This window comes from Lampris incognitus, chromosome 2, assembly GCF_029633865.1.
Source record: "Lampris incognitus isolate fLamInc1 chromosome 2, fLamInc1.hap2, whole genome shotgun sequence".
NCBI lineage: Eukaryota > Metazoa > Chordata > Actinopteri > Lampriformes > Lampridae > Lampris > Lampris incognitus.
The window spans coordinates 26,925,249-26,976,748 of record NC_079212.1 but is presented as its reverse complement, the minus strand read 5'-3'; the positions used below and the strand labels follow the sequence as shown (position 1 = coordinate 26,976,748).

Genomic DNA, 51,500 nt, shown 5'->3' with positions numbered 1-51,500 from the left:
GTTGGTCAACGTTGCCCCACACGTCCCTGTGCGACTGTGTAACCTGATGCCGAAAGAAGTTAGGCTGAAGAAAGGAGCCTGCCTCGGCGTGCTAGTGGAGGCGGAAGAGGAGCTTCAGGCCCCACAAGAGGACGACATGAGCCGAAAAAATGAACCAGCCACAGTCCGACGGATGGAGTCGTCACCAACTATGGGTCTGCCCGACCATCTGTCGTCCCTGTATGAGTCCGCCAGTGAAGGGTTGGATGAGGATCAGCGGAGGGCCCTGCAACAACTCCTGATTGAACACCAGGGCGTGTTCGCGGCCAGTGACGCGGACCTGGGGCACTTCGATGCGGTCCAGCACCGAATCAACACTAGCGAAGGCCAACCTGTCCGACAACCGGCTCGGCGCACGCCCCTGGGCTTTCAACAAGAAGAGGAGCGGCACCTGAAGAGCATGCTAGAGGCCGGAGTGATTACACCATCCACTTCGGAATGGGCCTCTCCAGTGGTGTTAGTTAGAAAGAAGGACGGAGGTGTGCGGTGGTGCATAGATTATAGAAGACTCAACGACCTGACTCTCAAAGATGCATATCCACTGCCGCGGATCGAAGAGTGTCTGGACACCCTCGAGGGGGCCACTGTATTCTCGACTTTAGATATGCAAAGTGGATATTGGCAGATTGGAGTGCACCCGGATGATCGTGGAAAGACAGCCTTTATAACACGCTATGGGCTGTTCGAGTACACCCGAATGCCCTTCGGGCTGTGCAATGCGCCCGGCACATTTCAACGTGCGATGGAGGTGGTGTTGAGAGGGTTACAGTGGAGACGCCTGCTTGTATACCTCGACGACATCATTGTGCTGGGGCGTGGAGTCGAAGAGGGTCTGCAGAGCCTGGGGAAGGTCTTGGAGCGCATCCGGGCGTACGGTCTCAAACTCAAGCCATCTAAATGCCACCTGCTGCGGAGGGAGGTCCTGTTCTTGGGGCATGTCGTGAGCGGAGACGGAGGCAGCCCGAACCCGGAGCTTGTGAAGTCTGTGAACGACTGGAGGACCCCAAGAAACCTCACTGAGCTCCAGGCTTTTCTCGGCTTGTGTAACTACTACAGACGGTTTGTGCGAGGATTTGCCCATCTGTGCAGCCCCCTCTACGAACTTCAGAAAAAGGGGGAGGAGTTTAAGTGGGGCGACACACAACAAGTAGCCTTCGAGGAGTTAAAGGCAAGACTCACCACGGCACCTCTTCTGGCATACCCCACTCGAGATGGACTGTTTCTGCTCGACACTGACGCGTCCAACACATGCGTCGGAGCTGTCCTGTCACAGATGCAAGCAGGAGAAGAAAAGGTCATAGCCTACGCCAGTGCACATCTGCAAAGCACACAGCAGCGATACTGCGTCACACGCCGAGAGCTTCTGGCTGTAGTCCGCTTCACACGGCAGTTTCGCCACTACCTGTGGGCCGGTCGTTCATCATCCGGACGGACCATAACAGTTTGATTTGGCTGTTTCGGTTCAAGAGCCCAGAAGGCCAGCTGGCGAGGTGGATCGAGGAGCTGAGCCAGTACGACTTCAAAATCGAACACCGGCCAGGAGTCAAGCACAGCAACGCGGACGCGCTGTCCAGGTCACCCAAACCCGCCTGTGACTGCTATCATGCTGGGGAGAGTCTGGACTCGCTGCCTTGTGGAGGTTGCTCCTACTGTCACCGTGAACACCACCATTGGGCAAGGTTCAGCGACGATGTGGATGATGTGGTCCCGCTAGCGATCCGTCGAACTGACTCGGAAGAGAACACCTCCGGAGCGGCAGAAGAGGGCGTTCCACCATCGGCTCCAGGAGGAGAGGCAGGAGGCCTAACGATGTCACAACCTGTCAATGAACATCAGAATGGTGCTGAAGAGAGTGAACCACCTGCTATCAACTGGTTAGCCCAGTATTCGACCAACGAGCTAGCGGAGCGCCAGAGGGGAGACGCCGTGCTAGCGAAGTTGCACCAGTGGAAGGATGAGGGGAAGCTACCGTCACAGGAGGAGATGGCGCTGGAAGGACCTGCTGCACGGAAGTACTGGTTGGTCTGGACGCAAGTAGAAAGGCGAAATGGAGTCCTGTACTACCGCTGGGACGAAGGAGCTGACACGCCATCCATCCTCCGTCTCATTGTTCCAACAGCGCTCCAAGAAGAGGTCCTACGTTTGTGTCACTGCGCCCTGCTGTCCGGTCACTTGGGCCGTGAGAAGACCTACCATCGAGTTCGCAGAGAGTTCTACTGGGTTGGTCTGACTGACAGTGTGAACCAGTTCGTCCGACGCTGTCCTGAATGTCAGGCGTGTAAATCCTCTGGAAGAACAGGCAGAGCTGCCTTGCAGATGTACCAGGCCGGCGCTCCTATGGACAGGGTTCACATCGACGTGGTTGGACCGCTCCCAGTATCCAAGATGGGGAACCGATACATCCTTGTGATGGTGGACCAGTTCACGCGCTGGGTGGAGGTGGCCCCGATCCCCGAGCAAACTGCAGAGATCACCGCTCAGAAGCTGCTACAGGAGTTCCTCTCCAGGTTTGGAGTACCCCTGGAGATCCACACAGACCAGGGACGCAACTTCGAGAGTGCCCTGTTTCGTGAGCTCTGTGAACTTCTCCAGGTGGCCAAGACCAGAACGACCCCCTACCATCCTGCGTCGAATGGTTTAGTCGAGAGGTTCAACCGAACTCTCCTGCAAATGATCCGCTGTTACGTGGGGAAACACCAGAGCGAGTGGGACCAACACCTCCACCTCCTTGCCGGGGCTTACCGCAGCTCACCCCATGCCTGTACGGGTTCCACACCAAACCGGATGATGCTTGGGCGAGAAGTCAACCAGCCGCAAGGACTCACCCTGAGGGTGCAGGAAGCCAACGTTCATCGCACTTCCCCAGCCGAGTACGTTGCTGACCTGGAGGCGAACATGCGGGACACCCACGAAGTGGCGCGCCAGCATCTCCGTGCTGCCCAGCTCAGGAACAAGAAGGACCACAACCTACGTGCTCGACAACGCACATTTCACCCTGGAGATCTAGTGTATGCCCGGGACGACACCAGGAAGAAGGGTCAATCTCCAAAGTTGAAGCCACGGTGGAGAGGTCCCGGCCTCATCACAGAGAAGATGGGAGACGTCTTGTACAGAGTCCAGGAAGGTCGTAAGGAGAGAGTCCTCCACCACGATCGACTGCTACCCTACCTCTCAGACGACGTGCCGGTCTGGATTCAGCGGAGGCGCCATGCTCTGTTGTCTGCTCCAGCACCAGCCATAGGGCCGCAGGAAACACCTGAAGGAGGTCCTCCCGCTGCTGACATGGAGGAGCCGGGGGCGCAGAGAACAGAGGAGTATGAAGGAGTGACAGAGCAGGAGGAGATCGATGAAGACCTTGTTCTCCGGCTGGAGGACCTGTTCCACGCAAACGACGATGGAGGACCCAGCACACCAGGCTCCCCGGCTCGGTTCCAGCCGCTCCAACACACTGCTGCCAGCTACTCTTCAGGCGAGTCGACAATCACCCAACGTCGTGGGACAGCAGCCTGTGCTCCGGGCGGGCAGTCCAACGCCCCTGACCCAGAAGGAGACGAAGCCGACGCCGCTGAGTCCCATCTCCCGTACACCACCAGACGGGGCCGGCCAGTCCGGAGGCCCGCCTGGCTCCTAGACTAACTTTGACGGACGTGACTAGTTGACTTGGGGGTTACTAGGCTAGTCACAAGAGTCCAGTATGGATAGCGACCACCCACATTTGTTTGACGCCCTTTGTTCCGGGCCTAGTTCATTTCGCGGGTGTTCTGTCACGTTTATCGTGTTAGATTAATCAGACTGATCTTTGTAGTCTGTTGTTCATTTATGTTGAAGGGACTCAACAGTGCTGGAGGGGGGCAGTGTAGTGGGAAATGCCTGAGGATGTACTTGGAATGTTGCACTGGGCTCGTGCAGCTAGAGGACCAATCACAGGTTAGCTCACGCTGTCACAGACGCAACTATATTAGACACCGCGGGAGAGACAAAGCGCCAGAACTGTTTAGTAACCATATCGTAGACTGTCACCTTAGCGTGGGATAGAACAGGGAAACCTAGCGTATCCTGGGCTAGACAGTAGATACGGTGGCTAGCAGTGGTAGTGTTAGCAGCAGACTGCCTCGGTACCTGTAGCTAGCTGACTACCCCCGAGAGCTTCCCCAGAGAGACTGAGAGAGACATTCACCCGGTCACACCGGAGCCAGAGTACAGAGAGAGAGAGAGACACGCACCCCGGAGAGCAGCCATCCATCTCCCGCCCCGCCTAGAGCTCAGCCGCCCTGTTCCATCACCAGCCCTGGTCCCAAGGTGAGCTTGCTAACCCATTAGCACACGGCTAACTAGCTAACTAGCAGGCTAGCCCTAGCATTGGCGCAGCTATCTAGCTAACGGTGGTGAAGCCCGGTTTGTCGCACCTAAAAGTCCCCGCCTCCATCCATAGTTATCCGGGCTATAGAAAAACCACGACAGTATATACAACATGTTAGCAGTGCGTTTGTGTTTCAGCAGAACTGTACAGCATGTTCTTAACCTTGGGTGATGACACAATTTCATTCAAGGGAATGAAGTGATTTAATTTATTTACCGAACATTTTAGTGACGGTTCTAATATTTACCATTAACAGTGATACAAACTAAATCCATAACTCAAAGGTCTACATGTGTCTGCTGTTCACTTCCTGTTTCCAATCCATGGATAATCACATCAGAAACAATCATTCAAATTAGGGAAGTCTTGCAGGAGTTCAGTTAAATACATGTGGCATAGTATTAAATAAAGGTATTCTCAGAAAAGGTTTCCTGTACCTGTTTCTTAAGTAACACAATGCTTGTACAGCAACCAAATATATCCATTCCATGGTTTACCCCAAACTTTGAGAATACCATCATTTAATAAGTGTTTAGCAAGTATTTATCTAACTGAACTTGAGATTTCCTCAGCAGACCTAAAACAACGCACAAAGATGCCATTTGCCATATTCTGAAAATAAATAAATAATGCAATTTCCATCCATCCATTATCCGAACCACTTATCCTGCTGTCAGGGTCGCGGGGATGGCACAATCAACGTGAACATGTACTAATCTCTGTCAGAAAACAATGACAAAACATATAAAATGTAGCTAAAATATGAGCTGAATATGTCAGTAAGAAGTAAAATCTGGACTTGCTTCATGAGGATGGAACTCATAGAGATTGCCCTATTATAGGGCAATATCTATACTTATTTATTTTATCTCTTTTTTATTTCTGTGGATATTATATATTTTACCTTGAAATTAAATACTATGAATACAACTTTATGCAAATTGTGTTAATTACAATGATGTTTTCTCTTAAAATATAAGACGCCTAAGATCCTTACTGGGACCCATCAAAATGAAAAAGTGTCCATAAAGCATGCTAATTTCCACTCCACGACAGAAAGACAGATGCATGTGGAAATACTTGTGCTAATCTGATGAATGATGTCCTTACCTCTGTGAAGTTTATCACTGTCACACTTTTACATCTGTAAACCTCTTAGCACTCGGATACAGCTCCTAATACCCGGCAACCAGAAATACCCCTGCAGACAGGGAACATCTAGACCCTGTGCCACAGACCGAGACAGAGATAGCAGATATACTAGAGAGGTAGCAGTTTTAACCACCTTGTTTTCTCTGTGTGCGCAGCACCTTGAGATTTGTTTTAATGAAACGTGCATGATGAATAATATGCATTATCACTAAAGCCATTCAGACGGAATTTAGGGCAAATCCATTATTGGGATCATACTAAACGAATCTCCTATATCATGAGGTTAGACTTTTAACTGTTTTGTCTTGTAGTTCCAGTTTACACGCTGAGAATTCTGACGGAGAAGATTAAATATTTCATTCATGAATCCCCAGATCGGGCGGCACGGTGGCGCAGTGGTCGCCTCACAGCGGGGTAGTCCAACCTTGTGGAGTTAGCATGGTCTGCGTGGGTTTCAACCGGGTGCTCCGGTTTCCTTCCACAGTCCAAAGACATTTAGGTCAGGTGAGTCGGCCATACTAAATTGCTCCTGTGTATGTGTGTGTGTGTGTGTGTGTGTGTGGGCCCTCCGTGACGGTCTGGCGGCCTGTCCAGAGTGTCTCCCCACCTGCTGCCCAGTGACTATTGGGATAGGCTCCAGCATCCCCGCGACCCTGAGAGCAGGATTAGCGGTTCAGATAATGGATGGATGGAGTCTCAAGATCTGCACAGCGGTATGCGAACTAGTGGGCTAGCCATGTTCGGCGCATAGATAGAAGGCGCTTGCCCACATATTGAGAATTGGTTGAAGGCAGTGCTGCCGCTGCGGCTTGTGAGTGACCTCTGTCTGCGGAGAGGAGAACAGTCACACGCAGGCGCAAAAACGTACGGAGCGCGGTGACGTCACCAAGATGCCCCAAACAGTGACATGTTTCCCTAGCAGTTTCGTCAACATTATTTTCTGTGATCAGCAGCCAGCTGGATTCATCCTCCTATTACCAGACCACCCCCAACGCGTTTATTTTGCAAGTGTATTGCGTCTTTCAATTCTCGATAATGCCGCCGTTAAAAGCTAGGCCGTCCAGATTTGTTTGGTGGGTTTGCTAGCCGCTAATGCTAGCCCGTGTTAACTAATCCGACGTGTAGTCCCACAGGCAAATCTTCTGGACTGTAGCGACAATTTACGCGAAAGGACCGCGTTGTACAGTTGTCAACTCCGCCATCGACATCTAAATACCTTCCTAGCCTACTTTGAAATGGAAAGGTAAAAAAAAAATGCCGAGGATTCTCCAACTCTTGTCTCTATTAGGTAAGTCTAACCGCGCCGCCGGCAGAGATCCTCATAGTTGGCGTTGACTGTCATTTTACAAATGCACAACAATAACTTCTCTAGTTCACTGATATTGCAATCGTTTTTAACGTATTTGTGGTGTATATATCAAAGTAAATTTTTAGGATCCTTAGTTCGGAGATAACAATTTTGTTTTCTTTAACCACTCCCACAGGCTGTGTTTTTGGTCCATGGGATGGGGTTGGTGCTTTTGGTAAGTTTGAGGAACCGACAAAACCAGTTCATTTAGTAAAAAAAAAGCAGTGTCTTCAGTAATCCTGTACAATTCTGCCCTGAGCGTTTTTCTCTGATGAGCAGATGCAGGACGGGTCAGACTGGTCAATGGGGAGGGCCGTTGCTCTGGGAGAGTAGAGGTGCTTCGCCACAACCAGTGGGGGACGGTGTGTGACCATGGCTGAGACCTGAGGGGGGCTAATGTAGTTTGCCTGGAGCTGGGCTGTGGCTTGGCTGAAACTGCTTTACACGGTGCAGCATTCGGTTCAGGCAGTGGAGAGATAATAATAATAATAATAATAATAATAATCATTACATTTATAGAGCGCTTTTCTAAACACCCAAAGCGCTTCACATCTGGCTACGGCATGTCCTTTGCTCGGGACATGAGACCAGCCTCACAAGCTGTGCCAGTATCCTCCTCAGGGACTCCCGTTGCACCCATGAGAATGATGCAGGGGTGAAATGCTCAGGTGAGAGTTCCTGCTGACTCTGCTGGTCATTTTATAGGGAAGCACTGAAGGGTTGATAAGCTGACAATGTGACTTTATGTACTAGTTATTTTCTACACTGTTCATGTTAACAGCTAATTAAATCAACATGAATACAAATGCGTCTTCAGTGTAGAGGAGGCATGGTAGCATGCAGGTTATTAGTAGGGACCGTTGCTCTCTGAAAAGATGCATTTATAACTTTTTTGATCATGTTATTCCTTGCTGGTACTTACACCATGAAGCTATTGTCATTGTCATCTTGTATGAGTATATTATCAAGCTTCTTTGTTAAATCTGTGATCACCTCCAGGGACCTTTTTGATACCCTCCCTGTCCCTGCTATCCCCACACACTGTGTTCTCTGTTGGGGAGGCTGTCCGCTTCAGATGTGCTGTCCCCCTGGGTCACCACCTCAGTGACTTCCATTTATACAAGCATGGTGTGTCCACGCCACTGGTGATCCAGAGAGTGGTCCAGAGCCAGACCAGAGTGGAGCTGACTCTGTCCGACCTGGAGACTTCCCACCAGGGGAGCTACAGCTGTCTGTACAGGATCAAGGGTAATCTACCCTCTCAACTGCTCAGCTCCCCACTCAGCAACTCCATCAAGATCACAGTGGGTGAGTCATTCCTGTATTGCTCTAGGCTCACGTTTGTTCCTCTCTATGTTTATTCAGTTTTACTTTAACTGAAATCTTTACCACATCAGACTGATTGAGCTGAGATAATTTATTCAAATTACATGTCTGAATTTTGATTTGGATTGAATTCCTCTAACCAGTTATTCCATTAAAGCAGGGGGGCAGTCTTATTCAGAAAGGGCCGGTGTGTGTAGGCTTTTATTCCAACCAAGCAGTTACACACCTGAGTCTACTAATCAACGAGTAGAGTCTCAGGACCTTGATTAGTACAATCAGACATGTAACTGCTTGGTTGGAACAAAAGTCTGCACCCACACAGTCCTTTCTGGATAAGATTACCCTGTCCTACATTAAAGTACGACCCTTTAGTGGTGTCTAAAATGAATAGCAAACCAAATTTCAGCTTTCCATTCCTGCTGTCTTGCATATCACAGTGGAGCTCCTTACTCCCCAACACTGGTACAACACGTCCATCGAAGCCCCAGCTGGCTCCGTCATCCGGGGCCACAGTTTCAACATCACATGCTCCACCCAGCAGCAGTATCCTGGAGGTTCCTTTCAGTTGCGCCTTGTCCGCTCCAATGGCACTGTGCGGCAGTCTTTGCCTGCCCTCACCCCCTCCGTCACCTTCACCTTCCCCAATGCCCAGAGCTCCAATGAGGGATATTACTACTGCCTGTACCGTGTCCAGCAGAGTGGACGAACCTTTGTCTCCAGGGAGAGCCAGCCCTTGCCTATATCCATCAGAGGTAAAAAAAATTATAGTGTTATGATAGTTTTTTTGCATGGGGGGGGGGGAATCCATAAATAACCTCAGTTCGGAAGATTTCTTGGTAATTCATTATTGCACAGTTGTCTTTGTTTTGCTTTTCCATCTTTGGTAATTATAGCTAATTGGTTTTATTATTTACACACTTTAAGGACGATAACACATTTTGTGACTTAGATAGTTGCCTTTTTTGCTTTTGTCATTGTCAAAAGCTTTTTAACCATATGTAAGCAGTTTTTTTTAATCTTTATTAGGATAAATGGCATCCGTTTTGACATGTAAAAATCCATCAGTGCATGTGAAAATGTTTCTGTGCCACTCCCTAAATCCAGGAAAATTCCCTTATCTGTTAAGAAATTAGCTATATTTGCAATAAAAAGCTTCTCTATTATTCAGCCTCTAAGATCCTCCCTTAAGTTTCAGCATTACTGTGTAATGAAACGGCAACAAATATCTAGAAATAAAAACAGTATGCTGGCTGTTACTCTGGTCTTTTCCTCTATCAAGGCAAAAAGAGCAGGGAATGCATATGGCAAATGTTTTAGGCTGCTGTCTAAACAGGTAGTAGTTTCAGCTCATTGCAAAAAATTGTTACATTATATCTTATTTGATTCTGAAATATTAATAAAGCCAACATATTTGCTGAACAACTTTCATTGACGGTATGTCATTTTTTGCCGTCTTCTCACCCTCAGATCCAGACCCAGTATTGAGTCCTATGGTGATCAGCTGGCTAGTATCTGGCCTGACATTCATTGTAGCTGTTGTTATTATCATCATTGTAGCCAAGGTGCTGTGCAAAAAGAAGAAGCCTTCTGAATTGGAGAGAGAGGCCAGAACCTGTAAGTTCTTCCATTTGACATCCTCCCACCTAACTTTACTATAAGCTTTAATTTAGGGCTGGACGATTATGGCAAAAATCATAATCGCGATTATTTTGGTTGATATTGAAATACCAATTATTAAACACAATTATTCATTGATTTGAAAACCTATGCGTTTATTGAACCATTAAAACATGATGACTTGGAACTTAAAATATAATTGAACTGAAAAACAAGAAATAAATTAAAATCAAGTAAAAAATATAATCATAAAAAAAAGATAATAGTACTATATAAAAACAACAAATAAAAATAAATATCACCAACTATGCTTTAGTGCACTCATAGCCACAACCTACTGCAAAAACTACTTAACAGGCTTTGTTATAATCAGTATCAATATTAAAACTGTTAACATGTAAACTATAATTTGAGGTAGTGGTGCACTTGTGGCCAAAATGAGTATTCCAAGAAACACTACTAACACACATTGACCAAAAAAAAAAAAAAAAATCACCTGGCTGCCAAGGCTTTTTTTTTTTTTACAAAAAAGTTGTAGCCACCCAGTCCCATACTTCTATCCTGGCCCCCCTGCAAAATCTAGTGCAAACTACAAAACAAACAGTGGTATACTCCTCAAAACCAAAATGCTTCCAGATGACTGAATTGGTTTTACCTTTCTTTTCCACCAAAGGCCGCCTTTCTGCCATCATCTAAACGTTTCACTCAAAGACTGAAAAACGCACGCCGCCCATTCCGACCTCTTAACACGAACAGGAAAAGTGAAACTGTTTGAGCTTTAGGGGAGGAGCGGGGCACACAACTAGCTGGAAAAGACGGGTGCATTGTATTTACAGCACAACCTAACACTGGCCTACACGCCGCGGCATAATAATCGTTTTACTTCGATTATCTTGTTTTTATGATCGTGGGAAGCCAGAATCATAATTGAAATTGAGATTCGGTTAATCGTCTAGCCCTACTTTAAATGATAATTCTGTGTTTTTTTTGCTTTTTTTTTTTAACAACTTGGGTCTTATTTTTGTTGTTTTTACTATCGTGCATATTGGTTATGATGTCTTTATACTGACTGGCCTCATTTGGACACGGGACCACTGCAAGAGATCGCTTTACCATGGCATCTTACAGGACATTGGACCATGAGCTTTAAACCCATCATTTCAACAACAACGATTTAAAAAAAAAAGGTAGTGCATCAGGTAGACCATGTACATGATTTCCCATTATCTATGACTTTTGAATAAGCACTGCTTGGGTAGTTTATTGATGGTCATTACTGCAAGTTTAACCAGGAAGTAGCTCAGAAATGTAATGGGCCATTGTTGATGATTTCAAGTAATAACTTTTACTTGCACTTTTGTTATTACTTTCAAATATGTGGTTTAAATAATTGGGTCGAATTGGACTCACTGAAACATGTTTTACGCTTGTGTTCTGATACCCTGTAAGACACCGTTGTAAAGCTGTGTTGAGCCGTGGTCCAAGATCTCCACAATGATGCCAGAGATTCAAATGATGTCATCATTGATATGCACAATGGCAAATATTAGGACATTTTTGAAAAATTTGAATTATTTTTTAAATCCAGACTTGGTATTTATTTTTATCAGTTCTCAGTGTTACACATATGCTTTCATCTACAGGCGTGGACAACACCTATGTTGCCTTATCAGTTAATAAGATATGATGGGATATGCAGGTAACATTGGAGATACCTAAAGGTATGGAATATCTTGATACTAGCATGAAATGGGTTTTTGTCCTTTTGAGATTCAACTTGTTTAATTGTACATGTAAAACTAGTTGACCATTGTGGTGTCAATTGTGTGTTTCAGCTTTAGAGTTGAGTTACCAGTAAGATGATCACTGCTAACCTGACAGATGGCTTGCCCTCAGCCTTCATCGACTGATGAGGTGGGAGACATTTTAGTTCCCAAGAACCAAATAGCTTGGTCTGTCATCCTTCACCATGCCTTTTGAAAGTGGCAACAGCAAATGGCTTGAGGACAGCCAACATGAAGCATGACTCCATTCTGAACCTTAACCAGGACCTATTTTACCTGACAACACTAAACCGTTGACCTTTCATTCCAGCTTTCTGACAAGTGTAACCTAAAAGTGGAGAAACACTGAATATGATAGGTATTTACATACTGTTTTATTTTGAGATCCTAAAGCATTATACACTCACCGGCCACTTTATTAGGCACACCTGTCCAACTGCTCGTTAACGCAAATTTCTAATCAGCCAATCACATGGCAGCAACTCAATGCATTTAGGCATGTAGACATGGTCAAGACGATCTGCTGCAGTTCAAACCGAGCATCAGAATGGGGAAGAAAGGTGATTTAAGTGACTTTGAACGTGGCATGGTTGTTGGTGCCAGACGGCTGGTCTGAGTATTTCAGAAACTGCTGATCTACTGGGATTTTCACGCACAACCATCTCTAGGGTTTACAGAGAATGGTCCGAAAAAGAGAAAATATCCAGTGAGCGGCAGTTCTGTGGGCGAAAATGCCTTGTTGATGCCAGAGGTCAGAGGAGAATGGCCAGACTGGTTCGAGCTGATAGAAAGGCAACAGTAACTCAAATAACCACTCACTACAACTGAGGTATGCAGAAGAGCATCTCTGAACACACAACACGTCGAACCTTGAGGCAGATGGGCTACAGCAGCAGAAGACCACACCGGGTGCCACTCCTGTCAGCTAAGAACAGGAAACTGAGGCTACAATTCGCACAGGCTCACCAAAATTGGACAATAGAAGATTGGAAAAACGTTGCCTGGTCTGATGAGCCTCGATTTCTGCTGCGACATTCGGATGGTAGGGTCAGAATTTGGCGTCAACAACATGAAAGCATGGATCCATCCTGCCTTGTATCAACGGTTCAGGCTGGTGGTGGTGGTGTAATGGTGTGGGGGATATTTTCTTGGCATACTTTGGGCCCCTTAGTACCAATTGAGCATCGTGTCAACGCCACAGCCTACCTGAGCATTGTTGCTGACCATGTCCATCCCTTTATGACCACAGTGTTCCCATCTTCTGATGGCTACTTCCAGCAGGATAACACGCCATGTCATAAAGCTCGAATCATCTCAGACTGGTTTCTTGAACATGACAATGAGTTCACTGTACTCAAATGGCCTCCACAGTCATCAGATCTCAATCCAATAGAGCACCTTTGGGATGTGGTGGACCGGGAGATTCGCATCATGGATGTGCAGCCGACAAATCTGCAGCAACTGCGTGATGCTATCATGTCAATATGGACCAAACTCTCTGAGGAATGTTTCCAGTACCTTGTTGAATCTATGCCACGAAGGATTAAGGCAGTTCTGAAGGCAAAAGGGGGTCCAACCCGGTACTAGCAAGGTGTACCTAATAAAGTGGCCAGTGAGTGTATTATGCCCTCACAGACTGATCACGGACAATAGAAACCATTTCAAAGATTGAAGTTAACATTGGATACGTGCCTCAAATTCACTCAGGCTAGGCCACAACTATAAATCCAAAATAAGGGAGTATCTTATCGGTACTAGAAGCTTGACTGTCAAACTGTGAAATGTGGCCCTCAGGTCTTTGTGTATGTAGGCTGTATGTAAGTACACTATTAGTCTGTTCAGTTTCTTTATTTAGTAAAAGGTAACACTGTAATGACAGGCTCTGTGAAGCCTATTATGTCCCTGCTTCCAAAGATCAATGATCCCTAAAGGATTAGAGGATATTTTGTATTTTAAGTAGTCCAACTATTCATATTGTCATTCGCGATGTGTGCTTTTAAATTTTGCTGTCATCAGTTATAATACTGTAGGTGTTGCCTCTATGTAGAGGTGGTTTTATAGTTTGGAATTATGATTTTTGACTCAAGTTGACAGGTAATGCTTTATGTAAGTTCAATATGGGTATTGCAGATCAAAGTAGAATTAAATCAGAAAAGCTTTATGCCTTTGCAGAACAGCTCCTTCCTCTATGCAACGGCTCTCATTAACGGCTAAACTGCAACCACACCACTGTAATTCAAAACCACCCACTCAGGTCAATATCCTCCCCTTGTATATATTCATGTTAGTGTTTTTTTCAATGCAATATGTGTACCTACATGTGCAATACTAAGGCTGTGTGTGCACCTCTAGTTCAGTTCTTTGGTCCGAACCAAAAGGTGAAAAGGTTACTTCATTGAAATTTGCATAAGGTCTGCTTAGGATTCACATGTCTTTTTTGGAAATGGACCAACGTCAAGCAGATCACTAGGCTTTTGTTTTGGGGTGTGTTTCTGAATGACGGCCTAAGTAATCTTTCCCAATCCATTTTTGGAGGAAAGCTACAATTCTCCTCACGGAGTGGTTGTTTCACATCGAGTGGATGCTTCTCCTCCTTCAGTAAGTAGCCCTTAGGTTCTGACAACGGTTGAATAAGGTCTAGTTGTTGTCTGAATCATATCCTCGTGCTCTTCGGGGGTAAGACCACCAGAGAAGCATGAAGATGATGAAGGTAATGATTAGGCCTATGTGACAGGATTTCCCAAAAACTCCATTGTGAATTTTACATCATTTCATGAATTTGGTACTGGTAGTGTTAACACCACAAAGGAACCACACCTCACTTCACTTGGGATTAGATGGAGAGCCTTTTCAGGCAATCTCAGTGCGGTTGTTTGGTTAACACCAGCCCAAATGAACTGGACTAAATGGGCAAATGCAGTTATTTTTACACAACCTATATATGTAAATATTGTATAGAAGAGACCCAGTGTAGGCAGATTTTCCCCGATATGATAGTTCTTGCTATTTGCACTCTGTTCAAGAAGACACACGTTTTCCTTACTTGCCAAATTTAGATTTTTTTTTTAAGTTTCCTTTGGTACACATATTGAATATTCGTTATTAAATATGCCATGAATTCTGTTACATGCAGTATTCACTTTTTTGTTTGTATTTTACCTTGTCCTTTTGTCTTTGTTAATAAGCCCATTAAGAGAAATTCCTGGTGTCTGCAAATGTATTTTGCTGTAAATAAACCTGAATTTATATGATGTCTATTCCCTTGTATCTTTTGCCATTTTTATTTGGTATATAGTTCATTTCAGACATACCTGTGGAGGCATGGAAGTGTTTAGGAGAGATGGCAGTGGCGTTTTTAAAGGTAAAAAAGATTGTTTAACATAATTTTGGAAAGTGAGAGGATACATGAGGAGTGGAGAAGAAGCATACTGGTACTGATTTTCAAGAATAAGGGTGATGTGCAGAACTGTAGTAACTACAGAGGTATAAAGCTGATCAGCCACAGTATGAAGATATGGGAAAGAGTAAGAGAGGCTAGGTTAAGAGGAGAGGTGACGATTAGCGAACAGCAGTATGGTTTCATGCCATGAAAGAGCACCACAGATGCAATGTTTGCTTTGAGAATGTTGATTAAGAAGTATAGAGAAGGCCAGAAGGAGTTAAATTGTGTCTGTGGATTTAGAGAAAGCATGACAGGGTGCTGAGAGAGGATGTGTGGTATTGTATGAGGAAGTCGGAAGTGGCAGAGAAGTATGTAGGAGTGGTGCAGGATGTGTATGAAGGCAGTGTGACAGTGGTGAGGTGTGCGGTTGGAATGACAGATGGGTTCAAGGTGGAGGTGGGATTATATCAAGGATTGGCTCTTGAGCCCTTTTTTGTTTGCAATGTTGATAGGTTGACGGACAAGATCAGGCAGGACTCTCCATGGACGATATTTGCGGATGACACTGTGATCTGTAGCGAGAGTAGGGTGCAGGTTGAGGAGATCCTGGAGAGGTGGAGGTATGCACTGAAGAGAAGAATGAAAGTCAGTAGGAGCAAGACGGAATATATATGTGTGAACGAGAGGGAGGACAGCGGAATGGTGAGGATGCAAGGAGTAGAGGTGATGAAGGTGGATGAGTTTAAATACTTGGGGGTCAACTGTTCAAAGTAATGAGGAGTGCAGAAGAGGTGAAGAAGAGAGTGCAGGCAGGATGGAGTGGGTGGAGAAGAGAGGAGTGATTTGGGACAGAAGGGTACCAGCAAGAGTTAAAGGGAAGGCTTACAAGATGGTAGTGAGACCACCTATGTTATATGGTTTGGAGACAGTGGCACTGATGAAAAGATGAGGCAGAGCTGGAGGTGGCAGAGTTGAAGATACTAAGATTTTCAGTGACGAAGAAGGAGAACGAATATATTAGAGGGACAGCTCAGGTTGGATGGTTTGGAGACAGCAAGAGAGGCAAGATTGAGATGGTTTGAACATGTGTGGAGGAGAGATGCTGGGTATATTGGGAGAAGGATGCTGAAGATGAGGGCAGCACGGTGGCGCAGTGGTTAGCGCGGTCGCCTCACAGCAAGAAGGTCCTGGGTTCGAGCCCCAGGGTGGTCCAACCTTGGTGGGTCATCCCGGGTCGTCCTGTGTGGAAATCGGATGTTCTCCCCATGTCTGCGTGGGTTTCCTCCGGGGGCTCAGGTTTCCTCCCATAGTCCAATGACATGTAAGTCAGGTGAATTGGTCGTACTAAATTGTCCCTAGGTGTGTGTGTGTGTGTGTTGGCCCTGTGATGGTCTGGCAGCCTGTCCAGGGTGTCTCCCCGCCTGCCGCCCAATGACTGCTGGGATAGGCTCCAACATCCCCGCGACCCTGAGAGCAGGATAAGCGGTTCAGATAACGGATGGATGGATGCTGAAGATGGAGCTGCCAGGCAAGAGGAAAAGAGGTTTATGGATGTGGTGAGGGAGGATATGCAGGTGGCTGGCCTTACAGGAAGATGCAGAGGACAGGAAGAGATGGGAACAGATGATCTGCTATGGTGGCCCCATAACGGGAGCAGCCAAAAGTAGTAGTAGTAGTAGTAGGTTCATTTCAGGCAATAACTGACTTGACAATTTTCCAAATTGTACATATAAAGTGGTTTTTTTATTTTGAATCTTGACAATACAAAAGAATTTGATGATAAAAGTTGAAGATTATCAATTACAAATGAATGGATGTGGTGAGGGAGGATATGCAGGTGGCTGGCCTTACAGGAAGATGCAGAGGACAGGAAGAGATGGGAACAGATGATCTGCTATGGTGGCCCCATAACGGGAGCAGCCAAAAGTAGTCGTAGTAGTAGTAGTAGGTTAATTTCAGGCAATAACTGACTTGACAATTTTCCAAATTGTACATATAAAGTGGTTTTTTTATTTTGAATCTTGACAATACAAAAGAATTTGATGATAAAAGTTGAAGATTATCAATTACAAATGAATATCTTAAATTTGCAAAAGCCGAAAAGGCTTCCAAGTTTGTGGTGAAAGAAAGCAAGAACATAGCATTGGAAATGGAACATTTTATAGACACCACCATAAATGTCCATAACTACCTAACAAGCACTGAAGACTTACAAAGTAACAAATACATCCAAAAAGTTCCGCCATAAAATCCAGAAAAAGATACTCTCCAATATGCTTGGGAATTAGCCTTATGGCTGGCCAGCAACTACAATTGGGTTATTTCAGTAACTCAAACGGCTCGTCGAGACTTGGGTGAACTATATGTAATGATGCATTTTACAAAGCAATTCAAAAAAGCCTTTGTATTAGCAATCAAAGTAAAAATCCACTGGAAATTGTATTTATTAATCCTTTTTCATAAACTGAACAAGAACAAGTCTTGAATCCTATGAAGAGAGCCATGACTGATGTCATGAGAAAAAATGACTACACACGGTGAGAGTACTTTTGGTGATGTTATGGGGATACGGGCACATATCCCTGAATTTGGGTCTTTTTCTTTACAGTAAAATAGCTTATTTGAATACAAAAATTAAAAAACTGCAGTCAGATGATTATTTCCAAGGTTTGTCTCTTGAACTAATTTTCTGAACTTATAGGAGGGAATTTTACAAATAAGATGAAAGATGGTATGAATAAGGCAAACTCTACAGTCTGCTACTTACAGGTTACAGCCGCTCCTTTTATGGCAGGGCTGCGTCATGCTACAGCTAGGTGTGGATAATGCATGTATTTTTAAAGCAACAAGGTAAAAACAGCACTTGTATATTATAAAACAATCTTCCTCAGAAAAGGCTAAAATAGAAGTAGGTGGCAAACATACACCTTAAATTAAAATATGCAATTAAGTATGACAATAGCCCTGAATACACATAAAAATCATTTGACTCTTTTAAAAGGATCGCTGTGTGCCGACTCCATGTTGGAGAAGACAAAGTAGAGAAAAGCTGCCACAGCCAGGAAAACCACAAACTGAACCCAGAGCGGGATGAGACGGGAAGAATTTGTCTGTGTAGCATCGCCACCGGATCTCACAGGTGCTGGTTGTGAAGAGACGTTTCTGTAAGTGGATGTCGAATCATTGATGTATGGCCTAAAAAAAAAAAGAAGAGCGTTTTGTGAGATGCATAATGAGAAAGAAGCTGAAGAATATCAAATGTAAGTGTCTGTGTTAATATCAGGGCTGTCCTTTCTTAGCTGATCATCTATACAACTGTCGAGTTTATATTTTAGCTCATTCACTGTTTTAGGTTTTTTTTTTATTTTCTCCCCAATTATACGTGGCCAATTACCCCACTCTTCTGAGCCGTCCCGGTCGCTGGTCCATCCCCCTCTGCCAAGCCAGAGAGGGCTGCAGACTACCACATGCCTCCTCCCATACATGTGCAGTCGCCAGCCACTTCTTTTCACCTGACAGTGAGAGTTTCGCCAGGGGGACGTAGCGGGTGGGAGGATCACGCTATCCCCCCCAGTTCCCCCTCCCCCCTGAACAGGTGCCCTGACCGACCAAAGGAGGCGCTAGTGCAGCAACCAGGACACATACCCACATCCGGATTCCCACCCACAGACACAGCCAATTGTTTCTTTAGGGACGCCCAACCAAGCCGGAGGCAACACGGCGAACTAGCGATCCCTGTGTTGGCAGTCAACGGAATAGACCGCCATGCCACCCGGATGCCGTTTTAGGTTTAATCTAAGATGTGCTTTTGAAACATTTGCAACTGGGTCTACATCTTTAGAATCTGAACAATACTATATTTGTAGTATGTATCGGTGTTTTTAAAAAAAATTTTTTTAGAAACTACAGGTCAAAAATGTTCTTGATCCTAAGTGTATGCAGGGAAGGAGGGTAGGGGGATGAGAGGCAAAATGAAACATTTGAATAGAAAGCGGTAAATAAATTGGTTGATAAAATCTTTTGACTGTTATTCAACTTAATGATTTAGTCAAAGATAGCTGCAATGTCACTTAACTTACTCATCCACAAAATCCCTTCTGCTATAGTCAAGTCCTGTTCCTGAATAGCAATTCCTGTAAGGGAGTAAAACGTTTCTGGTATGATGTTCTTAACTGGTTAAAACAGAAAACAAAAATACTTGATAACTCAGAAAACTTACTCATCCTCAAACGCCCTCTCAGCATACTCCGGCCTCGACCTCATGTACGGTCCCCTGAATGGACACGAAAAAATATTGAGGATTTCTAATTAAAAGGAAAAAGAAAAAACTACACAGAGGAAATTTTTAATCTAACCCTCATGAAAGGATTTGTTAGACAACTGACCTGTCTCTTGAACTATCAACTGTGATCTGCAGAGCCGGAAAGCGAGAGATAATGTGTTAGAACTACATTACATGTTAAATATTCCTTGTGAAAATCAATGAAACGAATCCTTATTGGCTGACACTTACAGGTGGTCTGTAGGTATAATAGGTGACTTCCTCCTCTGAAATGAGAGGACCCAGAATGAGCAAAAATCAATGACGGTCTCCGTGGACATTCTTCCAGAAACCATGTGACCGTGTATTATAAATAACACAAATTGAAAATGTCATGCAACATGTATGCAAGAGTGGATTTTAATGTGGCTGAGGTGGTTAAGTTTAAGGTTAAAGGTAGGTAGAGGTTATAGGCCGGGAGCCAGGTCCAGCCCTCAGGATGTTTTCTGCTACTTTTTTTCCCACTATTATTTCCTGTTAACCTATACCTTGGGCCATCACAAGTTGATAACAAACACCCCCAACTCGGGGCCATTTGGTCATTCCTACCAAAATGATGTAAATGCAAATATTAATTACATAAATACAATTTACAATCTACAATTGCATAAATAGTCATACAAGTATGACATTTGGCAGGGAGTATCCTGAAACAAAGGAGAAAGTAGCAAAATAAGATTCTGGGAATTGCTGTCATTCTATTTTAAAATATCACCCACAATATCCCCAAACAGACAAAAAAAAATAAAAAATAAAAATAGAATGGCAGCTTGTATGACTTGTATAAACTTCTATGACTATTTATGCAATAGTGGGGCCTTAATATTTGCATTTACATAATTTCATAAGAAACATGACCCAGAAAAGGGGTTTTGGGCCTCTTGAGATCAAATGGCTCCGAGTTGGAGGCATGGGCAGTGTCAGGAATTTTTCACTGCGGTGGCTTAGCAGTTGCTATATCATTGCATGGGGCTGCCTTGGGTGTTAGGGTTGGGTGATCGTTTATATTTTCATAATAAAATGTCCAATCATGGCTACTCAAGAGGTGATCCGATCGCCAGGGGGAGACGGATTTTGAATAATCATCTTGACTGTGGCTCAGTGTCTGAAACAGTTTTGAAATAATCAAACCTTTAAGCTTTCTGCAAGCAATACAGTTAACGTTACATGAATACACATTCATAATAGAGTGAAAAAATGTCCCCCACCTTTTTCTCCCCAATTGTATCCAGCCAATTACCCCACTCTTCCGAGCTGTCCCGGTCACTGCTGCAACCCCCCCCCCTTCTGATACGGGTGGGGGGGGGTTGTAGACTACCACATGTCTCCTCCGATACATGTGGAGTCACCAGCTACTTCTTTTCACCTGACAGTGAGGAGTTTCACCAGGGGGACGTAGCGCATGAGAGGATTACACTATTCCCCCCAGTTCCCTCTCCCCCCCCGAACAGGCGCCCTGACCGACCAGAGGAGGCACAAGTGCAGCGACCAGGACAAACACCCACATCCGGCTTCTCACCCGTAGACATGGCCAATTGTGTCTGTAGGGACGTCCGACCAAGCCGGAGGTAACACGGGGCTTCGATCTGGCAATCCCCGTGTTGGTAGGCAACGGAATAGACCCCAAGCCAACCAAACGCCCAAGTTTGAACATTTTATTTAATCATTAAAACATCTTTTTAATAGCAATGTCTCCTATTCAAACAACGGCTCCCTTTTGAAAATCCATGTTTTGTGCTTGGTGTGACAATATCACAACATGAAATAAAATGAAATCAAAGTCACTTAATTTTGTCATTGTACAGGTTACAATGACATTTGTCTTCTGTATTTAGCCCATCCTATTGTATAGGAGCAGTGGGCAGCTGCAGCACCTGGGGACCAATTCCAGTTCTTCTTTCAATTGCCTTGGTTATGGACACAGGCAGGAGTATTAACCCTAACATACATGTCTTAATATCACAAGATCATGTTCCTTTTAACATTATTACCTTATCTTTAATATCACAATCCAAATCATATCCATACCGTTAACTACTCTTATGGAGCGCAGAGCAAAGCTTTGGTGAACAGGCATATGGAGAATGGCAATGCGGGGTGTCAGATCCATTACAGAGAGAATTATGCACTTTTATTAAAAGCGACATACAGTGACTATAATGTACTAATTGCACTTTTATTCAAAATGACTTAACGAGTCACTCATTAATACTAGGAACAACAGCACATGAGCACCAACACGCGACTGTCATCACACACTGAAAAATTAATGTGACTGTTCAAGACATAACATGAACATTAAACGTAGCCTATTGCCAACATAACAATCTCTCACACAAACTTCACCAGAATACTATGAATATTATTGAGAAGTATGCCTATTGTCATTACCAGCACATCACATTCTGTTACTTTTGCATAAATACCAACTGTTCAATCAAATAACATAACTTAAGGTTAGCCTACCCATCAATGGACATCTGTCATAGCAGAACAATGTGCCTGTTGTTGTGGTTCATGGCAAAAGCAGCCATAATATCTTGCACATCAAGGGCCCTCGCTCGTTTGGAGCTGATGGACAACTAAGTCAACCTGGCTTAGTTGCTGTTTCTAGTATCCCTGCTGTTGCTACTTGTGTAATTTATGACATGGCGTAAACAAGAAAAGCTGCATTTGCAGGTCGCCAGTGTGATGGATAGTGTGACTGATATACACAAAAGTCTGTGCAAATCAATAAATACATCCTTGTATGGTCAGAGAAGAGACAGAAATTCATGTGTAGTGTTCATGATCTGTCCCTGTTCTTTTTTTCTGTCAAGGTGCCATCAGACTTGGTTTACTTCTGCAGACAAGTTGTCATCTGTTATCCTGTAATTTTGGCCTATGGTGACAGAGATTCTATTTCAAGAAATGAATTGTGTTTCAGGTTTAAGGCAGACGTGTCCCATAGAACATCACATGACTCCGATGAAAAATGCCTTTTCAGTTCGTTCACAAGTCTGTCAATGACAGGATAGAAGCAGTGCTTATGGATGTCATCGGTGTAATTGATTGGTGGGTGCTTTCCTGCTGGAGCATCAACTACAAATCCCTCTAGGTGGTTCGGTTGCTGAGCCTGTCTCTTCTCTTGTCTAAGCCGGACGGGGATGCCAGCCTTTGAGGGCAGGGCCTGCGCTTTGTCCCATTTGTCATTCCACGACTTCTCGCTTCACTTTTCTGAGGGAGATGTAGTCATGGATTCAAAAAGATCCATTGTAGATGCTAGCTGCAGATCTGGGGACTGTAAATGGTCTGACAAGAATTTGGTGGTGCAAAACAGATCCTCAAATAAAGTGAGTTGAAGAGCTAACTAACCGTCTATCAGTGCCTTTGTTCCCCTTAACTGTCTTCCTCTGAGCATTTGATTGTTTGACAACATCATCCTGCATTGCACGGATTGCTGGCAGGGTTTTCTGAATAGCCCACACTGCTGAATATTGACAAACCCATCTTGATTCTATTAACTTTTTCAGTTCAACCAGCTTTTGTGTTGGCTCAAGTTTCTTTTGTTGATTTTTAAGGAAAACTTCATGTACGACAGAGCTGGAAAAACCACTGTACAGCATCTACACAGTTTAAAAGAATTCTCCAGCTGGTTGCACATTATTGATGCAGTCAACTAACACTATATTGAGCCGGCGGGCATGACAATGTACATAAAGAGTCTGTGGGACCTCCCTCCGAAATTTCTCCTGCATGCCGTTATTGCATCCCGACATAACAGCGGCACCATTATAGCGCTGGCTTATGCACATGTTGTGGTCAGTGTTGCATGTACTAAGTGTCTGTTTGATTGTTGTCAAGTGTGAATCAGCATCTAAGCCATCCGCTGGGGTGGGATGAAGGAACTCCTCCCATACTTCATTGTTGTGCAAGTACCACAACATCTCTGCTCTCGTCTACCATCAGTGCAAAACCTCTAACTTCCTTAACTTCTCCACTAATTTGGTCCATAACCATATTCTCAGATTGTCGGATATTTTTAATGTTATGGTTTTGTTAAATTTGCCAATAACATGTAAGAGTTCAATAAATTGCCCCAGTTGGCTGATATTACATCTTCCCTGTGTCCTCATTGTGTAACAGTTTGACATGCCGCATAATGCAGTGCCTCTATGACTGCCTGTATATACTCTCTATTTTCATGCACCATTTTTGAAGGGCCCTCACTCAGTGCACTTCCAATTTTTGAACCACTCCCTTTTCTTAAAATGAATTCAGACCATGCATCCATGGCGTATTTGTGCCCAGCGCTCACATGGTGTGTTTGGAAAGACTGGGTAGCTTTGATCCAAGTGCTGAACCCATCCTGTGTAAATGCTGTCTCTTTATGATTACCGTCTGCAAGCAAAGCAGAACGCACAGCCCTTGGTAATCAAATATTCCAAGCAGGTATACTGTTCATAACATTGGTGATTGAAGGACCGCATTTGAAGTCCGTACTTCTTTGCCAGGTATTTTTGGAGAACAGGGTGCCATGGTCCTTTGTTGGGTGTGTGGCTAATATCAGCTACACCACTCTGCTGTAGCTCGGGGTGGAGGCTAACTGCTGATCAGATGACGGGGACAGGAGTTCTTCTTTATCCTCCCGAACATTATTGGAGTCCTTGCTGCAAACTTGCTCATCCTGGCTGTCGGCCTGCTCTTCTTCAACATTGCCAGAGACAGCAGAGTTAATATTTCTCTCATGTATCTCCCTAACATTTGTTGAGGTCCATGGTCTTTTGGGCACGAGAAATCTCTCCACGTTCAGCTCTCATTAGCTAATATCTGAAGTGTGCAAAACGCAAGTAGCGCTACTTTGAGAAAAGACTGCATTTAGATTTTTTTATTCATTGTGTTTGTAATTAAAAATGCATAATATATTACCAAAATAATAAAAAGGATTTTTTAAATAATTCATATTTTTATTAGTTTTCACAACGAAATTCTTGGGGTCGCTTTGCAGTTGCTATGCCAAATCTTGGTGTTGCTATAGCAACTCCAAGCAACACCGTAGCGCCTTCTTTGGTTGGGGCTGCTCGTCATCAATTTGTGATGGCTCAAGGTATAGGCTAACAGGAAATAATAGTGAAAAAAGGTAGCAGAAAACATCCTAAAGGCTGGACCTGGCTCCCAGCCTATTAAATTTAGAGTTAAGGATCAATATTGGTTAGTTGTATGGGCTGCTATATAAGTAGTTGGGCTGTCTTCGTCAAAGCATGTGGTTTCCTAAAGAATGTCCAAAGAGACTCACTGCAGGATATCCTAAACATGTATCCCCTTTTCTTTATTCCTGTATTCTGCATACTGTTTCTTTCTGTACATACCTTCTTCTCTGTAGTAGGTTTTGTCTGGGGATGTTTTAGGTTTTCTCTCTTTGGTCATGGCCTCTTTCAACTTCTTTTCATAGAGACCTCTGGTGGAATCTGTGCACAAAACGACAGAGTATGTCAAGTCAATTTTATTTGTATAGCTCAATATCACAAATTACAAATTTGCCTCAAGGGGCTTTACAGCAACACAACATCCTGTCATACCTGTACGTGCAGGTAGTAATGTAATGGGTTTAAGGCAGTGGTTTTCAAAGTGTGAGGCCCGCCTCCCCTGAGGGTGCCAAAGAGTTTCAGGGGAGGCGAGGGAAAAAAAAGCAGGGAAATACAAGAAAATGTCTGAATCCAGCAGAAAGTGCAGAAAGTATGATGATGTATCTTGAAAGTTGGGATTTTCTTGGATGCAGACTCACTGCTCCCATTAAGGTAGAGAAGGCTATGTGGGCTTTACATGGAAGGGTTAAAAAGAGTGAACAACGTCAGTGGTAGTGGAGGGTATATGCAGGTATACAGAGTATCACCACCTCTTTTTCTGTCAATTTACAGTATAATCACCTATCAGCCAAGAAGTCATTGAAATATAAAATATAGGAAACTTTCTCCTTAGTGATCTACCCATCTAGGTCGCCGTATGTCTATCTCCTCAATGACTACTACACCACCAAACAACATGTATTTCCCAGAGTGCATTTCAAACTTTACTTAACAGGTCAGCATTGTGCATCAATGGGTTGTGTACATTTTCATGTTCTCCGTTCTGTTTTGTTAAAAGGTGATGGATATATGTTCAAATTTTTTTTTTACTTTAGAAACATGCACAAATAGTCATTGGCCTTTAACTAATTCTTAACCACTTTTATTGATTTTTATTCAAACGTGGGAGATGGACTGAGTGTTCAAAATAAACATTTTCAAACCTTTATAGTTAGGATTATTATTCATTATTATAATTATCATCATTATTATGCCTTTTATTAAAATGAGGGAGGTCCCGGGGACTTGATCTCTGAAGGGAGGCTCACTGTCTTGAAAACCCCTGGTTTAAGGAATTCATTGGCAACAGGTCAAGTGGGAAGGGGTCTGTTAACGTTCAAGTCTTGGGTAGCCTTTTGTTACGTCGTTGAACATTTCTCTTGTATGTTCTCTTTCACAGATCAACAGAGTTCCGTGCGATGTCTGTGTTTTTTTAAACTTGTTTCTCAAAATAAAACTATGGATATCTAAAAATAGTCACGGGTTGACCAGCATAACTTCGAATCAGAAATGAGCGCAGAGTAAAATTACTCACTCACCGACCACAGGTCCATGCTTTATCCCATAATAATCAAGCAGCTCGCTTATTTCCTGGTAAGACTTATTGCCCAATACAGACATGGTTTTTGACTCGACTCCCTTTCTGAAATCACGGGTTTAAAACAGGAATCTTCTTGTTTATGCTGTATTCACATGGAATCCAGTAGACGGTGAACGGCAGGACGGAAACGGAACGGGGGGGGGGGGGGAGAACCAAACTGCGCGACGGAACGGCAGGACGGTTTAAAAAAAACTACATGGGTTGCTATGTTGATTTTGTGTTTTCTGCAAAAACTAAAAAGTAAATTAAATTGTACAAACGTGTTTTATGTTTGTTTTATTGAATGATATACCGTAATTGTGTCAATCCTTATACGTATAAAATTATTTCGCCATATTTTGTTTTGTGAAGTCCTACGTAACATCCGGTTGTACGTTCGGTCCGGAGAACGGCAAAAGGTTTAAATATTTTAACTTTTGACAGCAGTGCCGTTGATCGTTGCCCTCCCTCATATGCCGTGACATCGTTGCCGTTGTCCGCATAATTTACTGCTGTCATCTGATTTTACTATCCTGCGCTCATCCACAATAATAACTCCCGGTTAGCTGTCTGCCGTTTACCGGATTCAACATGGCTGCAGTTAGTTTGCGAAAGACATCGGATCCGCTTGTTTTTTGTTATTTTTTTGTTTTATCTTTTTAAAATACCTTTATTATAGAAACAAAATCTTGCCATATCAACAACAAATTAGCAAATAGTACAACTCAGATTGAGCTATTACATTTTTTTATTTCATAAAACAGAAAAACAAGGGAAAAACAATAATAAGACAAAAAGACAGAGGTCTAATCAGAAATCAATATATCTATGTTTTTTGTAAATATGCAAAGCTTGTTTGGTTTGTATTCATTTCAGTGCTTTCTTAAATGTATTAATTCATTCATGAAGACTAAGAATGGTGGCCTGGCATTAATAAATCTAGAGCTATGGACAAATTGTATAGCCATAATAATCAGGCTATTGTACAACATTTCCATATTTTTATCCTCCGTTATCCAAATTTAATATCAAACCGTCGCTTTTCTATCGGTAAACGTGAAACTCCGCCCATTATTTTGTCAAAGTGCCTAAAACGTTCGCACTCCATTGTGTACAGTTCGTGTTTCCGTTTCCGTTTAGACGACGTTACTTTGTGATCGGTACGTTTGCAGACACGCTGCAGCGCCACCGGCTGACTGGTGAGACTTCTTGCCTGAATGGGATAAAGTCCACCCTGCACCATAGCCGTTGTTTCCTCAGGTTTAAATTATTATCTACTGTAAAAAAAAACACAGACATCAGACCAACCATTTATAAACCTTTATTTGGGGCAGCATTTTACGTTTTACAAATTCTTTGCATAACTAACTCAACATATATTCCAGGTTTTTTACAAAGTCCTTTAGTCAATTCATTCTTTTTTTTCTTAAATCTTCTTCTTCTTTTCCCATCTAGTAGGCTCAAAGCATGTTTTAAGGAGTAATCAAGCGTTAGCTCTTAAAGAAAGCAGCTCGGCCTATCCAGTCCATTTGGTCTGTGGTCCACCAGAACATCAGCACTCCAATCAGTAGTACCAGGCACATCTTCAGCATTAACTTCAGTAAGCCAAGACACTACAGTAATAATGACAGGCAAGTCAGAACAAAGGCAGGTAAATATCTCTTGGTAGTGAGGAACACCCCCCCCACACACACACACACAATATGGACATATCAGAATCACTTTCTATAAGGACACATCTTGTGTTTTTTGCTGCAAACCTGTGTGTTGCTGGGACCTGCCAAATTCTCAGGTATCAAACTTGGCTGGGAACTGTTCATTTTCAGCATCTCAGACTCCTTCAGCTCCTTGAGCAGACAAAACAATCACCACAGTTTGTCATAAGCATATTTATGTATGAGTGCATGAAATAACCACGATCTTACATCATGCGTGTCTGTGGAGCTTAGTTCTTCTTCCCCATCTGTGGAGCTGTCGAGCGAATCTCTCTCACTGCTGGGAAAGTAGTAAGCACAGGTCAGTTTAGTTCAGCCACTGAGCTGCAATAGTATGGATTACCAGCAATGTTGCCAGGTTTCCTAAAAATGCCTTACCAATCAGCGTCATATTGGATGATTTGAGACAACTGATCTGTGCAGAACTGGACTTTTATCTTTCTCCCTAAAATGAACGAAATTAAAAAAAAATCCATGACACCAATTCACAAACTGTGAAATACAAATGAAATTTTGAATAAACCCTTTTTTTTAACCCGATTACTTTTTCTCAGTCTTGGTCCTTCAAGAATATTATAATCTTATATACACACCCACCTTCTTCGCCATTCTCCATTTCATCGCCGCTGTAAAAGTTGTAGAAAGCCTTAATTCTCTCTTGCTCCTGCTCCCAGTTCCTCTCTTCTTCATACTCATCACCTCCAAACTGCCCTAGCTCGGTGTTTCTTGCATCCTCACCATCATTGTTGAAAAAGAATTGGTCATCCACAGATCCTTGTTTAGACGAGTGAATGGTTGTGTGGATTTCCTCCCTTGGCTCCACCAAAGGTTGGATTTCCCCAGCGACCTTATCTCCAGAAATTACGGCCACTGCCAGTGTTTCCTCTTTGCCTATGTCTTCCCTTCCTAATGGTGGATTTTCAGATAAAAAAGCCCTTGTCGATGACACATCAGCATCCCAAGAGATGCTAAAAGCCGGTAGTGGCTGTGCTTTGTTGCAGGTGTTCGTAAAAGCTTGGTCGTCGGAGATGGTCCGCCTGACAAGCTCCGCTCTGCTCTCGCTGTGAATTTGAGCACATTCTGGTGGTTTGTGTTTAGGGCCTTGGTGACGCGCGTTATCTGTGCGCCTCCAACCGCTGGTGTCATCACTGTAACAGTAGGCGTCGCTGTTGGACTGATGTCTCATGCTAAAGTCGGTCTCAACGTTATGTTGACGTGGGTGGAAACTGGGCATAGCTTTATCTGTCAGAGAGGTTGTTGCTTTTGTCTGCCCCTCCCCCTCGCTGCAGGCATTATGCTCTGCATCTAGGTAAGTAGTCTCATCTGCCTCTTCTCCAACAACCCATCCTGTCACTGCTGCATGACCCAATACGTGTTTGACAAGCCCCATATTTTCTCTGCTGTGTTTTCCTCCACTTCCCAAGTGCAGGCCCATGAACTGCGCATCTTCATCTGTCCCTTTACATTCAATAACCAGATATGGGTCTTTCTTCTCATCAGTGTCTACATCACCAGCCACGCATGTATCCTTTGCCCCAGCTCTTTCCAGATTGGTGTTCTCTTTTGGCAACACACTCAATTTATCTTTATTCCCCGCATTCATTCCTCCGTCTTCCACGTATTCACACGAAGAGAGGTCCGAGGGGTACTGAGCAAAGCTCTCACCTGCTTCTTGGTGGTCGTCCCCAGAGAAATCCTTTATTTTTCCCATAACATCTTCATCATCAGAAATAAGATCCTGAAGATTTTGCAACAGTTGTTCAGGAAAATCAAGAGTGGCACTTGGGTTGCCTCCATCCTCTTGGGGCAAACACTGGTTGAGGAAATGCATGCCTTTCCCTTCATCCTTTTCAAGTTTTATGCCCTCACACTCTGAGTGAGTTGAAACCTCAATCCTCTCCTCTCTCCTCTCTTGCTCATCCTCTTCAATCCCATCACCTTGTAGGTTCTCCTCACAAAGACGTTTAGGGATTTCCCTAAAATAGGACACATCCTCATCACTTTCATTCTGACCTCTCTTCTTGTTTCTAACTTGAGGGTTTCCAGTGTCCTCAGGCACCAGGGGAAGTCCCCCAGCGAAGATCCTGTCCTCTTTATCACTATCCCAGAACCCCCCTTCACAACGTACAACCACTGACCAATCCTCTGGTTGTTCTCCTGCTCCTAAATCCTCCTCCTCCTCCTCCTCCTCCTCCTCCTCCTCATCTGCCCCAGAGGTGGAGCCTTCTTCCTCTTCCGGATCTCCCTCCGAGCTTTCATACTGCTCCCTTAGTGTTTGGTCCATGTTAATGACACTGACCTTTGTACTTGAAGAATCTTTATTATCTTTCTCAGCAACATTATCCTCCTTGAAATCCTCATCCTCATCCTCATCATCCTCGTCCCCATCACGTTCATCATCCTCATCATCCTCATCATCCTCATCAAGGTTTTCACAAGAATTGTTTCTTTCGGTCGCTTCAGACTCTTCATCACAACGTACAGTGTTGAAGTCCAACTCGCCATCAGGGAAAGATGGGAGGGATGTTTCTGTAACACCATGATTGTAGAAATAAGTACTTGAACAAACTCAGTGACTTAACAACAAAATGTCCGTGCTGGTTCCTTTTGTAAAAGCTTTCGGTGTGTAAGGCCTCAGTCCAGTGGCTGTTACATGTCAAACATGTATTGGAACAAATACAATGCTCTACCTACATGGTGAAAACACACATCTTGCTTACCTGAAAATGCACCACTTAGCAGACCAGCAAGGCTTTGTTCCATCCTTGTTTGTCAAGTCTAATAGGGAAAAGCGACACTTTCTGGTCGGAGTTATTTCAAGACAAACAAACATATATCCCCTGGCAGACCATGTATCATTTGAAACACTGTCTCTTAAGTTGCCCGGAAAAAAAAGCGAAGTCTCATTTGTTGTTGCTTCAAGTAACTTCCTGTCAAAATGGGGATGCAAAAGCAAAAAAGCAAAAAATAAAATAAAAAAAAAATATATTAAGTGTCTGAGAATAGAAATTTTGAAAAAAAGACAAAAATGAGGATAATCTAGAAGATGAGCTATAAATTTCTTATAAAAAGTGAAACAGTCATAAAGCTACTCTCTTTGTTTTCAGTTGCTGAAGCTGGTCTGTTGCTGCTGCAGGAATGAATCCTCCACAGTATGTGATAATGATGTCAGCTTTGATGTGGCTTTGATTTCAGATGCACGGCAGAAGCACCAGCACTCAAACACTCACTTCCTTCATGGTTTAAAAAAAAGAAGAAGATGTTTATTGGCCTCTAAAATGACAGACATGATTGTCATGTGTAATTTCCAGACAACCATACTCAAAACACCATTCTAATAAGAATTAAACCCAGTTAAAAATCAGTTAAAGTTATGATGACAGCAGTGTTTTCAGATGGTTGGTTGCCATGAGTGGTCTAGAGTTCATTGCGGAGGAGGTAGCGGTGTTTAGGCTTTAGGTCAACTTCTACTGGGAAGTGGTCACTGACCTCCAGAGCCTAAAAGCCAATCAAATGAATCCATGTTAATAAAAACAAACAAATAGTGAAAAAAACAAAGATCAAAATAAATAGTGGAAGAAAATGTAAAAAGAGCTTTAAGTTGACCACATTTGTGCTTGTATAAGAAAAGTTCACCTCCTCCTCAGTCAAATGGAACTGCTCTTTAAAGTTGAACGGCTGAGCTGAACCTGGCACGACACCAGAGGAGATCTCCCGCCCATGGACAATGATCCTGTTGATGGATGAATATGCAGAGGACATATGACACGTTTCCTTGTCTGATTCAGATGATCGCTGCCATGATATTCCTAACACCACGTGGACCTACAGCACTTGTCATTTCAAAAGATCATTAGGTCTCCTCGTTTTGATTACAAAGTGACTCCCCATCACCACGTCTCGACATGGGAAGAGAGCGTAAACAATCGCTTGTCGCATTTGGTCGGTCTTGTGGAGGCGGCACCAGTCACTGACCTGTCATAGGCACAGTGTGTTTTTCCACGGACAGTCGTATCCTGCTCATCTCCGATTAGCCAGCGGAATTTGGGGTCACTCCTCAGACGTACGGCCCTTAAGCCCTTGATGGTGACATAGCTGCAACCCGCATTAAGATCCCCCAAGATAATCACATTCTAGGCAAGGGGAAGAAAGTAAAGAGGGAAGAAGAGTAACTAAAATCACTGACCAGTTTCATCATATGTGGAAAAGAAAGCCTCCATTAGACCAAATGATCCGGCCAATTACCCCACTCTTGCAAGCCGTCCCGGTTGCTGCTCCACCCACTCTGCCGGTCTGGGGAGGGCTGCTGACTACCACATGCTTCCTCCGATACATGTGAAGTCGCCAGCCGCTTCTTTTCACCTGACAGTGAGGAGTGAGGAGTTTTGCCAGCGGGACGTAGCGTGTGGGAGGATCACGCTATTCCCCTCCAGTTCCCCCTCCCTGAACAGGCGCCCCGACCGACCAGATGAGGCGCTATTGCAGCGACCAGGACACACCCACATCCGGCTTCTCATCCGCAGACACAGCCAATTGTGTCTGTAGGGACGCCCAACCAAGCCAGAGGTAACACAGGGATTCGAACCTACGATCCCCGTGTTAGTAGGCAACGTAATAGACCGTTGCACTATCCGAATGTCCCCCAAATGAGGAAACTTGACCATTGTTATGACATAGATCCAAAGTATCTAATAGATTTGAATAGCTATGACCAAAAGAAAAAAATTTTTTTTAACCCACGTCAGTGTTCCACTTCTTGTTGATTTCTCTGAAGACAGTATACAGTTCATCAATCTCTTTCATGGCTGTTTTGGGGCTGGTGTGCTGGCCAATCAGGACCAAATCCTTAGCCACTGCAAAAGAAGCCACGTGTGACACACCTTGCATGATGGTGTTCATATTTTTTTTTTTCTTAAAAATCCCTAAAAAGTGTCATTCTTTTCTTCTCACGGGTTGTAGGGGAGTGGAATCGGACAATGAAAGGCTCCCTGGAGAAAACATCTGTTTCATTGGTTCCTTCCCCCTCCAGTTTGGGATATTGATATAGTGCTCTGACTTGTAGCAGGTTGTCTCTAGAGATGATAAGAAGGCAAGAGGAAATATGGGATGGTTTGCACGGGAGCTTACTATTTTTCCGTTATCGGAAGGTCGTTTACCTGTAAATGTAGACATATTGTTCCTTGTAGGATTTCTTCCCCAGTCTCTCGCTCTCCATGTAAGAGTATGAATTGGCTTTGTCAAACCTGGTGGTAAAAAGGCAGAACAGGGAGTAGTTGGAACACTATTTTACAAAGATTGAACAGAGCTTTGACAGGTTTTTGCTATTTCTGACCCCCAAAAAAATGTTTATCGAAGCTTGCACCTGTTGAGGTCCTTGACTAGCATAGGTATGGCTTCCCCCTTAGAGTCTCTGACCTCTTGAATTAGACACAGGTCGCACCGAGCGAGGATCTTGGACATGAAATAGAGATAGAAATCAGCTGTCTTACTCTGTGTGAATGTTATTCTACTTGCGGTTAAAGATTGTGCACACATCCTGCGAATACCTTTAGTAGAAACCCCATAACCTTTTTGTTGCTAGCCTTTGCCTCTCCGAAGCTCTGAACATTGAAGGCACAGATCTTCAGGGATTGTGCCATATTCAACACACACAGGCCCACAACACACAGCAGGAGAACCGGAGGCCTCATCTTGAGGTGCTCTTCTTTCTATAAACACGAGAGAGGCGAGAGCACCGTTTTCCATCTTGTGAGTTACATTAGAAAACCTTGTAAGACGTCTGCACCGACATAGTAATTAAACGCTTATTATAATAACATCATATTTCTCTATGATGACAAGATTTGGCTCAACGTTAAGTCGATGGCACTGCAGTCTCTTACCTGTCGATGCTAGCTTGCCTGGGAGATTGACCTCAGACCAGAGAAGATCCATCTGCTGAATGGCCCTTGGTCTATTTGGGGAACATACAGGTAAACCTAAATGAAAGACCGGGAGTGTGGTGGACGTGCTGTGTCAGTATTCATCAAGAATGGAGCTTCATCTGGAACTGTTAAAAACCACTCAACACAATGAACAATGGACTGTGTGTCCCATTCAGTTAATTCAACTGCTGATTGTGTATTGTCTCTAGGTTTGAGAAGGATCAGACAATAGATGATGCCATATGATTTGTAGTTTTTTAATGGACTTTTCCGTGGATTTCAGACCATAAACAAAAGCAAGTGTCATATCGAACCGAGGGAATGCATCCCTCAGCTGTGTGCTTCATAGCGGCAGTGTCCGTCAAACCTCTGGAAGAAATGTTAAGTGTTTTGATATGTGCCAGCAACACAAGTAAAATCAAGTAAAATCACAATCAGTGTGTTTTGCAGTTTGATTGGCATAGTTTAAGTTGTTACAAGGGTTAAATCGTTTTAAGATAATGATTTTCCTCCATAATCCACCACCATTCCCCTATTGGAATTTCTCTTGTGATCATACATATATCACGATTCCCAGCTCCAAGATGACGCGTCCATTGTCTTAACCGCTTATCCTGCTCCAAGATGTCGCAGTCTTCAGTAATTTTGATAAGCCTTTTTATCTGGGTGTAGTGCGCTTCTCACTTATTGCGTTTGTGGATAAAATAGTATTTTTCTCTCATACGCCAACAGTCAAAGTTATAAATGTATTGATACTTGCATGGAGAACATTTTTCAAATGTGTGTTTGAAAAATCACATTTTCACATCACATTTTCTTTTTATATATCTTGTAAATTCATATAATTTTGTTATCCTGTTTTAATGTTATATCCTTCTCTCACTAAGTTATATGACTTTTTTTTTCTTTTTTACATGGTGGTGGTGGTGGTGTGGCTCAGGTCCTGGGCTGTTCCGGTGGCGCCTGGACACTGCTTGGCATCCTCCTCATCATATTCTTCATACATTTTATAAGTCCATTATAATCCTGTTATCCTCTTTCAAGGTTGTATTGTGTAAATTGTGTAAACACAACATCCATTGCACGTTGTCTGTCTTGCGAGAGAGATCCCCCCTCTGTTGCTCTCCCTGAGGTTTCTACCTATTTTTTCTTTTTTTCTCCCTGTTAAAGGTTTTTTTTTTAGGGAGTTTTTCATTATCCGATACGATGGTCTAAGGAAAGGATGTTGTGCTGCTGTAAAGCCCACTGAGGCAATGTTGTAATTTGCGATGTTGGGCTATGCAATTAAAATTGACTTGACTTGTTTGTCTCGCATTTTCGTGTTTCCTGCTGCTTCGATAAGACATTGTTTTATGGACATATCAAATATCTCCTTCAACTCAGACTTTCTATTCTGAATATGCGTTGCCATTTAATTTACAATTCAAAATCAGGGGGACTCACATTTGTCAAATTGTCATCCTATTTGACCACATGAATCCAAAAACACTCAAACCATTTTATGCCAGACAACATGCCTTTGAGACTCATTTAATGCTGTTATTATTGTAAGATGGATTTTTTTCCCCATTAAATGGAGCTGTGGCATGTGAGAGAGAAGCTGCCCAACTCATATATGTTTAGTATGTTCTTGCTTAGGTCATGAGTTTCTGTTTAACATAGTGCATTACTTATTCATGTTGATGTGACATTTATACATGCATTTCTGTTTTTGCTGCAACTGCATAGAGTGGGGAGTCATAAAAATTCAAAGTGTGAACTATGGATGAACCGACTATCACATGCGCTCCTCTGGTTCAGCACCCTGAATGGTCCCCCAGTAGGCAAGCGATCCATGAGGACAGACTCCAACCAGCTGAAAAAATGCTGCCAGCCATGACAGCTGGATGCTATGAGCCCCGTTCACCTGGAATATAGGCATGAAGGTTTTGTTTATGGATTTTTTCTTTAACACCATTGAACATTAAAAGGCCTTGTCTAAAAGGCAATGTACATCTGTGACTGACAAATGTAGCACTTCCTCCTCTGTTTACTAAATGTACTTCCTCCTCGGTTTCTGTCTCAATAAATTTACCACGCACTGTTCTACCGACGAGATTATAGCATATATATATATTATTGACTATTGCAAACTGTTCTCTTCTCTCACATCTTTTCTCTCTCTCTGAATGATGTCTTCTCCTTTCTCTTTTCCTGTGTGTGTGAATGGTGTGATGTGAGTCTCTCTTGTGTACAATATTTTTTTTTGGGGGGGGGTGCAATTTACCTTGGTGCAGCAAGGTAAATTGTGACCCCCCAAGAGAAATTGTTAGCACCAGCCATCACTGGTGTGCACGTGCAGTCTGTCCTCCTCCCAGGTCTCCATGGTGATGGTGGTCACCACCTGGACACTGCTTGGCACCCCCTCATCACATTTTTTTTTAATATATCTTATAAATCCATATGATTTTGTTACCCTGTTTTAATGTTATATCCCTCTCTCACTAAGCTTTGTGACTGTTTATTTATTTATTTTTGTCTCCATGGTGATGGTGGTCATGTGGCTCGGGTCCTGGGCTGTTCTTTTGGCATCTGGACACTGCTTGGCATCCTCCTCATCATATTCTTCATATGATTTATAATTCCATTATAATTCGTTTATCCTCTTTCAATGTTGTATTGTGTAAATTGTGTAAACACAACATCCATTGCACGTTGTCCATCTTGGGAGAGAGATCCTTCCTCTGTTGCTCTCCCTGAGATTTCTTCCTATTATTTCTCCCTGTTAAAGCGTTGTTTTTTTAGGGAGTTACTCCATATCCAATACGAGGGTCTAAGGACAGGATGTTATGTTGCTGTTAAGCCCACTGAGGCAAATTTGTAATTTGTGATTTTGCACTATACAAATAAAATTGACTTGACATGACTCCTCTGTCGTCCATGAAGGTGTAAATGGTAGGAGCCGTTGTGACGTATGGATGGTGAATAATGTCTTAGGAGACTCTTGTCAGGGGATACACAAGTTGTTGGATGTGAAACTGACTCTGGCCCTACTTTAAACAGTCTTTTCACCAGATAAATTCATTTCTCTCTAGTTAAAATGTGATGGTAGCTACTATAAGATTTTAAAATGACTGGGGGGACACTGCCAAAGGTGGCTGAGAATGACAGAGCTAAGATCCTGTGGAACTTCAAGTTCCAGGCTGACAAGCTGGCTAACCAACCAGACATTGTGGTGGTCACCAAGGAAAGGAAAGACAGCAGTAGTGATCAATGGAGCAATCCCAAGCGACAGCAACATCAGGAAGAAAGAGCATGAGAAGCTAGAGAAATACCAAGCCTGAAGGAAGAATTAGATCAGATGTGGAAGGTCAAATCCACAGTAGTTCCAGTGGTAATAGGAGCACTAGGGGTTGTGACCCCCAAACTGGGAGAGTGGCTCCAGCAGATTCCAGGAACAACATCTGAGGTCTCTGTCCAGAAGAGTGCAGTCCTAGGAACAGCTAAGATACTGCCGCAGAACCCTCAAACTGCCAGGCCTCTGGTAGATGACCCGAGCTTGAGGAAGACACTCACCACCCAAAAAGGGTGGGAGGGAGATCTTTTTTTATATATGTGCGTGCGCACATGTTTAATACTTCTGTAGGTGCAACCAAACAGGCACAAAATGTACTTGGCAGCAACTGAAGAATACAAGATGAAATCTTCAATTAGGTTAAATGCACTTATTGTAAGTCACTTTGGATAAAAGTGTCGGCTAAATGACTGTAATGTAATGTAATGTAATGTAATGTAATGAAATATAAAAATATAATTCATCCAGGTAAGGTATAATTTAATTACAAGCAATTATGAGGTTGTTTAGCCTACCCTACCTAATTAAACAGCATTCAGTGGCAACATTCAACATGTATATCTTCAAGTAGTTAGTAAAATTTTATCCAAGCAAAAAAAAAAGCGATTTTTTTCCAGCCATCCCAACACTGCCCATATTTAATATTGTCTATTTGAAAGCAACACCTAAATGCCTTTATACATACAAGTCTCCAAATTTGTGCTTACTAGATATTCAAATCTGACCTCCATTATAGCCAATAAAAAAAAAGAAAAAAGGCTGACCCCCAAAAAACAGGTGGGGGTCCACCACCGCCACCACCACTCACACAGGTTGAAGAGTTGAAGAGATGGCCCTCAGTCAAAACAGTGGGCGATCTATTCCTGAAGGCATCTCTGGGGGAACTCATCTGACCCAACCACCCCCAGGACACAAGAGCCTGCATAAGAGGGTGTCAAATTAATGATATATGTACATTCGTCCTTTTGCCAGTGTTAGCTCAGTGACACCCACCCATCCATCCTTAGTTGTCCTTCAGACATCATAATCGATTTTAAGGTGACTCAGTTATATATTTGAACTAAAACAGCAACTAAAACAGTTATTGCCTACCTGAACTCCTTCATTCAGGTCTATGCACCCTCCTGCTGCCAATGAAAGGCACCTGGTACTACTACCACAACAGGGCCCTAAGTCGCTAGCTAGACTCTTCTCTTCTTCTGTACTTCTGAGGTAGAAAGACACAGCTCTTCTGCAGACACCTCTGCACTTGATGGACTGAAGAAAAAGAAAAAAAGAAAGAAAAACAATCTGCTGCTATGCTTCTGTGCACTCTATGTATTGCCTCTGTGCACTTCCTGTTGGCACATATCGGACTCAAACTTAGCTTTAATACACTCGTGTTGTTCTCTCCTGCCTAGCTCCTCGCTTACATTGTATCAGCTTTCAGATGTATGTCACTTTGGATAAAAGCATCTATTTAAATGAAATTGTAACTTTGAAAAATTGTGATGTGGCCTGCACATTGTTGTAAAAGTAAAATTCAAATTGGGTGGAGCACTTTTCTGGGTAAAGTTCTAATTTAACTGTCTAATCTTCTTCATTTTCTACCAGTTACTGATGGTGTAATCTGTCTGGTGGAGCCTTCTGCCATAACAGACCTCCATGCAGCTGTAATTTCTCTTAATACGCCACAGATTTTTCATAATGGGTTAGAGTAGAGCACAAAAAATGTAAATTTTCATTACAGGAGGATGATGAAGACACCTTATCGGCTGCCACAGAGAGGGAAGATACAGAGAGGCCTATTGAGGTTTACACCTTAAAAATAATATCTAACAGTTGTTGATAGTGTTGCACCATAACAAAACTTGCACCTTCTATGTCTCTAACCAAGCATTATCATAAATTACAATGAGGAAGATGGTCCATCCACCTCCACAGCACAGCTTACTTCAGTAAGATGTTGTTCAGCATTGGCCCATGAATAAAAATGAAACTAAGTAGTCCTAGCACTGTGAAATTCAATGTAGTTTTTTGTTTTTGTTTTTGTTTTTGTTTTTGTGTGTGAGTGTGTGTGTGTGTGTGTGTGTGTGTGTGTGTGTGTGTGTGTGTTCCTATAGCTCGCTGTGAAACAGCTGTACAAGGTACACTTAGAGAAACAAATTGAAAGGTCTAATTTAGAAAAGGCTGAAGATGCAAAAGGCAAAAATAGAAATACAGCTGCTGTAACATCAGTTAAAGAGGGACGAGGTGCTCACAGGTGGATGATTTTACTTGTTTGAACAACATAAAAAAATATTAACTACTGTACTGCATTTGTACTTGCAGGAAATAAAGAAGACTTCATGAAAAGAAAGGCATATTGCATTTATTTGACACTGGGGAGGTGATGGGTGAATCAGAAATACGTCAGCGGGGTGGTCAGGATGGTTATCAGGATTGTTCACTGGTTGAGCAGGATGTTGTTCTCCTCTAATTGTGGCAATGGTGTGGAGAATCACACATGCCACAATAATGTCTCATGCCCTTTCTGGAGTGCCCCTGAGCCTACGAAGGCACTGGAGCCGGGCCATGAGCATCCCAATGGTCATCTCTACCCTGGCTGGTATCCTGCAGTGAGCCAAGTTATAACGTTACTGCAAGCTGACCTCAGGATCAGGGTAAGGGGTCAGCAAATAGGGCTGGCAGGGGTACCTTGTTTTCTGTGACGCAAATTTTGCTGAGGTTTGCTGGAACCTACTGTTTATTTATTTATTTATTTCCTTCCTTTTTTCTCCCCAGTTGTACCTGTCCGACTACGCCACTCTTCTCTTCCGAGCTGTCCTGGTTGCTGCTCCACCCCGTCTGCCGATCCGGGGAGGGCTGCAGGCTACCACATGCTTCCTCTGATACATGTGGCGTCACCAGTCGCTTCTCTTCACCTGACACTGAGGAGTTTCGCCAGGTGGACGTAGCAAGTGGGAGGATCACGCTATTCCCCCAGCCCCCCCCCCCGAACAGGCGCCCCAACCGACCAGAGGAGGCGCTAGTGCAGCGACTAGGACACATACCTAAATCCGGCTCCCCACCTGCAGACACGGCCAATTGTGTCTGCAGGGACGTCCGGCCAAGCCGGAGGTAACGCGGGGATTCAAACCGGCGATCCCCATATTGGTAGGCAACAGAATAGATCGCCACGCTACCTGGATGCCCCTGCTGTGGTGATTTTGTGTGCCCCTTCACGAAAATCAAATGCCCATCCTAAGTCATTCAAATATCCGCATATCGTTGGTGTTCTATGCATTTTGGAACAATAGAGCTCTATTTGTGCAAAATGAGTATAAGTATTACACAATGTCAAAAGAACTCATTTTATACTGACAAACGTCAATTGTGAAACCACACATGAGTAATTTGTTATACTCAAACAAATCTAATATTTGGTGTTTCATTGAGCTTTCAACTTAACCATCACTTTGATAAGCATATTGCTTGTGTTATGACTTTATAATCAATATCATTTATTAATTAAAAAAAACATGACTGATGTTTTCTGAGCCTTTGGTTTGGGCAAATGGCGTCCTGCGTTAAACAGCTGTATTTCCTCGACAGCACCACCACAACCCTAAAATGACCGCACCTCCTCCATCAGACCAGGATTTAGTAAAGGACTTCGTGTCACCTTGATGCTGTTGGTTGGTTTCACATGTTTTTTTTTCCAGTAAACCAACGTAGGGAATCCAGGGGGCAGCCCGGAAACCACCGCAGTCAGGACGCGAACCCGAGTCTCCCGCACCACAGGCGACTGCATTAAGAAGTCAACTGAAGGGTCCGACTCGTTAGCCAAGGGCTTGTCAGAGTCATCCGTGGTCGTTGCACTACCTGCCACCTTCGGGAAGCGCGTATCGGCTCTCTCACAGCCCTGGGCGCACGCGCTTCCGATGGCCTCACCATCCCACTTCTGACACCATTGTCGCGAATATTAGGAGGGCAGCCGGGAAACCGCCGCACCCGGGACGCGACCCTGGATCTCCCGCACCACAGGTGACAACGTTAACCAGTCGACTAAAGGGTCCAACCTGCTAGCTAAGGGCTAGCGAGTCTAGTCATCCGTGGTCGTTACACCATGTCAGCACATTTCACTAAAAATAGTTACCACACGTCCATCATTGTTTCTCCCACATCTGTATTACCAAGTTCATCAAAAAGACACTCTTACTAAACAACTTGCAAATGTAAGAGTGCGTCCATTTGTATAATAATAATAATAATAATAATAATAATAATAATAATAATAATAATAATAATAATAATAATAATGATAATAAACGGCTGCTTTTTGCTACTGAATGTTCTCATGTGTGTTTGAACTTTTTTCAGTACAGTACGCGGCATGGAAGTCAGTGCGTTATGTCATATCTCTTACATTCAACTGAGCTATGTTTCTAAAAAAATCCCAAATTATTAAGGAATACACATAGTGGTTTTAAAATATAACGCTACAAATAAATAAATAAACAACACCCTGAAGAAATCTTATTTTCACATGTGTAACTAGACTTGGTTACAGAAGAATAACATCCCCGAGCAGTGTTCATATTCATATTGGTCTGAAACACCCTGAGTGCCGAGGAGAGGCCATTTCCATTAGATAACCTTCGATGCGTGTCTCTATGTCCGAGTACACGTCTTCCAACTGATCTCTGAATGGGGGGTGCCAGAACCATAGCATGGCGACCGCTGCCACAGCCAGGAGTAGAACAAGGAACAGGCACACCTTCCTCCAGGAGCCACACAAGTTCTACAAGGACAACAGGAAGTTATAAATTGGATACACCGTGGTGTATTTTAATACAGGCAAGGACATTAAGGGACGCTATCTCTCGCTCACACTTAACCTCTTTCTCTCTGATGCACCCCCCCCCCCACACACACACACACATACACACAAAAACCCTGCTCACCCTTCTGCTGTGACGATGGCTGAGCTGTCGAAGCTCATCCCTGCATTGTGTCAGTCGGGCCTGGCTGGACTGACACTCCTGCTCCACAGCTTCTAGCTCTGTCTCCAGCTCCTCACACTACACACACACACACACACACACACACACACACACACACACACACACACACACACACACACACACACACACACACACACACACACACACACACACACACACACACACAGATTTTTTTCTCTCTCCAATTGCCGTCCCGGTCGCTGCTCCACCCCCTCTGCCGATCCGGGGGAGGGCTGCAGACTGCCACATGCCTCCTCCGACACATGTGGAGTCGCCAGCCGCTTCTTTTCACCTGACTTCGAGGAGTTTCGCCAGGAGGATGTAGCGCGCGGGAGGATCACGCTATTCCCCCCCCCCAGTTCCCCCGCCCTCCCGAACAGGCACCCCGACCGACCAGAGGAGGAGCTAGTGCAGCGACCAGGACACATACCCACATCCGCCTTCCCACCCGCAGACACGGCCAATTGTGTCTGTAGAGACACCCAACCAAGTCGGAGACTGCCACGCTACCTGGACACAAACATTGATTTCTTTAGGGAAAGCCCCTACTGGAATTTGTATGCCATATGAACGCCAATGGGTGTACAGATACTGATGTGGCGTCTCAACCACCTCTGATGGCCTCTTAAAGTTTGTAAGTGTGCACGTGATCTGTATGGATTAAAATGATTAATGTGCTACAGTATACAATGGTACAGCCCATCATCAGAGAGGGTTGCCAACCTCCTCTCACCTCTCTCTCCTTTTGTTGGAGTTTGTCCTTAGTTTGGTGGAGCTCTTTCTCCAATTGGGAGCTCCTCTTCATCACCTGGTTCTCCTCTGGCACCCCTGGCGGCACAGACATCTGTACCACGGAGTCACGGCGCTCTGCGCTGTCATCTAGAAGTTGGGACAAGTGTGGGTACTTCATTTTTGCTCACATCAATAGAGTACCAGCATTTCATGTAGAAAGCAGTTTACATGTTCCCCATGAACCACATGATCCCTCCACACGATCAGATGAAACAGCCAGACTTGCTGACACAGAGAGAAATTACTTTCTCTTGAAAGAAAGAATACTGATACTATTATCAAAGTTGCCTTTAATGACTAATTTATCTGACCATTTGTGAGATAACTTAACAAAATAACAACCCAAGACTGCAGTCTGGGAGAAACTATTCTTCTTGGTCCATAGCTCTGACCTCTGAGGCTCTGGATTTCATCTCTCAGCATCTGGTTGTCCTCTTCCAGCACAGAGATGTTGTACAGAAGCTCCTTCTTCTCTTGGTGCAGTGACTCCACTATCTCTGTCAGCTCTGCCTCTCGGCCCCTAGACAGCTGCATCGGGGACACAGAAATATTAGCAACCACTCAGATTAAAATAAATGCACCGATCATATTCCTCTGTGTGCCAGTACCTGCAGTTGGCTGTGCAGCTGTTGCAGCTGTCCAATGCAGAGCTCTTGACTCTCCTTCAACTGGCCCGTATTCTGTTTCAGCTCCTCATACAGGCCCTGCCATCTCAACGCTTCCACCTTGGCCCCCTGCAGAGCTTCCTAGGGGCAGACATGGGAAGTGTTGCTGTGAGAAGCTGAGTCTCATTTTAAGCCATTCGTTACTTCTTTGAAACGTTTGAAACGTTAAAACAGACCAGGAAAGTTAATCAAATCATCAAATCACATCATATCATGTTGACAATGAGCATCCTCACCATGTCACCATCGCGAGGGTATGGTTGTCATGGTCAGTGTGTTTGTCGTAAGTGCTGTGTTGGAGAGCTCAAGACTTAATCTCAACTTCAAATTCAGGTTTAAGTTTTGTAAATGTTTCAGTCAGTTTGCATCATTTGACTTGGTCTGATCCCCACATGAGAGGAGATAACACAATATCACATATTAGGGGGACTGAGAGTGTCTATGAATATTTAAGGAAACACACCATGACAGTATTGTCATCTTGATACACGCCCCATAGTGAATGAAGTATGTAGTTATAGTTAAAGGTTATCGTGTAGGCTTTACCTGGAGGATGTCGGCCTTACTGAGGGCCTCAGCCTTCTCCTGTGTGGCTTTCTGTAGGGCAGCCAGAGCCTTCTCTTCATATACCAGTTTCTGCTTCTCCATCTGTACTAACAGTTTCTTCATTCCATCCTTAGGAAATGTCTAGAGGAGCACAAAAAACAAAATTAGATAAACCTATGAATGCTGAAAGGGTACAATATACACCTCATTAGCTTTGTTGATTATAGTTTCACTGCAATCACTGAATGCCAAACATGATTTGTATGGTAGAGTTGTTTGGGGGTTAATGTATCCAACATTTGTTGCAAATTTAAAAAATTTGAAAAATTTAAAGAGTGTGGGTTGAGCTTGCATAGAAAATACAAATAGCAGTAGTTAGTTTGTAGTAATTAAAGCTTTGCAGATTAGTAGTGTTTTCTAACTACAGCCAGACTCTAGGAAAAAAGCGACAATCTCTTAAGGCTTCAACAGCAGGAGCTTGATAACAGCAGAGTGCACTACTTCCTACCTGCAAGCAGACTTGGAGCTGTGCCTCCAGAGCCTTGATCTGGTTTCTCAGCAGATCTTCATTGCAGTGAGCCTGTGTGGGTTAGAAAAGGAAATGGATGGCTGTCACACTTGAAACCTGTAGAGGATGTAAAAATGTAACGGTTGACACACCACAGTCTGTGACAGCGTGTGGCTGTGCTGTTTGCACCCACTGGTGTGCTCAAAGAAACTTGCAGCATCGGCGAGTCTACAGTTCGACCATGATGTTAGTAAGTGGCGTAATAGTATACTGTTACAAGCAGCATAGGGTGAAGCTTGGCCAGCAACATAATTTGGAATATAATTAGGTGACATACCTGTATGGGAGACAATTTTCACTGATGAAAAAGCACTGAGAGTAGAAATTCAATTTAACCTTAGATATTCTGCTGGTCAAACCCAATGTCCTGTTAAAAGTTCCCTTTTACTGTTCACCTTCACTCATCACAGTAAGTGTAGCCAGTAGAGACCCAAAGAGAAGGTATGAAGGACATGACAGTGGTGAAGAACTCACGAAGTGGATTGCACCTATAATACTGACTGACACACCCTTCCTGTTTGAGAGCGAGAGCTTCCTAGTCAGTATATGATGCAGGAAGCTTCAAACCACAGGCCACAATCATCACCTCAGGGCCAAAGCAGACATACATTGACAGACAGCTCGTTGACAGTTTTACAAAACAATACCTCAGTTGGAAGCAACACACATTTTAACATTGAGCAACAGTGGATGAATGCAACAGCTCCACAGGAAATGCGATGTATTTCTGTTGTTTGGCGACCAATGTCAAATGACAGGCCGGGATTTGATATAGCCAGTGAGAGGAGGGTAGGAGGAGAGGCGAGTCGTACCGTCCATATTGTGTTGGAGGAGTTCGCGAGGGTGGAAGCATTCTCTTGAAGGACAGCCAGCTTCTTCTTTACTGCCTCTTCTCTCCACAGAGCTTCCTAAAAGAGTAAAGACAACAGAGGGAAGAGGGGCACAACACAACGACACTAAAGTTTAAAGTCATTCAAGGTTTTCAATGAAGTTTTCTAACAAGCAATTATAATAATCTTGTGCTTAACCACGTCAGCGGTAATTTCAAGGATGATGACAATAAAACAATTTTCAAGAGGGCATCTTGACTATACGCTGCACAGTGTGTACAGTAGTTTCAAAATATATTAAGTACAGATGGCTGTGAAATGACAGCTTTACCTTCAGGTAGTCAGCAAGCCGGTGAATATCCTGTTTTGTGAGAGATTAGATATGACAGACTTCATTCATTTAATTAGGTTAATTTAATTAGGTTTAGTTAATTTTTTTCTAATCTGCAGTCACTGTAAAATTGCTTAACCTCCCATGCATCACCATGACTTCTATCAATTGACCTCCCAAGCAACAAGTGGGACTCACCAATGCTTTTACAGTGACAAAGCCAGGCCTGCAAAAAGAGAAAGACATTTCCTGAAAGCAGGCTTTATTGTAGAGAGACTGAACATATCTCTCTCCGGTATACAAGGTGAGGCTGAGTGATCAAGGAATGAGGGAGATCAGGGTCAAACTCACTCTGTCTGTACACTGGTTTCATGCAGGGTCTTTTTCTGCAAAATCATTTCTTTCGGAAGGGAGACTTTTTCAGCTTGGGGAATCTTTCCATTTTGGAACGCTGTTCTGGTGTTTGTTTTTTTGCCTTCACAGAGAGAGAAAAATAAGAACGAATAACAGAATTTTCTGTCGGCAAAATGAAAAAAAAAAGTACAGTGAGACCATTACTTTTTTTATGGCTCTCTCTTTTTGCAATACCTTCCACTTTCTGCTGGGTGGGTTCCTGGATCACTGGTGTGGAGGTAGATGATGGTGCCACTTGCTTTTTTGTATGATTTTTTCCTTGCCTTGCCACTGGTATAGGTTCTGACCACAATGAAACCTTGGGAAATCAGCAGGGAGGAAGAAAATGGAGGAAAAACACAACATTTGAAATGTTATTTCCTACAGAGATACAAGAAGGGACTTATCATAGTCATGGATGGATCCATGGCAGAATTGTACAAGTGATTTTAAAGGACATGGTGGGTCTAGGCAGCAGATTCCATCCATTACCCATTCACTAGTGCTTGGGTCATCACTTCCTGTGCCGCTGCCTGGTGTGAACATCACCAGTGAGTGTCCATCTGACAATGGGGTTACTTTGATATTTGTTTTCAATGTCTCTGATTCACCGATCAGACCAGGATGTTTTGCTGAATATATCTTTGCCAGCGGTTTTCTCTTTGCAGGATGGTATCGTTCCTTCATAGACTTTAAGGAGCCTTGGTCAGGGCTTACTGGTCTTCTCCTCTGAAACTCCAGGTGTCTCTTATAGTGTAGTTCGTCTTTCAATAATCTTGTATCAAATTCCCTCGTGGGGCTCCGACATGAGGTCACATTGTTGCGTCCGCGTAGGAACTCATGTTTTGCTGCTCTTCTCTCCTGTATTTGATCAAAATATTTCCCTGCAGAGGGCTGTGTTAGACTCATGTCCAGGGTGTCCATGGTGGATCTTCTGGCTGTTACAGCGGCTCAAACCTGTGGTATGATGGGAAATTTTTACAGAAAGTGTATTAGAACTTTAATCATTGTTACCTGCATGCAAGCAAATGTCTTTACAGTGAACATAATAGATTGTTTAAAAATGTGCAAAAAAAACCAACAAAAAAAACAAAAACAGAACACTTTCACAGTGCAGTATGTCAGCTCATAGGACACAAATGAAGAGACATATGCTACATGTCAAGCATTTTACTGTACACTAAGTTTCACAAAGTTATAGTTGGGTTTTTGGAGCAATTTAGAAATCGCTTTCATTTAAAACATTGTGTTTAGAATTCATCCATAGACTATATTGCTTCATATCTTGTTGATCTGGTTCGAGTGTACTCATGAGAAGGCTTCCAAGAATATATATATACACGTTGAATAAAATAAGATAATAAGTAGAAAAGCCCACCTGGCTGTCAACAATACATATATCGTATGGTACATGTATGGTTCAACATTGCATTTGGTATGTTAGCACTGTTGATCCACTGCAGTAGCACCAGCATCAGTTGCTGTTGTATTTTGCAAATGCAACGATTTGAATTTTCTTTATTGTTGAACACCAAATTATCAAGAAAAGACAGAACAGAACACACAACGTGCACAAGGACAAGAGAAATGTGATCTCATGTTGGCTGTGAAAGAAAAGTGTGCAGGATTATGCAAGGAAAAATGGAGTTGAGTAATCTTGAAGTTAATGTACTTACTTTCAGAGCCATTTCATTGATTGTGATGAGGTCCTGGGGAGTGGCTATAAAGCCATCCATTTGCTTTCTCTTCTAAAATAGTGTCCGGTAGTTACGGTGTTTGTCTTGTAGCTGTTTTAGTCAAACATATTTTACAGGAAGTAATGAGCGCCATGCCGTCATATGTTCCTCTATCTAACCAGCCACTCGCTTCAAACTGATGCCATACACGGGTGGGCCCCAAGATTACAGACGGACCAAGCCAGTTCCCCCTGTAGTTTGGGATAAAATGTGTCAATTGGAAGAACAAGTTATAGGTGATCACATGCCTCTCAGACGCTTAATTTCAGCAGCATTCAGATTAGTTTTTAAATTAATAAACATAGATTAATGATTCAGATAGTAAGGCATTATGGACTTAACTGGTATCAAAATAACACTGTTTTTTATGCTATAATACAATATATGATCTGATATGATGTATTGGTGTGAGTTTATGTTACTATGAGACTGTGTGTGTGTGTGTGTGTGTGTGTGTGTGTGTGTGGTTTGTACTGAAGTGAGTGCAACACGAAATTAAAATCATTACACAAAAGTTAACAAAAGCAAAAGTTATGCTCACAAATAATACAAATAATATAACAAATGCACCTGAAAAATCAACTCACTCTAAGGCTGTAAGATACAGTGTCCATAAACCGACAGTGATATATTATATATCATTATATATATGATCGCTATGGAAGGCAAGTATCTACTGTGGCAATGCCTGAGAAACAGGGAACAAAACGATAAAAAGAAAAAAAATATATATGTGGGTCAGTATCACCACAGATTGCATTTCAACCCTCACAATACTCACACATTTTGGTCTTAATTTTCCATTCGCTTTATGTCTTGTCATAAATAGTAGACACTCAAGTTGGAGAAATATATATTAGCTGAGCTCCCACACATATTTGCAGATAACTATGGGCCAATATTCAGAGAATAAACCATAAGATATGTCCACCCTGTCATGGACATAATACATTACTGTTAAATATGTTTTGATTGCAATATTAAGATGAAAATTACATTTTCTGAAAGGTATTATGTCCCTTTAATAACATGGTTATTTATTTGCTTTGAAATTATAAATAAATAAAATATTTTATATAAACCATCTGTTATTAAAGAAACATACAATTCACACACACACACACACATATATATTAATTTAGAGACAACTGTGATATATATTTGGATGCAGTTTTTTATTTGCATATTATTGCCCCCCCACTTAGCTATTGAACACACTAGATTATATATACAGATATTTCACAGTATGATTTAATTATTATTTAAAAATATCAAGATGACAGGGTGGACCAGCACATGATGGGGTGGACACATAAAGCGGAACACACAAAGCATGACAAAATATGAAAATGAAACATTTATTCAACTTTTAAAATGCTACTACATTCTCAATCTATTTGAAATAAATCATTTCCCCCTTGCTTATTCATTTTAGAATTTAATTAATTTGTAGGTATTTGTGGTATAAAAAATGGGATGATTCACATAAACACATTCTTGAACATGTTCTTGAAAAAGTACATCTTTAAAACAGTCATAACCTTTAACAGTCATGTAAACACCAAAGAAAAACAGAGAGAAACACACTTCTGAGAAATATGAACAATGACTCATTTCAAAGAACGATTAGCTGATTGTTAGCTGTTCCGCTATAGCCATCTGTACAACTCCTCATCTCCCGATTATAAAGACAGCCAAATGATGCAGGATGAGATCGGGCAGAATATGGGAGTAGAGACTTCTCACTGCGCTGACAACACAGACTGGATAAATGGCCTACGTGTGACATGCGCTTTTGCATTGCTATTGTGAAGTTTACATAGAAGTATAAATTAACCTTTAGTGGGGCGGAATAACACAACAAACGTTCAATTTGTACTGCAGGTACAAAAAAAAAATGCACCTTGCTGAGCACCAACTGAATTCCTGCCCTCTTGCTCATCTCAACTGCTCTTCTCCATACTTCCATGAAGCCTTGTTGACCTGTACAGAGCGCTTACTGAGGACTCGTGGCTCTGGAATAAGACAGAGAATATGTCGATCTGCATACCAGGTAACGTCTTCTCTGGGACTAGGCCAGAAGAATTTGTTTATCCCGTTCTGGTGCATGCACTGAACCATTATGTTGGGCTCTTCCACTTCAGTGATAATGCCAGGATAAGCTTCGTCATCATAATTCACCACACACCATTCTCCAATGTGTTTCTCCACAATGACTTGTGGACGCCATCTGGTTTCATTTGTGCCGTCAGATGCAGGGACATGGTTATCTTCTTCACTTGTAGTTGCCTCCATTAACTGGTAACAGGGACAGTCCAACATACCTGCCTCTCTCTTGCAGAAACATGAGATGTTCTGGTATTTGAGCTTGCCTGGTGACACACTTAGCACCTGATGCACCCTCATTGTTCCTTTTATTGAGCGATGGCAGGTATCTGATGTGTGATGAAAAGACAGATGATACGATATTGAGAATTCAATGACATCATAATATATTAATTTTAACAATAAGAGTGGATGTATAGTTGTGGGAGATTGTGGTTTTAGGAGACTTTACATCCAACATCACTGTGGTACCATATGTATTGGCACAACTCTTGTCTTTACAGAGGTATGTACATGTATAACAATTTAGATATTAATTCACATTCCATTTTATTATTTTTTAGCAGATCTAACTGGGTAAGTATATTGGTAGGTAGGTAAATTACTTTGTTTATTTTTATTCCAGCAGACAGAACTAGGTAAGTACATAGGTAGGTATTTATGTTATATTATGATTCAGTAGTTCTACTTGGATAAGCATTGTATAAGTAGGTAAATCACTTTCTATTTTATTCTTTTTCTGCAGACTTACCGGGATAAGTATATACTGTACTGCAGTCTGCAGGTAGGTTCTGTGTCAGTTTATCTAACTGTGTAAGTATATAGATAGGTAGTTCACTTTCTGTTTTATTCTGTTTCAGTTTATCTAACTGGGTAAGTACATAAATAGGTAGGTAGGTGTTTATTCTCTTTCAACAGCTCTAACTGATTAAGTATATACGTAGGCAGGTCATTTACTCTGAATTTACTTTCAGCATTTACATTTATATCACATTTAGGTTGTTTTCTTACCTCTGGTTTTGATTCGACATCATCTTCCTATATGTAGAATAACTCCACTGAAGAGTTGGTACATTTCAGGTTTTCATAAAGGATCTGTGCATAAGGGATGTCCTCTCTATGTTTGATGGCTCTGTCTGCTGATCTCTTCAATGCTCCACCATCGCCATCTGGTGGCCCCTTTCCGTGTCCTGCTTCAAAGTAATTCCAATTGACATTTTCAAATCCTAGTTTACATGGTTCTGTGGAGAATAGGTAGAAGTTTCCTTTCTGCCAATATTGGGTGGCTGGCCCATCACTGAAGAAGTGACGTTTTTTTTATTATTATTATTTCAGGGTACCTTTGCCTTATCATCCCTAGTACTGGGTCAAGATGGGCCCAAATAGCTGTGGGGTCATGCCGTCAACTTGGAGAAATGGAGCAGAAGGTGAGAGGTGACTGGTCGCCAGCAGTATAAAGTGCCCCTGTGTGGAGAGTTGCCTGTTGGTGTGATCCTCCAAAGTGAATTTCTTGACTGTATTTGCACAAGTAATTTTCACTAAAATCAGCAGCATGAATTCAT

General features: G+C 43.1%; 5 protein-coding genes across 9 annotated transcripts; 1 reads left to right on the top strand and 4 right to left on the bottom strand.

The window, feature by feature from the left end:
- Positions 1–6,460: 6,460 nt before the first annotated feature.
- Positions 6,461–14,873, top strand: si:ch211-150o23.3 (uncharacterized). Of its 3 annotated transcripts, XM_056274269.1 has the most exons (8): positions 6,461–6,839; positions 7,036–7,074; positions 7,179–7,567; positions 7,975–8,207; positions 8,663–8,977; positions 9,693–9,839; positions 11,486–11,563; positions 11,678–14,873. In XM_056274269.1, the coding sequence occupies exons 3-7, from the start codon at positions 7,560–7,562 to the stop codon at positions 11,527–11,529; spliced, it is 747 nt and encodes a 248-aa protein (XP_056130244.1). In that variant the 5' UTR covers positions 6,461–6,839; positions 7,036–7,074; positions 7,179–7,559; the 3' UTR covers positions 11,530–11,563; positions 11,678–14,873. The 3 variants fall into 3 exon arrangements, with proteins under 3 accessions (XP_056130244.1, XP_056130242.1, XP_056130243.1); XM_056274267.1 differs by lacking the exon at positions 7,179–7,567 and having other exon boundaries at positions 7,899–8,207; XM_056274268.1 differs by lacking the exons at positions 6,461–6,839; positions 7,036–7,074 and having other exon boundaries at positions 7,088–7,567.
- Positions 14,874–16,730: 1,857 nt separating this feature from the next.
- Positions 16,731–26,161, bottom strand: emd (emerin). 2 transcript variants are annotated; one of them, XM_056274189.1, is made up of 7 exons: positions 25,973–26,161; positions 24,678–24,776; positions 19,522–19,556; positions 19,394–19,419; positions 19,228–19,281; positions 19,088–19,141; positions 16,731–18,203 (listed from the first exon to the last, which is right to left on the bottom strand). In XM_056274189.1, the coding sequence occupies exons 1-7, from the start codon at positions 26,052–26,054 to the stop codon at positions 17,990–17,992; spliced, it is 564 nt and encodes a 187-aa protein (XP_056130164.1). In that variant the 5' UTR covers positions 26,055–26,161; the 3' UTR covers positions 16,731–17,989. The 2 variants fall into 2 exon arrangements, with proteins under 2 accessions (XP_056130164.1, XP_056130165.1); XM_056274190.1 differs by lacking the exon at positions 19,088–19,141.
- A 1,164-nt stretch (positions 26,162–27,325) lies between these two features.
- Positions 27,326–30,878, bottom strand: si:dkey-183p4.10 (midasin). The gene is made up of 6 exons (XM_056299110.1): positions 30,449–30,878; positions 28,326–30,257; positions 28,107–28,173; positions 27,939–28,008; positions 27,774–27,860; positions 27,326–27,626 (listed from the first exon to the last, which is right to left on the bottom strand). Exons 1-6 carry the CDS (start codon positions 30,489–30,491, stop codon positions 27,504–27,506), a joined length of 2,322 nt encoding a protein of 773 aa, XP_056155085.1. The 5' UTR covers positions 30,492–30,878; the 3' UTR covers positions 27,326–27,503.
- A 239-nt stretch (positions 30,879–31,117) lies between these two features.
- Positions 31,118–37,881, bottom strand: dnase1l1l (deoxyribonuclease I-like 1-like). The gene is made up of 10 exons (XM_056273789.1): positions 37,795–37,881; positions 33,611–33,681; positions 33,275–33,436; positions 33,091–33,179; positions 32,885–32,971; positions 32,679–32,800; positions 32,469–32,581; positions 31,704–31,861; positions 31,365–31,461; positions 31,118–31,226 (listed from the first exon to the last, which is right to left on the bottom strand). The coding sequence occupies exons 3-10, from the start codon at positions 33,416–33,418 to the stop codon at positions 31,146–31,148; spliced, it is 891 nt and encodes a 296-aa protein (XP_056129764.1). The 5' UTR covers positions 33,419–33,436; positions 33,611–33,681; positions 37,795–37,881; the 3' UTR covers positions 31,118–31,145.
- On the bottom strand, positions 37,727–47,918 carry LOC130107267 (TRAF3-interacting JNK-activating modulator). Of its 2 annotated transcripts, XR_008809804.1 has the most exons (16): positions 47,773–47,918; positions 46,589–47,053; positions 46,292–46,415; positions 46,055–46,178; positions 45,902–45,929; positions 45,704–45,733; positions 45,355–45,450; positions 44,483–44,554; positions 43,975–44,115; positions 43,372–43,509; positions 43,156–43,291; positions 42,705–42,850; positions 41,912–42,028; positions 41,604–41,748; positions 38,079–38,243; positions 37,727–37,905 (listed from the first exon to the last, which is right to left on the bottom strand). XR_008809804.1 is itself a non-coding variant. In XM_056273787.1 (14 exons), exons 2-14 carry the CDS (start codon positions 47,018–47,020, stop codon positions 41,548–41,550), a joined length of 1,785 nt encoding a protein of 594 aa, XP_056129762.1. In that variant the 5' UTR covers positions 47,021–47,053; positions 47,773–47,918; the 3' UTR covers positions 41,237–41,547. The 2 variants fall into 2 exon arrangements, 1 of the variants encoding a protein (XP_056129762.1); XM_056273787.1 differs by lacking the exons at positions 37,727–37,905; positions 38,079–38,243 and having other exon boundaries at positions 41,237–41,748.
- Between the last annotated feature and the right edge of the window lie 3,582 nt (positions 47,919–51,500).

Excerpts from the sequence above, each read along its gene's own strand:
- LOC130107267 (XM_056273787.1), bottom strand. The coding sequence starts at position 47,020 with ATGGACACCCTGGACATGAGTCTAACACAGCCCTCTGCAGGGAAATAT. Across the intron at positions 44,555-45,354 it reads CCTCCAACACAATATGGACG|GCTCACTGCAATGAAGATCT; the intron begins GTACGACTCGCC and ends TAACCCACACAG. Across the intron at positions 43,510-43,974 it reads GTAAGGCCGACATCCTCCAG|GAAGCTCTGCAGGGGGCCAA; the intron begins GTAAAGCCTACA and ends GTCTGCCCCTAG.
- si:ch211-150o23.3 (XM_056274267.1), top strand. The coding sequence starts at position 6,806 with ATGCCGAGGATTCTCCAACTCTTGTCTCTATTAG. Across the intron at positions 8,208-8,662 it reads CTCCATCAAGATCACAGTGG|TGGAGCTCCTTACTCCCCAA; the intron begins GTGAGTCATTCC and ends TGCATATCACAG. Across the intron at positions 8,978-9,692 it reads CTTGCCTATATCCATCAGAG|ATCCAGACCCAGTATTGAGT; the intron begins GTAAAAAAAATT and ends TCTCACCCTCAG.
- dnase1l1l (XM_056273789.1), bottom strand. The coding sequence starts at position 33,418 with ATGAGGCCTCCGGTTCTCCTGCTGTGTGTTGTGGGCCTGTGTGTGTTG. Across the intron at positions 33,180-33,274 it reads TTATGGGGTTTCTACTAAAG|ATCCTCGCTCGGTGCGACCT; the intron begins GTATTCGCAGGA and ends TTCATGTCCAAG. Across the intron at positions 31,227-31,364 it reads TCCATTTGACTGAGGAGGAG|GCTCTGGAGGTCAGTGACCA; the intron begins GTGAACTTTTCT and ends ATTGGCTTTTAG.
- si:dkey-183p4.10 (XM_056299110.1), bottom strand. The coding sequence starts at position 30,491 with ATGGAACAAAGCCTTGCTGGTCTGCTAAGTGGTGCATTTTCAG. Across the intron at positions 30,258-30,448 it reads GCTAAGTGGTGCATTTTCAG|AAACATCCCTCCCATCTTTC; the intron begins GTAAGCAAGATG and ends ATGGTGTTACAG. Across the intron at positions 28,009-28,106 it reads ATCCAATATGACGCTGATTG|CAGTGAGAGAGATTCGCTCG; the intron begins GTAAGGCATTTT and ends CTACTTTCCCAG.
- emd (XM_056274189.1), bottom strand. The coding sequence starts at position 26,054 with ATGTCTGTATTGGGCAATAAGTCTTACCAGGAAATAAGCGAGCTGCTT. Across the intron at positions 19,557-24,677 it reads AACCTACTACAGAGAAGAAG|AGGAGGAAGTCACCTATTAT; the intron begins GTATGTACAGAA and ends CTCTCATTTCAG. Across the intron at positions 19,142-19,227 it reads GAGAGGGCGTTTGAGGATGA|GAATTGCTATTCAGGAACAG; the intron begins GTAAGTTTTCTG and ends ACTCCCTTACAG.